General features: G+C 37.1%; 8 protein-coding genes across 10 annotated transcripts; all 8 read left to right on the forward strand.

Annotated features, from left to right (window-relative positions):
* The first annotated feature begins 6,213 nt into the window (after positions 1 to 6,213).
* Positions 6,214 to 7,479, forward strand: CPR95 (cuticular protein RR-2 motif 95). Its single transcript, NM_001043398.1, is given in 3 exon segments — positions 6,214 to 6,239; positions 6,441 to 6,872; positions 7,138 to 7,479. Coding segments are annotated over 3 exon segments (699 nt in total). The 5' UTR covers positions 6,214 to 6,227; the 3' UTR covers positions 7,393 to 7,479.
* A 1,928-nt stretch (positions 7,480 to 9,407) lies between these two features.
* On the forward strand, positions 9,408 to 11,583 carry CPR94 (cuticular protein RR-2 motif 94). Its single transcript, NM_001173199.1, has 4 exons — positions 9,408 to 9,419; positions 9,746 to 9,889; positions 10,593 to 10,759; positions 11,055 to 11,583. The coding sequence occupies exons 1-4, from the start codon at positions 9,408 to 9,410 to the stop codon at positions 11,581 to 11,583; spliced, it is 852 nt and encodes a 283-aa protein (NP_001166670.1).
* A 5,572-nt stretch (positions 11,584 to 17,155) lies between these two features.
* Positions 17,156 to 18,700, forward strand: CPR93 (cuticular protein RR-2 motif 93). Its single transcript, NM_001043399.1, is given in 4 exon segments — positions 17,156 to 17,176; positions 17,436 to 17,939; positions 18,020 to 18,186; positions 18,326 to 18,700. Coding segments are annotated over 4 exon segments (732 nt in total). The 5' UTR covers positions 17,156 to 17,164; the 3' UTR covers positions 18,375 to 18,700.
* Positions 18,701 to 23,119: 4,419 nt separating this feature from the next.
* CPR92 (cuticular protein RR-2 motif 92) lies at positions 23,120 to 25,730 on the forward strand. Its single transcript, NM_001173154.1, is given in 4 exon segments — positions 23,120 to 23,151; positions 23,232 to 23,576; positions 24,700 to 24,866; positions 25,273 to 25,730. Coding segments are annotated over 4 exon segments (894 nt in total). The 5' UTR covers positions 23,120 to 23,139; the 3' UTR covers positions 25,643 to 25,730.
* Positions 25,731 to 30,909: 5,179 nt separating this feature from the next.
* Positions 30,910 to 34,770, forward strand: CPR91 (cuticular protein RR-2 motif 91). The gene is made up of 4 exons (NM_001173200.1): positions 30,910 to 30,961; positions 31,240 to 31,410; positions 34,135 to 34,301; positions 34,594 to 34,770. The coding sequence occupies exons 1-4, from the start codon at positions 30,950 to 30,952 to the stop codon at positions 34,646 to 34,648; spliced, it is 405 nt and encodes a 134-aa protein (NP_001166671.1). The 5' UTR covers positions 30,910 to 30,949; the 3' UTR covers positions 34,649 to 34,770.
* A 4,306-nt stretch (positions 34,771 to 39,076) lies between these two features.
* On the forward strand, positions 39,077 to 41,150 carry CPR90 (cuticular protein RR-2 motif 90). 3 transcript variants are annotated; one of them, XM_062674817.1, is made up of 5 exons: positions 39,077 to 39,103; positions 39,461 to 39,596; positions 39,669 to 39,980; positions 40,058 to 40,224; positions 40,308 to 41,150. In XM_062674817.1, the coding sequence occupies exons 2-5, from the start codon at positions 39,585 to 39,587 to the stop codon at positions 41,041 to 41,043; spliced, it is 1,227 nt and encodes a 408-aa protein (XP_062530801.1). In that variant the 5' UTR covers positions 39,077 to 39,103; positions 39,461 to 39,584; the 3' UTR covers positions 41,044 to 41,150. The 3 variants fall into 3 exon arrangements, with proteins under 3 accessions (XP_062530801.1, XP_012550703.1, NP_001166672.1); XM_012695249.4 differs by lacking the exon at positions 39,077 to 39,103 and having other exon boundaries at positions 39,444 to 39,596; NM_001173201.1 differs by lacking the exon at positions 39,077 to 39,103 and having other exon boundaries at positions 39,557 to 39,596; positions 40,058 to 40,140; positions 40,308 to 41,115.
* Positions 41,151 to 60,286: 19,136 nt separating this feature from the next.
* Positions 60,287 to 61,310, forward strand: CPR89 (cuticular protein RR-2 motif 89). Its single transcript, NM_001173202.1, is given in 4 exon segments — positions 60,287 to 60,327; positions 60,474 to 60,713; positions 60,805 to 60,971; positions 61,133 to 61,310. Coding segments are annotated over 4 exon segments (489 nt in total). The 5' UTR covers positions 60,287 to 60,315; the 3' UTR covers positions 61,203 to 61,310.
* A 2,965-nt stretch (positions 61,311 to 64,275) lies between these two features.
* Positions 64,276 to 65,354, forward strand: CPR88 (cuticular protein RR-2 motif 88). Its single transcript, NM_001173203.1, has 4 exons — positions 64,276 to 64,287; positions 64,411 to 64,650; positions 65,032 to 65,198; positions 65,288 to 65,354. Exons 1-4 carry the CDS (start codon positions 64,276 to 64,278, stop codon positions 65,352 to 65,354), a joined length of 486 nt encoding a protein of 161 aa, NP_001166674.1.
* The last annotated feature ends 6,614 nt before the right edge of the window (positions 65,355 to 71,968 follow it).

Raw genomic sequence — 71,968 nt, forward strand, 5'->3', positions numbered from 1 at the left:
AGGGCTATGCTCGGCATTTCTTTACGTGATCGAATCCGAAATGAGGAGATCCGTAGAAGAACGAAGGTTGCTGACATAGCCCGTAGAATTAGTGAACTGAAGTGGCTATGGGCCGGCCACATAGCACGAAGAGAGGACGGTCGATGGGGCAGAAAGATCCTGGAGTGGCGACTACGTACTGGCAAGCGCAGTGTGGGACGGCCACCTACTAGATGGACCGACGACCTAGTAAAAAGCGCTGGGTCTCGTTGGATGTAGGTGGCAATGGACCGGTCGCACTGGAAATCTATTGGAGAGGCCTATGTTCAGCAGTGGACGGCGATAGGCTGAAATGATGATGATGATGATCGCCATTTTGAGGGATAAAACCGACTAATTCCAAATATATTAATAAAACTAAAGTTCCTCAATGGTTATCAAGTAAACAAACGAAAAATTTAACAGATCCATAAATATATGTACGTAGCAATATGACTAGACGTTTAGTCTTTAGTCCATTTATATTCACGACAGCATTTTCATGTTTTACTCGTACTGAAATAAAAACATTTCCAGATCCATGATACTATAATGTTGTATATTATAGATGCAGATTTATAGATAAATAGATTTGTTATTTAAATGTTAATCAAAAACACATTATTTATTGCTACAAGTAATTTATATTATATTAATATAATAGTCAGATAGTGCACCAACTAACGATACGCGAATAAAAGCTTTCGCTTAGCATTTGACACGACACCGAACAAGGTCGTAAGTCGTCTAACTACTTCTACTTCACATGATCATGTAATCATGCAAATATCAGCAGTATATAAACTGAAAGGACCTGCGATTTTTTATCATTGCATATCAAGTTGTATCGATCAATACAATATGTTCTCCAAAGTAAGTCAAAATACATTTAGTAATATTTCGTTATTCAAAAGCTTTACCGCCTAATCACGGAATCTATTAACAGATTACAAGATTATTAATGGAAGACATAAGTGGATGAAGGGGATATGATACAATTTGTTAATTTTGAGATAACGGACAACAAGCTTTTGTTACTTGTACTATTTCTTTGTACATAACTCCTTCATCACATGCAATTTCTAATAATAGCCTTTAAGGCCGGAGTTTTAAGGTCTAATATGTTTTATAGGCACAGAACACCATCATTCAATATAAAAACTCAAAAATCTTACAAGCGGTACTTAACCACTCATGTCTTCAACGTATGTTTTGATTTGACAGATCGTAGTACTTTGTGGATTGGTGGCGGTGTCGCAAGCCGGTCTTCTGGCTGCACCTGTTCATTATTCTCCCGCCGAATCAGTCTCCTCCCAGAGCATCGTGCGTCACGACCAACCCCAAGCAGCTAGAATCGCAGTAGCGGCTCCCGTCGCATACAACGCCTACCATGCCGCCCCCGTTGCATACCAAGCCCCCATCGCTAAAGTTTTGGCTCACCGTGAAGATCAAGAAATTGTAAGACATTTAATGTTTTATGAAAGCTTCTGTTTATTCTACTACTTTTTTTCATCAACTTCTCATGTTATGTTGTTTTGACAGGCCTACCCCAAATACGAGTACAACTACTCAGTAGCTGACGGTCACTCCGGCGACAACAAGTCCCAACAAGAAGTTCGCGATGGTGATGTAGTGAAGGGCTCATACTCCTTCCACGAAGCTGACGGCTCCATCAGAACTGTTGAATATACCGCTGACGACCACAATGGATTTAACGCGGTCGTACACAACACCGCCCCAACCTCAGCCCCTACCCTCATCAAGGCTGTACCCGCTCTCCAATACTATCATCACTAAATATATGTATTTTTACAAATAGATGAATATGTTTAACGATGTCAATAATTTATTAATTGCAATATAGAGTAACCAAAATTTTGTTGTTTAATTAAAAGTAGATCCTGTTTGAAATACGTAAGCCAATGTTTTTATAAATTTAAAACTGAACACCTATTTATACTTAGAGTCATTTATATAAGACCGACTGATATCAAAGACTGATTTAGATCGATTAAGCTACACAGTCAGAATATTTTTTTGAAGTATGGGAAAATTGCAACGACAGTTATGGAACAGGTGTCTATTTTAATAGGTTTTTTTTTTTTTTGCTTAGATGGATGGACGAGCTCACAGCCCACCTGGTGTTAAGTGGTTACTGGAGCCCATAGACATCTACAACGTAAATGCGCCACCCACCTCGAGATATAAGTTCTAAGATCTCAGTATAGTTACAACGGCTACCCCACCCTTCGAACCGAAACACATTACTGCTTCACGGCGGAAATAGGCGGGGTGGTGGTACCTACCCGTGCGGACTCCCAAGAGGTCCTACCACCAGTGATTACGCAAATTATAATTTTGCGGGTTTGATTTTTATTACACGATGTTATTCCTTCACCGTGGAAGTCAATCGTGAACATTTGTTGAGTACGTATTTCATTAGAAAAATTAGTACCCGCCTGCGGGATTCGAACACCGGTGCATCGCTACACACGAATGCACCGGACGTCTTATCCTTTAGGCCACAACGACTTCTAAACTAGGTAGTATGAAAAGGTTTTTTAGCCACTGTTATCAAAACCTACCCCTCCTGACTGAGCCTGTGCTCGTCCTGGTAACACTGGATAGGCCTCCACGTCAACAGTAATCCTGCCTTCCTTCCACCTCTTATAGAAAAAGGTAAATAGTTTTGGAATGAAAAAAGGACTTGTCACGCAAAACATAGAACTCACTTCTACTTATTTATGTATTTCATAAATTAATGTTAACTATGCACAAATTATTGTAGTCTCACATTAATTTTAGTAACGTTTTCCTATGACTTATTCAGGGAGTATAATAGATGAGATTGTCATTTTTTTCTAAATATACAAGGATCTGTAATTGATGGGTGCGGGGAGATTTTGGTCTCTTTGCATCTTTATTCATACGGAGTACTCTAAGATATAATGGAGTCGATGCTGTTGCCTCCATTGTTTCATCATAACACTTAATACCAGTGTAAAGTTTTTACCTCGAGAGCCATGAACACAACTCAAAAAACATTACTCTATCCAGTTTCTCTTTTGGATTCCACCCAGTGCTCTAAAATCATGATTGTCTGCAATGAAGGTTCGAAAGAAAACCTTTCAAGGGGAGCAGCAGTACAATTCCACTCCTGGCATTGCACCTCAGCAGTGCGGCATTAGATAATATGAAATAGTAAGCCCACATACCCAACATATTTCTAATATATTTACTGGTGATAGGACCTCTTGTGAGTCCGCGCGGGTAGGTGCCACCACCCTACCTATTTCTACCGTGAAGCAGTAATGCGTTTCGGTTTGAAGGGTGAGGCAGCCGTTGTAACTATACTTGGGACCTTAGAACTTTATCTCAAGGTGGGTGGCGCATTTTACATTGTGGATGTCTATGGGCTCCAGTAACCACTTAACACCAGATGGGCTGAGAGCTCGTCCACCCATCTAAGCAATAAAAAATAATAATAATAATAAACCGTAAATTTTAGACTCACATACACATAAAAGGGCACTTTGCTCGTAGAGCAAATGACTCTTAAGGCCGAAAAGTTCTCGGTGACGGCGTAACGAAAGACTTCGCGTATGTAGACCTCCCACGAGGTGAAGTGATGACCACGGGTTGAGGTTCCCGGCAATCCAGTGGATGGAGGCAGCACAGGACTGTTCGTTATGACGAGGCTTGGAGGAGGTCTATGTTCAGCCATGGACTTCTGTAGCCTGAAAAAAGTTAGATAGGTACCTAATAAACGCTATCCATTATACGTATATTTAACATTTTTAAAGTATGGAATCAATATTCCCAATTTCAATACACGTTTTATTAACTTTGCAAATAAAATTTTATCAGCTTGATCACGTTCAAAAGCGAAAAATGTGTTACGTGACCCCGAGCCTAAATATGTTGTTCGCTGCCTGCTTTAAAAGTCTGGAAACTTTTATTGTTGAACACAGTTCTATTTATCTCTTATAAAACAACAAAATGACTTATGAAATTTTAATATTTTATTAAATTCAAGTCTAAACGGTAAGTAAGTAAAGTGAGTTAGTCTACTCAACACGGGGAAGGGAAATGGTGGCCTTTTTACTGGCGGTAAAACGTCATGTGAGCCTACGCGGACAGATACCACCGCCCTGCCTATTGCTGCCGTGAAGCAATAATACATTTCAGTTTGATTAGTGGTGCAGCCGTTGTAATATACAACGTGACTTAGAAATCATATCTCAAGATGTGCGGCGGCATTTACATTATTGATGTGTTCCGGAAACCAGTTTACAAAGGGTAGATTGCTCGTTTCATATTTTTGAGTTTAATTGCATTGTTGGTTATTGCGTTATATTTTTGAAGGTAATGTAGACGTTGAATATGAAAGTAGAAAAGCACACTTAATTTTACTGCGCTAAGAAAATTCTCCAAAATCCTATAAAAGTTGGTCTATGTAATCTGTGGCTGGATTAAATTGACGCGATGAAAGTGATTATACAGATAACAAAATGTTAAAACAGCTGACGTGATATTTAAATAATGTTTGATTGAAACATAAGCAAGCCATACCCAAAAGTGAGTAATGTTGTATATGGTAAATAAGATGTATGGTAAGTAAGAAGAACTGATATCTAAGATCTATCGATAAAAATGTTCTATCTATTCCTGTATCATATTTATCTAATATATAAAATTCTCGTGTCACGGTGTGCGTGATTGAACTCCTCCAAAACGGCTTGACCGATTTTCGTGAATCTTAGCGTGTATATCGGCCAGGGTAGACAATCGGATAACATCTGTTTTTCATCCCTCTAAATGTTAAGGGTGGTCCACCCCTAAACTTTTATTTTTATGTTTTCGACACATTTTTTTGTTTTTATTTTTTTATGATACAGCATACAAAAATACATACAACCCTAAATTTTCACCCCTCTACGATCAACTCTTATTTTTTATTTGTTAATTAAAAACTTTAATTTTTTTGCAAGAATTTTGTTTTTATTTTGTCATGACTTAGAATAAAAAATTTCATATTACTCTGAAGTTTTCACCCCTCCACGATCAACCCCTATTTTTTATTTGTTAATTATAAACTTTAAATTTTTGGGCAAGAATTACTTTTTTATTTTGTCATGACTTAAAATAAAAAAACTCATATTACTCTCAATTTTCACTCTTATACGATCAACCCCTATTTTTCCATCCCGATTTATATTTTTTTTATTCTATGTACAGATCCGCAATAAGGTTGCAAGATGGCAATCAAATATTATAATTGTAGAACGATAAATTCTTATTCAGAGTTTATAATTTCAAGTTCCTTTAATTATGTTTTTTTTTTAAATTCAATTTGATCTCCCGCCCTCGCCGGTCAACTACTGATCAACTATCAATCGATCAGTTATCCCCGCCAAGTGTCACCACTCATCCAGCAAACATCACGTAGTAGGAATGAGGACGAAGCCGGTCTTCTGTTTTTACTCACTATACATTTTGCAGCCCTGTTTTTTTGGTTTTATTTGTGTATCGATCTTAGCTTGCCAGCCATGTTTTTTTGGTTTTATTTGTGTATCAATAGTACGTTCAGTAGGTCTGAGAATCGGCCACTATCTATTTTTCATACCCCTAAGTGATAAGGGTTGTCCACCCCAAACATTAATTGTTTATTTTTATTTTTTGGATAATTTTTTTTGGTTATGAGGTATTATGTGGTTGAATGAGGTTTTTGAGAATTTTATATATTAGACTAGAATTTCCCTAGAAATCTTATTTAAGGCAACACAACGTTTGCCGGGTCAGCTAGTATTACTATAAAAAAAATAGGTTTAATCAACATCAAAGAAATACGAAATTATATAAGTGTACTACAAAAATGACCCACCTTAAAGGCATTAATCCTTTTAAAAATGTTTATCTCTCGCGCCGTCAATTTTACTTTACCAAAGCAATGTAAAATATCCGTGAAGAAAAAAAAGAATTTTAAGCTTTATTGAATAGAACCACCCCGCTTTAAGGTGTCGCAATAAATTAGTGAATGGATTGATTCACGAAACTATGTGACAAGGAACAAGGTCACCATAAGCTGTCTTGACAACTTCCACTCCTTTTACTACACATACGAGTTCATGAACGCGTAAGTATAAAAAGGAAACATGAAATCTCATAAGCATCATTCAACAGTTGATCATTTCACAGAAAGAATCAAAATGTTTTCCAAAGTAAGATTTTAACATATAACTAGTATTATATAATCATTTCGTTACTTGTAAATGTAAATATCACTTGAGCTCAAAAGACAGTTCCGTGAAATTAGTTTGCTAAATTTATTTCAGCTTATTAGTAATACTAAGACTTCAAGAATATGCTTAGTGATGTTCAAAATTTTTTATTTTAAATTGCCAAAAATTTATATTTTTCAGTTAATAGTACTGTGCGCATTTGTGGCGGTGTCCAAAGCTGGTCTCCTGGCGGAACCAGTCCACTACTCATCTGCTGGGGCAGTTTCCTCCCAGAGCATCGTACGCCATGACGAAAGCCACGGTGCTCATTATGCCGCTGCGGCTCCTGTAGCTTACCACGCTGCCCCTGTGGCTTACCATGCTGCCCCTGTAGCGTACCATGCTGCTCCAGTCCACTATTCGTCTGCCGAGTCCGTCTCTTCCCAGAACATCATCCGTCATGATCAGCCCCAGACTATCAATTACGCTGCTCCCGTAGCCAAGTTAGCCGTCGCTACACCCGTCACCTACCACGCCGCCCCTGCCCCTGTTACCTACCACGCCGCCCCTGCTGCCGTGTCCTACCACTCTGCCCCAGTAGCCAAAATCGTAGCTCATCAAGCCGAGGAGATTGTAAGTATTTAATGAACATAATTTAATACATGCAAGTGAATTTAAGGTGCACTTAAAAAAAACTAGCATGGACACAACACATTCAATTGTTTTAAATTACCTTGTACGTCACGGATTTGTTGATGCTCTTTCTGTTATGGATTTTCTGCCAAAAATCACCTTTTATGAATGTAAAGTATTGCAAAGAAAGGAAGAAAAGTTCAATAAAGAGGTCAAATGTAGATTGAACTTCAGACTTAATTCTTTAACATTTTGTACTTTCTAGGCCTACCCTAAATACGAGTACAACTACTCAGTAGCTGACGGTCACTCCGGCGACAACAAGTCCCAACAAGAAGTCCGCGACGGTGACGCAGTGAAGGGCTCATACTCCTTCCACGAAGCTGACGGCTCCATCAGAACCGTTGAGTACACCGCTGATGCACACAACGGCTTCAACGCTGTCGTCCACAACACCGCCCCCACCGCCGCCCCCACACACATCAAGGCTGTACCTGCCCTCCAATACTACCATCATTAAATAATCAATTAAATATTAATGTTATTAGAAAACACTAGATAGTATTGACAATTATTTAATAAAATAAATGATCACCAAATTCGTAAACATTTTTTCATTTATTTCTTCCAGTAAACAGTTGAAATGATTTCAGAATTACTCGATATGGGTAAGCGACCCCTCTTCATTCCAAAACTACCACTTCCCCAACTATGCATTCCTTATAGCCCCCTATCTTCAATCTATTGGATTAGTTAAATGACTCTGGTATTTCCTGCGATAACTTGAGCACAAATTTCCTTTTTGTTAACACTTAACTTTGATATATGCTTAGCATTAGTTGAACAGTGAATTCGTCTACCCTAAGCTCTAAAGATTTGGTAAACATAAAATCAAGATGCATTCGCAAAACATCTATTCTTGAAGTCTTGAAGTCCTTGAAGTCTTCCTTGTCCTGGAGAAACTAGAAAGGCCGCCATGCGACAGATAATCCTATCTTCCCAAAAAATATACATTACAAATAAAAAAACCTACAATTTTTTTTATATGTGTATGAGATCCCTCTCATTACATGAGATCCCTCTCGGTTACGCACATAATAGTGTAGATTAAAAGTCTGAATATGCTTAAGTTTAAATACATAAGATTTTTAATTTACAATAGAATAGTGTACGTATTGTTAATCTAAGATAACAAAATATCTTTTCAAATCAAGAAATTTAGTGAACGCACAATATTATCTTCGATTTATACGAAGCGATAAAGTCGCTCTTTCTCTTTTATTATAGCAACGTACGAGTCGGCTTTGTATTATTAACTTCATTAGGCGTTATTAATTACGTAACATTAAACTCATCTGAAATTTATTAGGTGATACTTTATTAAAACGATATTTACGATTTATTATCAATTTTTTTAGTTCTTATTTTATTATTTCCGACTTTTCGTATACTTTACGTTAATTAAGTCGTACGATTAACTCGTAAACGTAGTTTTAATTCGGTCTACAACTCGTAAAAACTGAAGAAAAAGTAACACTTGTTTAATACAACTTATCAGCTTTACTAATATTTAGAATCGTGTCGATGCCTCGATGCGGCCTGATGTCGAGGGTGACCTCTCCACTGCCTATTGAGGCTAAAGCCACATTGCTAATGCTACAACTAAACTCCAAAAACTTCTCAACCTAAATGTACACTTTAACCTAAAACTCTAACTTTATTAAAACAACAACTATTTAGCCATTCAAGCATAAATCTATTAGCTACTAGGCTGGTCAATGCACAACAATCACTGCTGTTAAGTTTAACCCTTTGCGGTCCTAACACTAATATACCTAATGTAAGACCATATGTCCGATACGTGTACACGGAACTCAAAGTATTTAAAAAAAAGAACATTTAACAAGATTTTTACTTGTCATTTCTTTCTATTCAATTAAAAACACTAAAATCTGTAACTCCGTATCCGTTTACAAAAAGCTCGAAGCGGAAAAAATACGTCTTTGTTGATCATAGAGATGATACGATAAACTGCAGTAAAATTTTTATTTCGTTAATAAAACGTAGATATGTCTGGTTAACATTTTAATTTAAAAACAAACTAACAGACTATGTACCAAATTAAAACATTATCAGCGTACTTATCATACAAAATTACTTTTATTAGACATAAGTCTGTCGTTATTCCAGTTCAGAATTTTTGCAGCAATTTTTTTGTTACGGATAACAATTTGACGATGCCCAATTGGCCAAGACAGATACAGAAGCAGTCAAGCAATCAAATCAAGATAAGCAAGTATATTGTTCAAAGATGTATCTCAGTAGAGTCATAATACTCCTTAAAATGTGTTTTTATCTAATCCACGTTAAGCTTTCGCTAGGAAGTCGAACAATAGGACCTGCTACAATAGCGAAGCTCTAACATTTTTTTATATAATAACCATCGAAAAAGTATAAAATGGATTATATTCTTTCATTTTGTCAACAGTCTCTCATTACATTCAGCAGACGGCAGTTCATCCCATAAACCGGAAGATGTATTCTCAGGTAATATTAAGTTTAGTATTAAAAATTAACAGCTTCCGATCGTTAGGTTATAAATTGGAAAGCTTTCCGAGGATAGGGCTGCTTTTTATACAAAAGAAGACGACGAAATATAAACGTCTTTTTCTAATTTTTCCTATAATAATACTTTCGAAAAGATACTTAATCGACTTCAAGTGTTAAAATTATATTTATTAAAAGGTTTCAACTTTCTTTCTATCGAGTACAATGCTCATAATAATAGCTTATTATAACGTACAACACACAAAATCGAATACATTTAAGAAACCGTTTTCACTAATGCCTCCTTTAAAACTGTTTAATTTCAGTTAGTTTTATTAATTTGTTTCGTCGGTGGCATAAAGACAGTTTTCGTCGATCCCAACGAAGGACCATATGCAGGAGAAGATGGTGCATGGAAAACAATAAAAACTTATCATCCGCCGAGTCCAATCTATAAATACGAAACCTATGTAAGTTATTCAATTGTTTTGGTATGGCAAATCAGTATTTAAAACCGTTTTCTACTACGTATCAATTTAAAAAGACGATGTTTATATTGTATATTCTTGTTGTATGCAATAATTGAATACAATTTTTGTATAATAATCTGTTTTTTTTTGTATTTCTTTCAACAAGTAAAATTGCCGAACATTTTAACAAGGAGCTCTCGTATAAATTCAATTTAAGCAAAATATTTGAATGGAGCGCCAACCGTTAAAAAAAAAGACTTCTACTTAAAAACTTATGTCTCAAGGTGGGGGTCGGCATTCCTTTTATTAAATTTATAGGCTCCAACAACCACCAACTAATAATAAGCGAGCTTTGGGGGTGTCCGCTGGGCTAGAACACAAAAAAATACATTATCACAAACATGAATTAATAATTATAGATATAATACCCACTGATCACTCAATGATCGGGATTCTTATCATATTCACTGACACCTCGAAATCTAGATTTATTTGTGTTTTACACTTTCTTTCTCGAGCTGCCATTGACTGTTTAAGAAAGCTTTAACAACAACAAACAAATAATAGACAATCGATTGACAAACGCCGAAGCAAATGGTACTCAACTGGTCCTTTTTTGCTATTTTCTTATGTGTATAATAAATAGTTTAAAGCAATGAAATGCTATTAATAACTAAATTAATTTTCATTGATTCTATTGCAGAGATATCCGAAATATGAATTCGAATATTCAGTGTCAGACAAAAAGACTGGGGACCACAAAACTCATCGTGAGTCGCGTGACGGAGATCGTGTTCGTGGTGAATACAGCCTTGTCGAACCTGATGGTTCGCTGCGGAAGGTGGAATACGATGCTGATGACCATAACGGGTAATTATTTACATGTTATTTTGTAGTTTTATCAATTTTTATTGTTATAGGAAATTTAACAGCGTTTTAATTCACGATTCCTTAAAAATTATTAACATCGGTAACAACTAATGACACTTGGGCATTATATCTAAAATTCTTTAAAACTCCCGAGCACAGATATCTAGAAAATATAAAACTAAAACACAAAGGGGGCTCATCTTTAGACTGTTGCACGTGAATAGGTCGGCGCTAAAATATATTATGTGCAATGAAGAAAGGAATTGACTCAAAGTAAAATCATATTTTATTCTAGTTTCAGCGCTGTTGTAAGTAAAGGTGTACATAAGCACGGTGACCACGCATACTCAGTTTTTGGTCACACCAGACACTTTTACCCTATCGGACATGGCATCAAGATCAATCACTATTTCCCAGAAAAGAACACCGCAAAAGACGTTAGCTTTGATAACACTGATAAAGGAAAGCCTGTTCAAGAAAATGTACAGGATTCCGTTGGTTTTCAAAAGAGTGCCACTAAGACTGATGTTGAAACATCAGATAAAGAAATTACTTTAAAACCAGAAAATGCTGAAAATGTTGGAAAATCAAATGCCGAGAGACTTATTCAAAAGGATTTAGTCGCAGTGGTCGATTCGACAACTCCTTTGATTATTGAAAATGAGAAATCACTTGAAGGAAGCACAGAAGAGATCAATACTGTAACAACTGAAACTTCCGTAATTGATGCTATGAAAGGGGAAGAGATAATAAAAAAAGATGACCCCAGTCCCGACAACGAAGTAGCTTCGTCACACTACCATATGTTTTATTACGTTTATTGAGTATTTTATGTAAAGTCGAAAATTTCGGATAGTTTCTAAGTCACTATAATAATTTAACTATGCTAAGCAAATAAATGAGAATAAATGTTATATATGAATTGGAATTACGAACTCTTTAAAAAGCTCCACCTTTGCATTATACCGAGAAACTTTCACTTTTAAATTGAACGTTTTTTAAGTCTTAACATGTCCACACAAGATGGCATTACCGCGACACTAAAAGTTAAAAATATATGTACAGATGGCGTAGGTTGCATTGTATATTTAGATTGTACATCGTATATCATTATGATTGGGTGAAGTATTTCTTTTGAATTCTACAACTTTTTTTAATTAAGCAAAGAAATAATTTACACCTAAATAACAGGCTGTCAATAACAATAATTGTCATTAGATATAGCTTGGGTGCTTTTAGTTTTTAAATTATCATTGAAGAATAGATAACTTTACGGCCTACGTGGTGTTAAATAGTTATCGGAGTCCGTAAACGTTAAAAACGTAAATGCCGCCATCCGTCTTGATTAGATTGCATGAAATTAATAAAACTGAAGATCACATAAACTGACCTCATTGAAATACAGCCTACTGTTTTCGGTTGGATCAAATCCCGCTGTAAATAGTACAATTTGGGATACCAAAATCGGTACATGAAATTATAAGGGGATCGAGATAGAAAATAATAGGCGCAGAAGATAAAATATTTGAAAAAAAAAGCCACACCTGTTTGAAGATGAGAATGTAAATCCTATGGACTGGGAGCGCCGTCGTCCGGCTTGAGAGATAGGATCGTGGTTTTAATAGTTTTTATGTGTATTATGGATTTCCCGTCTTTGAAGTTGGAGTTTATGACTACTTCGCCGCAGAAACAGGCAGGATGGTGGTACCTACTGGTACTAACTTACATTACGCCCTACCGCTAGTAAAGTCAGTTGGATGATCCCAGTACGCTAGATAAGAATAATAGTCAGAGAACGTTGCTCTATCCAAATATCTCTTGTAAAACCTCTTATGAGTCCGCATGAGTAGGTACCAACACCGTGCCTATTTCTGCCGTGAAGTAGTGGCAGCCGTGCACTCGTGCAGCCGTTGTAACTATAGTGAGACGTTACAACTTATATCTCAAGGTGGGCGGCGGCATTTACGTTGTAGATGTCTATGGACTCCAGTAACCACGTAGCACTAGGTGGACTGTGAGCTCGTCCACACAACGAAGTAACAAAAATAAAATTTAAAATTTATAAAAATCGCCGAAAAATCGCTTAGTTTTCTTACACGACATCTAACGTAAGGGATTATGTATATCAGATATCAGACACATACATCACATATCAGTATATAAAATATGGGTTCAACAATCTCCCAAAGCAAAATATTTTTTATTTATTTATATTTAGTTTATTTTATATTTTATATTTAGTTTAATATATATTTAATTTATATTTAGTTTATTATAATATAAAATTCTGCAACCTAAAATCATTTATTCAAAGTCATCTAACATATTCATTGTAAGCGACTACTTGCGAAATTTTAAATAAGTGTCATGAATTAATCAACAAAAGTAATCATCACAGTTATATTTCATACAATGAATAGGTATATGAATCAAGAACCGGTTCGGTTACTTCGTGAATGAGAAATCGGATTAATACGCATCTCAACTATTTGCTTAAAGTAATACGTAATAAGTATCGTTGCAGATAATGATATTTAATGATTTACCCAAAACGATTAAACGACGTAAAGGTATTTACAATGACGTATACTTTTATTCATTTGTAATGCTTAAACATAAATATATTTTATTAACGCAGCTTGTTGGACCACTAAAGTGACGGATGAAAGGCGATTGCATGCAGCAGAGATGCGAATGTTGCGATGGATGTGTGGAGTAGTGGAATGTTAGAGGAAGTCTGAAAGTGGCACCTGTGACAGAGAAGCTGAGAAGTGCGCGTTTGGGATGGTATGGACATGTGATGAGACGAAATGAAAATGAGGTTGGTAAGAAAATGTTAACTATGAATGTGGAAGGATATAGAGGAAGAGGTAGACCTAAGAAGAAATGGATGGATTGCGTGAAAGACGATATGGGTAAGAGGGGAGTGAGCGAAGAAATGGTATATGATAGAAGAGTATGGAAGGAGAAAACATGTTGCGCTGACCCCAGGTAATTAGGAGAAGGGCAGGATAATGATGATGATATTTTATTAACGCAGTTTTTGTATATGTGACTCCAAAATCAAAGTAGAGGTGGAGATTTCGCTTTCCATCTTCCACAGCTCTCCTAATAACTCGATACAGTAGTAATAGAGTTAAATATGGGGCATAGAGGAAATATATCGTCAAACCTATTCTCATTCATATTGGTTTATTTTACCTTACATACGATACAGGTCAAGCTAACAAAATGCTAATCAACACACATATACGCAAATTATTTAATATTCATTTGCTTAAATAAGTACAATCTTATAACCTGGTTGGTGGCTACTAAAGTTCGTAAAAAATAATCTAAATTTTTTTGTCGCGACACAATCATGTGTACAAGTTTGAAGGTCAATCGAATGTCATTGTAATGCTCCAATAACCGCTTTATATCAGGTGAATCATGAGCTTATCTTACTTTAGCTAATAAATGAAAAAAAAAAACTTACCGAGTAAATAAATAATTTTAAAAATGAGGCCCTGTTTACATATTTTTTATTTAAAAGTCAATGGAAGGAGTCTTTAATTTTTTTATTTTATTTTTTTGATGGGTGGATGAGCTCACAGCCCCCCTGGTGTTAAGTGGTTACTGGAGCCCATAGACATCTACAACGTAAATGCGCCATCAAATCAAATCAAATCAAATCAAAAAATTTTTATTCAACATAAATGAAAGTACATACTTGTTGAACGTCAAAAGAACTACCGCCAATTCACAAGAACTAGCCTCCGTCCTGAGAAGAATTGGCAAGAAACTCAGCGGGCATGTTTTTTTTTTTTTAAATAAATTATAATTTATTATTTTTTTAACCACCTTGAGATATAAGTTCTAAGGTCTTAGTATAGTTACAACGGCTGCCCCACCCTTCAAACCGAAACGCATTACTGCTTCACGGCAGAAATAGGCAGGGCGGTGGTACCTACCCGTGCGGACTCACAAGAGGTCCTACCGCCAGTAATTACGCAAATTATAATTTTTACTACACGATTATTAATAGTAGTTGCACTGTAAGAACGTTTTACAATCAATGTGATAGTTACCAAATATCAGCAGCTATGCACAATATTCAAGCCGAACGGCCTACATCTATTACAAGGAAGTTAAAACCGGTCCGAATAAATCCCAATTTTCATAAGCCCTCAAAGGTTTACGTAATCCTGTTATACATCTCGGTAGTTGTGGAATCTATGTAGATTAACGAGTTTTGTCGTATAGCAATTAATAATATCATGTTGCCGGGCCTACAAGGAACTTAACTTTCGCTGTGAGTCCTGACGAGTATTGGCAAGATTAAATGTTCTATGTACGGAGTATTAACAATAGACAGTCGCCATCTAAGTAACTAGTTCTTTTGTACTTAAGGGCCTCGAATATGTTTAATTTATGTGCTTATCTATTTTGTCTTTTACTAGTTTCGTACTAACCTTGAAGAATATAATATAATCTATATATTAATACGTGAAGCAAAAACTTTGTATCCCTTTTTACGAACATTGCGCGGACGGAGGAGTATGAAATTTTCCACACTTACAGAGAATATAGAGAAGAAGTGCACAATGCTAATATTTTTTAAAAATAATGCATAAAAGATACATTAAATCAATAAATAAAACATTACACACACTACATACCATATATTTGACGGACACACGCATGCATACTATTTATTGTCAAACTTTTGTTCTTGACGTCTGTTGTCAAATTGAGATTTAATATTGTTTGTCTGTGTTAATATTTTTTATAGCGTAGTCTTGGTGAAATTTGTGATAATAGAAGTATAAAATACAGTCATAATAGTGTAAAAACTATTCCAATTAATTATAGTCGAATTTCGAGTACTGCGGGACCTCTAGTTAATGTAATCAAACAAACGAAATGAAGTGTAGCATACGAAATAAAATATGATAATGAAAAACGAAATATTTAATATAAAAAGTATTTTAAACTATTTCTATTTATACTACACTCGTGCGAACTCTATGTGTCGTCAGCGTCAGTGTGTGTGTATGTGTGTGTTTCAATCAGCTGGCATCGATTGCTAATTTTCGAATTTGGAGAACCGGCCGGATTAGGGCGTCCCCACAACTTCCAACTTCCATAAGCAATCCGAAATTCATGGGATTTTTTTACAAAAAAAAATTTCATCACTTAGATTTTTACAATATTTTTTGCTCTGAGACGAGTGGTATATAAATGTAAGTTATTCAGTTTATTACTTCCGTATCCTCGATCTAGAAATCACAGATTGTTCACCACGCGCCAAGAGAGCTTAATAAAAACGATATCATAAGAACAGTGCCTATTTGACGGAGTAGGATTTAATTAAATAATAATATTAACAGTATTAATAATATAAAGATAATATGTAAATATTGAATAAACAATTTACACATAAATTTCATATTTTACATAAATACCTATGAAACATAAATGCAACGTTCTGTATACACTAATTAGATATTTTAAGCTAATTCAAATTTAACACATGACAACTAATTTTATAATTAATGCTCCTCAATCAGTCGTTTGAAGCTATTTAACGTTTCAGTATGTCGTATACGTACTAAGAGTGCATTTCACAAACTTAATATCTTAACGAAATCTTAAGGAAATTCATATCTTAAGAATTTCACGTGCACGTTATAAATAGTTCTATCCGTGTCACTAAGCTCACATCACTCAGCCTTAATATTATTCTAACATCCTCTACAATTGATTTGCTTCAACAGATAATATTTTAGTACCGATAAATACCCTAGACCGCTCGCGCAGCGTCTCAATGAGACTTAAGCGGATGTTATCAGAATAATGATACGACATATCCTTCGGAATACATACGCATAGCACATTCATTCTCCCAACGAAACTAAAAATGGGAAGTTTTATTTTTATATTTACTCAAACACACACAAAATATTAATAAATAAAATCCAATACCAATCATAAGAGTGAAGAGAAAGTCACGAAAAAACATTAGGATATCTTCTTGCGAGAACATTAAAAAAATGTAGACCATAACAGAAGGTGGTGATTCATAATTTAAAATAGAATCTGATACCTATTATTTAAAGCATTATACTAAATGACCCTTTACAGTTTTCAATTATATTTCAAAAATAATCGACTCAGGGGAACGAAAGAAAAAAAAAGAAATAAAATCCTCTCACTTATTGTCAATTTTCGATACACGTTACGGCTATATCGCTTATTGCGACATTTGATAATGCGATCAGATTGGTAACGCTGCAATTACTATGATCCGATCGGATATCGTCGGGAATAGGCCCCCACCACGACACCCTCTTATTTGTTAGTTATATAAAAAGACAGCACTATCAGACTAATACCAGTTAAGGCTTTTGTGTCCAAAGCAAAATGTTCTCCAAAGTAAGCTTAACTCCTTTCCAAAGATCAAATCGAGAGTACATTATATAAGCGCGTAGGGCAGTCCTGAAACTACTTTAACTATATCGAAATTTCTATTATTAGCTCAACAATCAATCTGCTTATATTTTATTGTACTTTTAATTTACATTGGATAAGTAAATATGTTCCGAATTTTCAAAATTCTGAAAAACCTTTGTTCTCAAATGAAATTTTCGCTTCAATACTGTATCTCACAATTTTTTCTTTTCTGTTATTTTAGATTGTGCTAATTTGCGCTGTTGTGGCCGTAAGCCACGCAGGCCTCCTACATCATGGCCCGGCGGTATCGTCTCAGAATATCGTGCGCCATGATCAAACCATCCACCACGAGACGCCCATTCACTACACTGCCCTGCATACTGCTCCCGTGGCACAGGCTGCCCCTGAAATCCATGCTGCTCCAGCTATCCACACCATCCAAGAAGCTCCTACCTACCATGCAGCCCCAGCAGTCCACGAGGCTTCTTCCTACCAAGCAATCCACTCTGCCCCTACCTACCATGTAGCTCCAGCAGGCCACGAAGCTCCTACCTACCATGCAGCTCCAGCTGCTCACTCTGCAACTACATATCATACAGCTCCAGCAATCCACGCTACTTCAGCTATTCACCAGGTCCCCGCCTACCATTCAGCACCAGCTGTTCATGAAGCTCCAGCTGTTCACGTTTCCACCGCACTTCACGCCGCCTCAGCTGGACATGAAGATCATTATGTTGACGAATATGTAAAGATTATTTGACCAAATTTCTCACTAATTTCACCATATTTTAACAATTATTTTAATATTTCAATATCATATTCCAGGCCCACCCTAAATACGGATACTCTTACTCGGTTGAAGACCCTCACACCGGCGACCACAAATCTCAACACGAGACCCGTGATGGTGATGTCGTCAAGGGTGAATACTCCCTCCTGCAACCTGATGGTTCATTCCGCAAGGTCACCTACACTGCTGACCACCACAATGGGTAAATAAATAGATATGTCTTGTCAATTTTTTGGCCAAAAACTACCTCATGTGTGCTTATTTTAATCTTATTCTAATCTATTTTAATCTTAATCTTTGAATGTAATTATATATAGTTTTTTTTTTTTTTGTGTCAACAGTTTCAACGCAGTCGTCCACAATACGCCTCCCGTGATACATCATCATTAGGACTTGAAGTCTGCTCGATCTGTGATATTAGTGTTAATTTGCTCAAGTACCTGTAGTCGCGAACACCCATAAAGCCTTTCATTTGTTCTCATGTATGTTTGTATCTTGTCGAGTGTTTTAAATGTTTTTTCCACGCCCTAAAATAAAAACTCAAATCAATTGTGAAAAACTATTATCTCTAAACTGTCTCTTCGAATGTGTATATCTCGTTGTGTTTTGATAGCCTGTAGAATAGTTTAATGTCATCATAACCAAGCTTTCTAATGGGGATGGGCAAACAGATGTAAATAGGTTGGCTTAAAAGCAATAAATTAAATTTTAGAAAATTACATACTATTTATTTCAACCCGATATAAAATCATCTACACACCGTGAAGAGCTGTTCCATGCGTAACTTCATATTGTTACTGTTTCAAAATTAATTTCGCAACGATCATTAATTTCTGAAATACCAATTAAATATACGACGTAAGCCAAAAGACGAAAGGAAATACTGCAATCTCATATGCATTAAAACAAGAAGTGTTTATTTCACTAACAAGTCCGGTGGACCGTGAGAATATACAGATCTCAGCCAGATTGCACTCCGAATATTACCATACAATGCTGTAATGAGGAGTGAAAGCAAAACGCAACCACCGAAGTGACCGATCAAAAACTAGTTCATGCAAGAGTCTCCTAAAATGCAGATATTTAATAAATAAAGTGGACATATTTTTTAAGTTGTAGCAACGATTTTGTCTTCTTCATAACATGAGATGTATGACAACTGAATAGTATGAACCTTCAAATCGAAACGAAAATTACTAATTTAAAATTAAAATTACAAGGCATTCATTTCATAAGTCAGTCTATATGTGTAGGTATATAGAATCTAAGAAATATTATTAAAACTACCATTTAAATATCATCATTAAAAAAAATGGATGAATCGACGGCAGAAATAGGCATGTTGGTAGTACCAGGCAGGTACCACTGAAATAGAGCTAGTATTAATATAATAATATTATGATGATTACTAAAATCAATTAGAAACACACATACACAAATAAAAATAATGAATCGACGGCAGAAATAGGCATGTTGGTAGTACCAGGCAGGTACCACTGAAATAGAGCTATTATTAATATAATAACTACTATTCCAAAATTTCTTGGCACTGTACGGTCTAACTGATGGAAAGTGGTCATCGTCGCCCATAAACGTCAGCAATGCCAAGCCGAGCTGCCGCCTAAGCCCGATTAACATATTTATACAAGCATTATAACGAAGGCTTCTTATTTTATCTTATTTCTCCTCAATTCCTTATATTCACTCTTACCCTTAAAAACTGACTATTAATATAACAAACGCTATACGAGCGTTCCGAAATCATACGTACTACATTAATTAATGAGGTCGTTAATAAGGTATTATAAATTTGAACACCGTTCCACATTAAATGCTCACAAATCTCTAGTCGTTAGTGCCGTAAATCAAATGGATTCATGGATGCATCGACGTTACGTAAGAACAAAAAGTTCTACTCTAACTGATTTTTCTGATAATAAATCAGTAAAAGTATAACAAAAACTGTAAGAAATATTATAAGAATATAATAATTTGAATTAATTACTCTCTAGATTTCGACTTCACGATGCTACCGATTTCTGCCACAAAGACATACATAAATAATATCAGTCAAATTGAGACCTCAATATCATGTTTCGCAGCGGATGCACTCATATTCTGGTAGCTCTCATTTTCCCATCCGGCGTCAAGAAATAGAAGCTCCATAAAATCAAGATTTATCTCGGTGTGAACAAAAAATCAATTAAGAATTAGCATGTAGCAATAAAAATGACATTGGTTAAAACGCGGTTGCGTGATATGTTACCAGACAAAAAGTTTGAATGTAATAAAACTGTTAAAGTCAAATACTAAGATTTACTAGTAATTATATTAGTCCGCCATCGTTCTAGCGGAAAATCTATGTATAACAATAATAGATACAATTAAATTATTAAAAAAGGATTTACTCTTAGTTAAGGTTAGTTAACCTACACTAACTAACTAACAAAAGGTCATAAACAATATTAAATTTACATTTAGAAATGATAATGTACGTAGACGAGTGGCCGTAGATGTGAATTTAAATATTAAGTGCTCGGTATTTCCTGTTTAAAAATTTGAATCTTGACTTGTTAAAAGTGACAGGCACAGTTTTTTATTATTTAATTTCAGATTTGTATTTCTGGTTTTTTTAGATCTAGTAGATTTTAACATAAAATATACAAATTATAAAACGACATTCGTTGCTTAATTTTAGTACAATCATTTAATTGTTTGTAGTCAATAATTGTTTTTCAGAATAATTTAATATATTATGTACGCTGTTTAATGATGGATTGGGTATATTCAAGTGTCTGTTTAGTGTTTTATTTTTAAGCTTTAATGTTTCCATGTTTGGGTAAATGCGCGTCAATTACCGTTTATTATAAAAAAAAAAAGAACACAATATTCCTAACCTAAAAGTACATGTTATTATCCGCAACATGCTTCCTCAAAAAGTACAATACTTACTTTCAGCTACAAGCGTCGTCATAAGTAACATAATATAGGTCCACCCCACTATCCTTGGGTATATTGTAACCTCATACAAATCGGTACCACCATCCTGAATATTTCTGCGGCAAAACAGTAATGTTCCGGTTCTAAGGTTAGGTGAATAGTCTTTTGAAATTTGAAATTTAAATTTAAAAATCAAGTCTCCACATGGGCGGTCGCATTCACTTGTGTCTAAGTCAATGATTACCAACAAGTGGGTCGTGAGCTTTTTCACCCACATAGGTAAAGGAAAAAACAAAAACGAAAAACATATTATTAGGTCTGAAGATCTTTATTTATTATAATAATCTGTGATTAATTTATTATATTAATTTATTAATTTCTTATATTGTGTTCTAGGAGTTTGAAGACTTAATCCAAAAAGGAGATTCAAATTCTAATATTATCTATTAAGTACGTCAGCGCAAAAAAATGTTTTGAGATATGTTACAAGGTACAATTACATCCATTCTTTAAAATGTATTAGGCAATAATCCAGAGATGCTTAAGCAGTATATTCATTATTTCAACATTACACAAGACTTGCCTCGCCATTCATGCACGTTATCAATGTAATAAAAATCCGAATCGATGTCTGCACAATGAATATATTGAATACACGATTACCAAAAAAAATATGAGCACAAAAATGTCGGTGCCTGTAAAGGTTTTCATTAAAAAATTAAGATTATACGGTGACCTTCAAGTGAAGCTCTGTCCATTTACCGCACAGGCAAGCCGGTTGAGAGAAATATGCGGAGCGGGCTTTGCAAACTGTCCGCGCAACGTAATGTTGATGTTACACCGAGAACCGCTACAATATTTTTTTTTTATTACGTTACTCGTTTGTAATATGTGCGTTCGGCTGAGCGGTCTCACGTGTTTTATCCTTTTTTTTTTATTTATGAAGTAATTCTTCCATTACTTTGTTTAATTTTAATTTAAAACTTAGTACCATTACCATAAGGTAAGTATCGTATGAGTACTTTAAGAAAATGCCTTTATTTAGCGATAGTTAGAGTGGAGCAGACGCGGGCGTCACTGGTTCATACCAATTTGAGACCACATGTTTCATATAGAAATACAAGATCACTGACAATATATTGGCGAGCGTTTACCATAGCGTCTAGGTAATTTAAAGTAAATTCTACCTTCCATATAGAGACGTCAGTTGTAGTAACATTTGCATTCAACTATACACTATCCGCAAAATTCGCAACTAACTAATAAGACGATATATAACCACGACCACTCCGCCAGGAATGTACGACTGAGAAGAAAAACCACTATCCTTATAAATATTACTTCAGAATGTTAATGGTATATTTAAATTTTAAATTAAACGTAAAATTTTGAGGATTATTAGCTCAGCTTTATGTTTGAATATAATTTATATTATTATACCGTAATTTACGCACTACCGCCCAATGTGTCCCAAGCCTGTCGTTGTGTAACAGTTTACTGGAGCAACCCAGAACGCTACTTTCTTACCGGCTGCTATGGTACAGCTTTGTTCATAATGGACAACGATACGGAAAGATAAAATTGTAGTAGGGTTTTATATAGTAAATTTGCTTTGAGCTAAATACCAACCTTGATATCTCCTTAGTTTCTATCTTCTATAGATAATAAGGCTTTTCTTTATCTTGCACGTACTAGACAATACCAACGTCTCGCCTATTTTAGCAGCAAAATTATAATCTCAATGGTATAAATAAGGTTTTGAATCCAAGTGCAACATCTTCCAGATAAGATCTTTTATTATCTAAGAATATTAGACTTATAATTTCATTAAAAGTAACAAGTGATTTCAAGTCGCCTAAAAACAAAATATCGACTACATATCCGTTGTTTCAACCTAAGAATAAATATGGCTTCGATACGAAATATTTGTTACATTTTGTGTTTTTTTAATACTTTTTTAACTAAAAGCTTTAGGCCCGAAATATGAATCGTGTGAAAAGAGCTTTATAATAACCTTGAACAAAATAAAAAAATCACTAAAATGACGTAAGGTAAAGGTGTAAAGGTGATCGTGTTCAGTGGTGTCATATTATGCTGGGCCGGTTTTGTTGTATCGGGTGACATACACCCGAACCGCTTCCTCACTTGTATAAAACCCACCACTGCACTTGGGAACTTATCAAACGTACCCCACGCTTCAGTAAGGCATCTTAACATGTTCTTCAAAGTGAGATCCTTCACCGGAATTAATAAATAATATTTATTACGCACTATTATTTATATTTAATTGAATTATTCGTCTTACAGATTGCTGTAGTCTGCTCGATTTTGGCTATTTGCCAAGGTGGTGTTATAGACGAGGGCCACGGCCATGCTGTGTCTTCCCAAAGCATAGTCCGCCATGACGAGCCTTCTCATCAAGCAACGGCACATTATACCCCAGTATTGAGTCATGCTGCTCCAGTGCTGACTCACGCAGCCCCTTTGATTCAACATGCCGGTCCTGTTGTTCACGCCGCCCCCGTGGAACATTCTTCGTATATACATGCTTCGCCAGTAGTCCAACACTTCAGCCCTGTGCAACATGCTCCAGTCGTGCACCACGCTGCGATTCCAATTGCCGTCGAACACTCCGATCATGTCGAAGACCATGTAAGTAATAGCACACATGTAATAACTCACACATATGTCGAAGATTATCCGATTAGGTTATCCGATTTTTTATATTGCTTAGATGGGTGGACATGCTCACAGCCCACCTGGTGTTAACTGGTTACTGGAGCTCATAGACATCTACAACGTAAATGCACCACCCACCTTGAGATATAAGTTCTAAGGTCTCAAATATCGTTACAACGGCTGCCCCACCTTCAAACCGAAACGCATAACTGCTTCAGGGCAAAAATAGGCAAGGTGGTGGTACCTACCCGTGCGGACTCACAAGAAGTCCTACTACCAGTAAAAACATAGCATTCTCATTCTCTCTAAGCACATTATCTCTAAGCAAAGTATTGTAATGTATTTCCTGTGCACCAACATTGTATAGATCTTTCTAGTATGTGGTGATTTCAATCAAAATTATAATTGTATAGTTACGGAAGAAATATTAAGTTTATCTTCGCTACTTCCGATAGTTCTTGAAATATTGATTAAGCATGAGGGATATATTGTTGTTCCGTACAGTACATTCCTTTACTAAGGTCAATTAAAATCAACTAAATTGAACAAATACTGAATGAAAAATAATACGAAATAATGCCTCATGTTATTCGAAGGCTCTAACTGGAATTAAACTCGGACACCACATAACGTTACACGAAACAAAATTCACCAATACAAAGAAAGTGAAAGGCATCTTAGATACTATTATGATTAAAAAATGTGATCAGTTAATACAACCCAATTAAATATTTTATTGTGTAAGCCCCTTGTCGTTATTAGTCTACAGACGATTTTGCAACTATTTACGGGCAATCTATCAAGCGGTTGTTTGAATCGTTCAACTATTTATCAAAATAACCATTAGTTTGTTTACGAATAAAACTCTCGACCTTAACAGGTCAAGCTATGCATGATTGTTTGTTAGTGAAAGAACTATCAGCATAATAAAAGTGACTAATAGGTAAACTGATTTTTGATCCAATGATGGAATATGTTTGAATGTATTTTGTAGAGTATATTGCGACAAATTAAACTAATAAGTTTGTTCATTTAACGTTAATTTAACATATTTGGTAACGAATAGATTACATATAAACTGGATAATATTCTATAGGCTCCCGCGAAGTATGAGTTCTCATATTCCGTCGAGGATCCCCACACCGGCGATCACAAGTCCCAACACGAAACCCGTGATGGTGATGTCGTGAAAGGCGAATACTCTCTACTCCAGCCTGATGGTTCTATCCGTAAGGTCGAATACACAGCTGACCACCACAACGGGTAAGTTTTCTATTCAGCTTACGTAATATCTAAAACAATCGTGTAATTACGAAGTGTTGCGAACATATAAGTAAGAAAATTAGTTTACATCAATTTGCGCCAACAATTGTCCTATAGAGTACTATAGATGACTATAAAATAAATCTTACACAAACTGTTTTGTAGTAAAATTGTGAACAACGATTGGCGTTGGTCGGATAGTCCTCGAATTATTTTAGAACGTAGATAATCTTAGCATTGTGATGACTTAGAGTAAATCTTAATTCAATTTGTTCAGAAAACGCCACTGCAATAACTTACTAACTTATTTCGTAACCGAATTAGTAACGATTCTGTGATTCTGAATAGGAGTCTAATTGATTGTTAAACTTTTTTTGTAGTAATGTATCTTAATTTGTTACATCAGATTCAACGCTATTGTACACAACTCCGAGCCTGACGCACACGCTGCACCTCCATCGCCGGCTCCTGCTGTCCACGCCGTCCCCGCAGCTCATTCCGCTCCAGTAGTCCATTCTGCCCCTGTGATTCACTCTGCTCCAGTGCTTCACTCAGCCCCAGTAGTTCATTCAACCCCCGTGGTTCACTCCGCTCCCCTAATTCACTCCGCTCCTGTGGTTCACTCCGCACCCGTGGTTCACTCCGCTCCCCTAGTTCACTCCGGCCCCGTTGTCCACACAGCGTCTCTGTTCCACGCCACTCCTCTTGTACACTCAGCTCCTATAGTGCACGCCGTACACGCTGCACCAGCACACTACATCGCCGCTCATCATTGAATTAAATTTGCGAGAATCCTATATTTGTAATCTTAACTTCTATTTAATTATTTAAAAATAAAAACTGATTAAAATATTTCTGATTGAATACGTATTCTTTGACATCAATTCCCTTAGTAACTCCCTTACAATACATTTACCTAATGGAGAAAACGTTCGCTTGTTGTTCCGTCTTGAACAAAACATATCGGATGTATGATGTTAGGTAACAGAAAATCGTTAATTACCCACTATTCATGTTCACGTAATAACAAAAAAAATATCACAACACTATATAGTGTACATTCTTGCGCTTGACGTTTTTAATTGGCAGTGAATAAAAAAACATGCTTCGTGCATTCATACCAAACCTAATAGCACAGAACAGAACTTGAATTTCGACTAGCACTAGAACATCAACGTAAATACGTTGATGTTCTAGTGCTAAACTTAAGTTTAGTGCTAAACAATAAAAAATAACGCTAAATAGCGTTATTTTTTATTGTTTATGAGCTCATACCCCTTTTAGTGTAGTGGAGCTCATAAACACAGTAGCCCCAGGAAATCCATCAGCTTGTTCCTGTATAATACAATAATATTAATACGTGAAGCAAAAACTTTGTATCCCTTTTTACGAAAATTGGGCGGAGGAGTATGAAATTTGTGATTATAGAAGTATAAAATACAATCATAATAGTGTAAAAACTTACAATTCTAATTAATTATAGTCGAATTTCGACTACTGCTCTACAATACCTACCTCTTGTACAATACAAAAATATTAGGACAAGCAGTTCGATCATTATTTTTCGGAAAGCCACAGCATAATTTTTATACAATTCACGATAATCACAGCAGAACGAGATCGAATCTCACTGGTTTAAAATACATGTAGACTTACTCTTCAAATCCATTATTATATACAGTATAAAAACATTGAAGATCACATTAGTTTAACACAGTGTAGTTATTAGTAGCATCATAATATGACGGAAATGCACAACGCTATTTGTTATCTTAATGTTATAGTCGTATCATGGTAAAATCTGGCCCACGATTGTACAAAACAGTCACGAAGCAAGGCTTTCTTACATTTTGTAATGCCCCATGAATGCTATATGAAATTAGCTTAAGCAACAAAATTTATATACCTTATATTTATAATAATATATCTTTAAATGTTTGTATAAGATGTCTGTTGCAATATCTCGTATTCTTCGAAATAGGTGCTCTGCATAATTATACATTGTTTTTCATTGCGTTACAGATAAGAAATACTTTGGTAGAGATTATATTAGTATTTCGAGCTTATTTCTAATGTAAGTGCTTGAAAAAATGCTTGGAACTCCATAAATAATATAAAATGAATTAACTCCATCAAATTACACCTTTAACAGTTCGTTAGTTGCAGTTATTAAACAGCCCTACAAATTACTTGATTAGGTTTTTTGTCCGCTTCCTAATGATAACTAAACTCCATGGACATAATTCAGAAACGAGCTTCCTCTTCTCTATATATTTTTTCGAATTTATTAAAATATACGAGCAAATATATACATTTCAATAAAAGAGAGTCAGTGAGACAAATTCATAGTTTGTCTGTCACTGACTCAAGTTGATAACCTTATTATACTTATGGTCCGAAACAAACAATATATTTTGGTTTAAGATTATCTAAGTACATAACTGAAGCACATCCGAATTCTTTTCTTATGGAGATTAACGTCTTCTATGACTTTGTGCAACACATTCTTCGAAATATACGTATCAGCCCGACACCTACGAGCCTAATCAAACCGATTATTCTGTTAATTTTACCTCTGAAATTCAATAATATACAGTTCACTGTTATCTCAAATTATCTAAATGTTAATAGCGTACGGAAAACAACAGACAATAAATAAATATTGTTGATGATTTTATATTATGTATGTATACATATTTAAAAATATCTTGAAGCGTGTCCAAGAAACAAAAGGTGAGGATGCTTGCGAACCTTTTTATTTAATGATCAGTGCAAAATCAGTGCTAAGAAGCAAGGTTGAATAAATTATATGGTGTGTTATATTGCACTCAGCGGCCCACATGTTGGGGCGCAACGCTCTACTTATCAACCATAATTAAAGCTAACGAGATAGGACGGCGAAAATTTAATAATTGTGTAAATAATTATTTAAGTGATTAAGTAACCAAAACAGAGAGCGGCCGCTTGAGAACAATGCTAATGCATTTCGAAAAATTATAATAATTTATAAATTGGTCAGTAACACTTTGGTCATTAATCTGCTCCGAAATATTTAGTAAAGGTGGACGGACGCATATAGACATTTGAAGATAAAATTGAATTTATCAATAGACTCTTGAAATTTCACCCAAAATTGCATTCGTTTCATTTTATTTAGCGGTTTTGATCATCAGTTTCTATTGATAAGAGGCCTTGCGATCCCGCTCGATTGAGGAACATCATCCGGCTTATTTCTGCCGCGAAATAGTAATAAATTCCGGCGTGAATGGTAGGACAACCGTGATACTATACAATTATTGGTGGTGATTACTGGTGGGGATTACTGATGGTAGGACCTCTTGTGAGTCCGCACGGGTAGGTACCACCACCCTGCCTATTTCTGCCGTGAAGTAGTAATGCGTTTCGGTTTGAAGGGTGGGGCAACCGTTGTAACTATACTGAAACCTTAGAACTTATATCTCAAGGTGGGTGGCGCATTTACCTTGTAGATATCTATGGGCTCCAGTAACCACTTAAAACCAGGTGGGCTGTGAGCTCGTCCACCCATCTAAGCAATGAACAAAAAAATTTGAACCTGACTTCATATCTCAAGTTGGGCAAGTTAACGTATTGATGTACGTTAGGTTCTAAAAATCATTTCACACCAGACAGCCTATTCTTATTAAAGGATTTAGGACAATAAAATATTTGCGAATTTTTTTGAAACTTATTAAATAGGATAAATTATGGCTTTTACTAAAACGAAGTTATCTTAAAAAATCAGAAAGCCATTAGAAAGTATACGTTTATGGTCTGCACTAACTTTAAATTAAGCACGAAATCCTAAAATGTAATTACCAGCCTACAAAACGAGCGCCTACTGACACTGTAACAAAATTAACATTTCATGACATAATAATTTTTGCATGTTACATAATTTTCATTAAATGTTTCTCTTTTAACATTACACATAATTTTCTAATTTAATGAAATTGCTTTATTACTTTTGTTACTTTTCGGCTACAGGAAAAATATATATCCGTTAAGCATTTTAGGGATTTAAAATATGTTTTGTGAAAGTCGGATTTTTATCTATACTAATATTAAAAAGCTGAACAGTTTGTTTGTTTGAACGCGCTAATCTCAGGAACTGCTAGTTCGATTTGAAAAATTATTTCAGTATTAGATAGCCCATTTATTAAGGAAGGCTATAGGTATATAACATCACGCTAAGACCAATACAAGCCAAGCACCAATGAAGAATGTTTCAAAATCGGGCTTTTTTTTCATTTTGAGAGCTTCCGCTGCGTGCGCTGCAGAAACGGTTAAATTTTCGCTAAAATAATGTATGACAGAATTGTTCCGCTTTAAAATAATTAAAAAAAAGTCCGCGACAGCATGTCTTTATGTTAAGGTTGGCCTCACTATAACGTTTTTTATGCTAACCAAGTTTGTTCTAAAATAAAGCATTATTTGTGAACTATTCCACGTGGACGAAGTCGCGGGCAAAAGCTAGTTGTTCTAAGTAAGAGTTAAACAAGGTCATAGTTCACCTCGTGTCAAGAGATTAGAGGCCATAAATATCACGCAGCAACAGCTGTTATTTTGTATTGTGAACTCGCGCAATTACGGAACGAATCGTCCAACTATTCTGCATACTTCTGCAGGGTTTTACTGGTGGTAGGACCTCTTCTGAGTCCGCGCGGGTAGGTACCACCACCCTGCCTATTTCTGCCGTGAAGCAGTAACGCGTTTCGGCTTGAAGGGTAGGGCAGCCGTTGTAACTGTACTTGAGACTTTAGAAGTTATATCTCAAGGTGGGTGGCGCATTTACGTTTTAGACGTCTATGGGCTCCAGTAACCACTTAGCACCAGGTGAGCTGTGAGCTCGTCTACCCATGAAAGCAATAAAAAAAAAAATGAAGCGATCATGAGTTCTGGCTTGAAGACTTGGACAGAAATTATACACTAGAATTGAAGTCTCAACCCTATCTCAATACACATATGTAGGTAGCGGTGCTTCTATTTTGTCTATGTTGTCTGGTCGATCCAACTTCATAGCAAAACACCATGAGTACGTCCGCGCATTTAGACGAAAAACATTTCACACGTACTTTTAAATTATTTGAAGAAGACGAGCTGAACTATATCAAGTTTCTATGTTATTTAAGTGAAGTTTTTTTTTTTTTTAAATCACGCCACGTTAACTGCTCCCGTGATAAGTTCGTTAAGAACTTGTGTTACAGGTACCAGATAACGGAAATAAATGTAAGATTTTTATTATACACATACATATATTTAATATACATCCATAACCCTGGAAAAGACATTTATATTTATCATACAAATATCTTCCCTGGGCGGGATTCGAACCCGCGACCCCCTTGTGTAGTGACCATGTAACTTACCACTACACCAGACGGCAAATTGATTTACGCACTCGAAAATTCATTTCCTCATTGCATTTAGTCATAAAACAAGAGTCACGTAGTTACTTATCTGATCATTACAATACTCTGTGAAGAACAGAAAGGGTCGTATAACTTTCTACATGGAAATCTCTTTAAATGTTGATTTAAAAAGGAAAGTTCAGAAGAAATTGTTGAATAGCAGGTGATGGTAATGTGAAAATTGGAGTAAAATAAACTTAGGCGAAAATTTTCAATGAGAATATTAAAATAATATGCAAAAGTATAGTTGAACAGAAAAGATATATTTAAGAATTTTATTCAATCCAAATTTAGTTGAAACCAAAAAAATTATTAAAGTTTTAAATTATATAATTTCAATGATTAGATTTAAATAAAATCAAGAAAAACTATTATTAGATTAATGCTGTGTTATTTAATAATTTTAACTTTGAATTCCTAATTGTTCATAAAAATACTTATAATTATTCTCAAATAGAAAATAGTTCTCACCTTGAACCACGAATGATATAATTTTACGTAATCCTTGTATCATTGTTAAATTACCGTATACTTGCGTGGTGGTCGCGTGCATCGCATCTCGCCTCGATACCAATATAAAAGACAGACAGTTCGACTCTTCAACACCAGTTGAGTGTGGTCGTGCAGACGAAACAAACCTTATTCAAACGCAAAATGATCGCTAAAGTAAGTGGCTCCTGTGGGTTAATATCCCGATCATTAAGTGAAAGGATTGTCAAGCGCATTGTTGAAACTATTTAAATTTATTTATTTAATTTTTTTGTTTTTGATGCACTACAAGGGTGGCTTTGTATTTACATATTTATTTTCATGTTTGTTTTATATAAAAAAATCCTTTATTTTTTCACTTTGATTTTTTACTTTTGCAGTCCACTAAAAATCAAGCCTGCTGATGACTTAATCTACCTTCTTCCAGATTACTTTCAAATTTCTGTTTTTCCCAGGCCGCAGTAATCCTGTCCGTTGTAGCACTAGCAAGTGCTGGTGTAGTCCAACTAGCAGGCCACGGATACGGCGGCGAGGAATACGGCCACGAAGCGATCGCGTACGCCCCAGTAGCCGTTGCGCCAGTCGCGCATTACGCCGCACACGAAGACACGCATGTCGATTATCATGTGAGAAAATCATAAATTAGATACGTCTACAAACATTCTCAATGTTGAATATTATCGATAGCACAATATCTGATAATAATCAAATTTCGTTACATTCGAGATGATTTTTAAATTCAATTTAATGCGATTAGTATTCATTCCAAAAAAAAATATGACTTAAACACGAATTATGATAAAGTTTGTTACCAAAAATGTGCACTATTGATAAAATATTCAAAAATTCCATGGTGAATTCTCACGTTAATGCAGAATACAAAGAAAACGTACGGCCAAATAATTTGCGTAAACAATACATTTCACAACATCCGCTAGTTTCTCGTAAGGGACTTATAAAGTTAAAGAGAACCGAAGGCTACAATGTATTCATGCAATGTATCGTTTTATGTTAGTACTGATCATTAACCTCTATAAAACTCTAGGCTATTGTTAGCTTGCTAAAGTTATAGTCTGTTTAGATCCAAACTTGATACAGGCGAGCTTAATTTATAAGCTAATTCGAATAAAACCATGAAAAGAGGTTCTACTCGTTTAGTTAATTTTGAGTGTCAAAACAAAGAAACAGATGGTCTAAAAAAATATTTAGGTTATTTAAAAAAAAAAACTAACCTTTACATTTAGGAATCAAAATCGTTGTTAGAATTAAAATCCAGTTACGGGATCGTAATTCAGTGAATTGTAATAGCCTTCACTAATGAACATTATCCGTTACGTGTAACAACGTGTAGACACAGTAATCGCCTTAAAACTCATTAGTGATGCAATTCTGTCACACTAACATTCACAAACAGTACAAATATTGGTCAAGGATACAGAAAGAAACAATGGGAGGACGAGATCTTTCTGCACAATGATCTGATAACGTTTCAAACAATGCGAAGATTTCAATTCAAAGCAAAATTTTCGTATTGCCATAGAAATTTGATTAATGACAGTATTATTACCACCGTCTTCATGTAGCAAAAATTTTAATAGTTTAAAGTTTAGTCTTTATTGTCATACTTACATAACGAAGACTTTCCACGATTATATTATATACACGCAGAGAAATAAGCGCACATTCTAATTGACTAGAAAAAGCCTGGTATGTAAATGACAGTGCGTTTTTTCCCTAGTTACGTTACGCTCAAACAAATATTAGAATTTATTAAATACGTTAATTAGAGTATTTGTAATTGTTTCCCTGGGCCTATATTACAAGTCGTTTCGTAATACAATAGTATAACAGGTTAATAATTGACAGCTTGCATAAACTGCTCGTGCCGTTTCAGAACTATCAATGTTTCCGGGTTATGATACCTATCAACACAATGATTAAATAGGCACCTGACTTATTACAACACAAGTTAAATTAAATCGGCATTTAAATTTTATAATTGTAATTTCACTTCAAAGCACAACAAAGTAATTACGCTAAAACCATTGTAGTAAGTTTTCGTTGTTGATTTTATATGATTGCTATAACGGATGAGCAAGCTGGTTGCCCACGGCAATAGGCCGTAAATAGTTAACTGGCTAATGGAGACATCACAACGTGAATGCTATCATCCACTTTGAGTTATTAGGTCGAAATCTCAATTGTGTTGAATAATGGACCCTTCAAACAGGAACACATGACCACTTTGTGGCAGAAATAAGCAGGATGGTTGTACCAACTCGTGCTTGCAATACGCCCTGTACCACTAATAATTACCCAAATTATAAAATTTTGATGGGTTCGATTTTTATTAGACGACAATCCTACGTTATGGAAGTCTTTAGTATGTATTTCACACCGGACCTCTACCATTTTAGCTACAATAGCTTGGTTTGTTTCTCACTTTTCATATTCGGGCTTGTCGTACGGCATTGGTACCAAACCGAAGAAACTCCTAAAATATTGATACATAAATAAAAATACTCAGTTAAATTTAACAAAATTACGCGTTAAGACAGCGAGCGGTGTTACTTAATGAAGCATATTAGCATTTGTTAAATAACCAACATATCGCATGGCGCATTATACAGTGTAACCGTTATACAAAATTCAGGTTCGATTTGTTGTCGTGTTGTCATAAATTGAACGCCGTCGGGTAATGATTTGAGGTAATCTACATTTACTGACGCAACATAGAGTCCTAGTCGTGATTGTAGGGCCGATAGCATGGCTGGTGGAGTGCTTGCAACACGAAACCGTCCAGAAAGTAATAATCTTTTGGATTAAAGCTGTTTGCATGTGTTGCATTGTATCGTGGAGTCGCACGCTCGCTTTATTGTCCCTTGTCTAAGCAAATTACAACTTGACAATAACTTGAGCCGGTTGCTCCACATAATGCGAATCTAGATTATGTAGTTGCGTATTCTGTATCTGCTATCGCAATTCATTCTTAAAATTATCATCTCATGATTTATTCGTAACGCAATTTGGGAGCTCTTGGTTTTTAAATTTATCTTAAAGCGTAAATAATTTGTAACTTTTCATTTAAATAAGTTTAACTACTTCCTAACTTGTTAAAAATACTGGTAAAATAAAGTATTTGTTGCGATGTATTGAACGGTCATAGTAATCGTGTTTTGTATTTAAATCGTAAGGGTAGGATAGTTTCAATATAATTGACTCAGTTTCGTTAGAAGGATTTCCAGTGTCTTTGGAATTCAATAATCTTTTGCCAGTAGGTAAGCTAGATGAGCTCGTGTGATCCAATTTCAATTCGACAGGTAATTTATAAAATTGAATTTAATCAACAGGCTCATCCCAAATATGACTACTCCTACTCAGTGTCAGACCCTCATACCGGCGACCATAAGACCCAGCATGAGGCCCGCGATGGTGATGTCGTAAAGGGAGAGTACTCTTTGCTCCAGCCCGACGGCTCCTTCAGAAAAGTTACATACACTGCTGACGACCATAATGGGTGAGTTTTTTTTTAAATCTTCAGTAGTATGTACTATTTTATTTACCGCATTATACTTATAGATAACTGAAAGCATTCCTGACATACGCATAGAGCATGAATGTAATTTCAAATTTATAGTTTAATTTTATTCAAAATTGAATTGATGTCGCTTACCAAAGTTTGTTTGGGCTAAAAATATAAATAATATTAGGTTTATGCGCCTGGAACATAAAATTATGAATATTCTTGAAATTTTTAAATAATAATAAGATTGAACGTTTATTTATTTATTTCATGTTTTTTTTTTCAGTTTCAACGCAGTAGTACACAACACCGCACCCGCTCATCACGAGTACCACCACTAGCGATCAACGGCAAATAGCCCCTTCTAATGTGATATTTAACACTTAAACCTAATTTAGATAGTTTTTAGTCGACAGAAAATTATTGATATAAAACTGCGGCGAAAATAAACCTGTTAAAAACATTGTTTTGTAATTTATTTATTCCTTTAAATGACATATGTACGTGCCTGCGAAATAGTTGCAAATACTATTATACCAAAACAATATTGAGAGAGAGTTTTTTTAATGATTTAATTTTAAATATTTGCTAGTGCAGTGCGAGCCCACGCGGATTAATACTAATTTCCTATAAAATTTAGCAGCAACAATAACGGTTTTCGAGTTAAACAATACAATCGTTATACATTACAAATAAATCTTCTATCTCGAGTCACTAAATGGGTAGCGAAATTCACATTTTAATCTCAATGGACTCCAAGAAAGTCCCAAGTTAATCCCAAATAATGTAAATAGATATTTGTTAAGAAAACACTGTAGGTACACATCACATTTGGTGTTCATAATGTTACCTATCCCTAAGGAGATCCCAATGAAAATGCCGCAATTCACATCAGACGTAGGGGTGAAGTTTCAATTGTGTTGCATAAGGATTAGACCCTTAAAATCGGAATGCATCAGTGCTTCAAGGCATGAGGCAGAAATAGGCAAAATGGTGAAGTAGACAAAGATCGAAGAAATGAGACCGATCAATGCGTTTTCATAAGTATCAGTCTATAGCTAAAATAGCAATAATCACACTGAATATATGCAGACAATCTAAGTATATGTATAAATGAGCCATAAGAAATAACTATATGATGACCGAGCTTTGCTCGTTTTTTTTTTTTTATAACGCCATCTTGATGTGTCTTTAAAGCAGTTAGTTGCCCTCAATTAAGAAAAATAGTATTATTATTCGCCAATAGATGTCGGGAATAGTTGATTATTGAAAACACGAATAAAACAACATTTTCTGAAAATAAATCGTAGCTAGATCGATTTATCGCCCCCGAAATCCCCTGTATACTAAATTTTTTTAAATCGTTGGAGCCGTTTCCGAGATTCAGATTATATATATACATATATATATATATATTAATATACAAGAATTGCTCGTTTAAAAGTATAAGATATACTACTTACTATTTTTAGCGCCCAATGACCCCAGATTAGTGCCTCGTGAGCTCACTTACTCGTTCGGCGAATCTACCTACGAAGTCACTAGAATAGGTAAAAAAACCAAAAGCAATAACAGTATCTATAAAGCACTAATTTCTACCCAATTTATAGAAAATTTTAAATGTCTTGCGATTGGTCTCGACTGCTTTAACGTGGAATCCAAATTTGAAACCCGGCCGGGGCTAGTGTATTTCAAATATTTATTATCCAGTGTTTACTTTTTCTTGTTACATGTTTATAATTCAGCTGCAATGTGGCTCGGAGGTGTTGAGGATGGAAACGTTTTTGTTCTTTTTAACGGCATATACCGCACTTATTTAACCAGTTGACAATTCCGTGAGTTTTGTGTGCGCAATTGTACTCCAGTTCCAGAATTCGATAAATAAACAATTTCGTTTTTATTTTATTTATTACATTTATGCACACATCTTTTACTAAATGAGTGCAACATTTTATCACAGCATACACTTTTGTTAGAGCCAAAAATCGGGCCTAACGTAACGTTTGAACGTATCGTAACGCCAAAGTTTTATAATAACATAAACAATCGTGAATCCTTGACTTCATATAAGAATATAGGGACTAAGATCGATCAAAATTTGGTTGTCACTCTGTATCTTCGAAAGAATCATTTTGAAACCAAATGTATATTAGAAAAACATATTAGTTAGTAGGTATAATTTTAAATAATTAAATCAAATACATAAGGTTTGGCTGCTTGATGACTATGCCTCGTTTCAATAAGACGAGAAGCAAGGAATATAAGGAAGAAAGGTATAGGAAGCAAACGCATCTATCTTTTAAATAGAAAAGAAAAAAACGAATAACAAATTATCATTTATAACTTATAAATATCAAAGTAAAATACCACTCACTCATGAGATCTCCGAAACTGTTCTTCTGATAGACTAAATTTGGCACAGACACTCTTTTGCCATGCAGAGACTTACTAAAAAGGGATATTAAGCAAATTAACAATATTTTAAATTCATAACCATAATTAGAAAAAAATATACAAAGTATACATTTTAGAGAATGTGGCCTAAAATATTTGTTTAACGAATACGATGCTACAGGCGAGCTGTGTGTTTGAGGTACATATGTTAATCTCAAAATATATAACATGAAATTTATTCTATTATATCTGTCAATAAGAACCCGCTTAAAATCGGCTTAGTGTTTCGAAGATCAGCTCCGACCCATCAACAGTTGGGCGACAGACTTGTGAACAGAGAAAAATAAGCGTTTAGCGAAACAGATATGTAACAAGTTTAACGCGGCTGAAATAGCCAGAAACGTCTCTAATGCTTATGAAGCTAGCTAATCTATTTACTATAGTATAATATAGTACTATACTAAATATACGTTAAAAAGATATTGCAGACAAATTATAACTTCATTAATCGTTTGGTACTATTATAATTACGACTTGATACCTCTGAGATAACTCCTGAAAAAAATGATCATAGCTGTCGCACAAAGAGACAGACGGACGAACAACAAATATGTTTTGTCAGCGGCTCTTATATATATCATATAACGATTTTTATATCTATAACGATGTGAATCAGTAAAATGCTATAATTGAGTACATCACAGTTCGAGATTAAGATTTGAAATTTGTATCAAGAAATTTAAACTTTAATTATTGGAAATTTGAACTTTTATATTATTCCAAAACTCCAACTTGACTTGCTGCTTTTGAGTGAACTATTGAGCAAAGCATTCGTAAAAATATTGCTACTACCAAAACTGTAGGAGAAACATGAATTGACATTCACAATTACCGTTTCTGAGACTGTAAACTAGAATTATATTCTGATTGCATGTGGAGTAGCTCTCGCGCTTCTATTCGTGGATATAACTTAATCAGAGTTATTTTTTATGTTTATTGAGATGGATCAGATGTAAAAAAAATACTTAGCATAATGTGACATGTACATATATAATTCCAAAAACCTTTCTTCAAACAAGGCTTGTGGAGAGTATTTAACGGTAGGCAGGAACTTGGCTCTGCCCCTGGCATTGCTGAAGTCTATGGGCGATGGTAACCACTCACCATCAGGTGGGCCGTACGCTTGTCTGCCTACAAGGGCAATAAAAAAAGTTCCAAAATCATCAATAATCGTTATTGTGATTTCAATACTTTATGTATAATATATATTTTTGTGCTTTCTTGAGTTCCAAAATGATTAAACCTATCTTTCCAAGTTATTCTAATTTATTTTTTTTATATTTCCCAAAGTTTTGGTAGCCTTTACATAATATGCCGGTCCGGCGTCTGTGGGACGGCGGGATGGATGTCATATGCTCTACGTCAACCCTGTCCCGCCGTCTCAATAGCCCCGACTGGGCTCCGGCCCGGTCCGGGGTAGGGCGCCGGCCGTGAGCGGCAGAACTTTATAGTCATCGCGGCGAGTGGGCTATCTGGGATCAACTCCCACATAGCCTACTCGCCGCGCGGGTGGGGATCCACTGATTCTCACCTGTGAAAAAAAATCCTTTATACGCCATACTCGTATACTTTAAAGTTGTCATTTTTACGGACCACTTTCAATCAATCAAGTACTAAGTATTCGTGACGACAGAAATATTGGTAATAACTAGTAATACTATAGATTCTTCTTCTTTCTAAGTCATAAATAAGATATAATCTTAGTTTAAATATTTTAAACTAAGATTATATTATCTTATTATATAATTTTGCTTGTGAACATTGTATATCAACATTTATAACATCAATATAACAAAGAACGTTCCATTATACTTAATAATAGCCCAGTACACAAAAAATTACTAATACCAAGCGAATAGAGAGGTTAATAAATTGTTTTAAAATTATTCTACATATTTTTTGTAACACAGCAATAGAAAAATATGTAAACAGGCGAGGGAGATCACTGCCCACCTCATATAGTGAGGCCAACCTTAGGACATGAGGTCTGAATCTCAATTGTACCTTCAAACCGAAACATATTAGTACTTTATGGCAGAAGTAGACAGGGTGGTGATACCTACCCATACTCAAAAGATATTAAACCATCAGTAATAATATACATGTGTGTAATATAAAATCACAAGAACATTTAACAAAGAGTAGAACACTAATGAGAAAAAATCCATATGCATATGGTTCCAAATTCAAATCTAATGCTATTTTTGCTGTAGCAGTATTTATGGCCAGACTATGTAAATACGTCTAATGATCACCAAGTTCCATAACATTGCATGAAAAGTCCGCAGTACATACTTTCAACCAAAAGGTTTTCAACAGAACGAGTTCTACTTCCATTCAAGGTGGATATTTAGAGCAAAACTACGGCAGCTAAATCTATGTATCTTACTCATTTTTCTTTCTTGGTTCAGTGCACACCGTAGTCACGTAATCAATATTTATAGCTTTTGGCAATAAATAGAAGTTTCAGGATAAGAAATTTCACAGAATTGGAAAATTTGTGTACGCAAAATGTAGAAATGTAGAGCTCCCTACAATTTTGCAAAAGTTACGCACTGGTTGGACTAAAGAAAACAAAACCGATTTTCATGCTATTTTACCTACTTTTGTGTATCACGTGCTCTGAATACAAGAAAGAGAACACGGTGCCTGTTTTAAATCTTCATTAACATTTTAATTGTCCTCTTCTATTCATCTAGTCTGCGACATTGATGGTTTGTTTCGGTATTACCGAACAGCATATTTTGGCACAACAAAGCGCCTTTTATAAGGCGTGCCACATTCTGAAAAATATCAGTTGTCTTCCATCGATCACCAGGAAAGATGATCGTCAATGTAAGTCATTGTTGCATGGTTTTTACTAAATAATAAATTGTTATAATTTGTATAACAATATTTTTGTTTCAGATTTTTGTGGCTGTTTTTATCTTAGGCGTCTCCGCAATTAATGTTGTAACTGGTGCTTCATTCTCTAAAGTATTCGTACAAGGCGGACGAGAAGTAGTGCCAGTTGAATACTTACAATATGGCGCTCCATCAATCGCCGTAGCAGGATCACAACTAGCCCAAATATCTGCAGCCCCTGTAGGATCAGTAGTACCAAATCTAGTCGCGCCATGTGGAACGCCCTGTATATATCCGGGGCAATCAATAGCCCCGGCCACTACAAATGTAGTAACGTATAAGTCCAGTGTTCCAGTAGTTGTCACAAATAAAGAGGTAAGTACTTTTTCATAAAACGATGTGTCAGTTTACTATTGCCCGTGATTTTTGTAAAGTGCGCGCTTATTTTACAGGACGCTGCCGGTTACGAATATTCATATTTAGTGTACGATGAGAACACAGGTGATCATAAAACACAACACGAGCTGAGTGACGGGTCAGTGGTTCGCGGAGGATACTCCCTTATTCAACCTGATGGTTATATTCGAGAAGTAAAATACGTAGCTGATGATCTGACAGGGTTATAAATTTATTGACACTTAAATATTTGAAAATGTTATTAAACGGAAACAGTATGCTAACTAAATTATGTTTCTCCCGCAGGTTTAACGCGGTTGTCAAAAAGTTCTTGCCTGTAAACGTAGAAAAGAAAATAGAGCAACACGAAAAATCGCATCCAGACCCACCGTGCCATGAAGTGAAAAATGAACAATTAAAGGTAGAAACCAAAACAGAACACAGTGAGAGTCATCATGCCCCAATCGTAGAAGAGCATCATGAAACGAAAAGTGAAGAAAGTTCTGAGTCATCAAGTGAAGAATCTCATGAAGAGAAACCTACCGAAAACAACCATGAAGAAAAAGAAAGTTCTGAATCCGAATCAACTGAAGAATCACACGAAGAAAAACATAGTGAGGAAGCCCACCATGAAGTCGTTGCTGAAGCACCTCACGAAGAACACAGTGAACCCTTAAAAGAATTATCTACTGAGAGCCACGAATCATCAAGCGAAGAACACTCAGCAGAAGAACATCACGTAGAGCCATCCAAGCATGAAGCTCTTCATGACGCACCGGCGCATATTGAACATGTAGAAGAAACCTCACACGAAGAAGAGAAACATGAAACGAGTCCGCACGACGCTGAAGAACATACCCATGAACATACCGAAACAGAAACGCACGAACACATTTCAATAAATGAAGCAGAGCACAATGCTCAACCGCAATACAACGATATCCTTAAATGTGTTAATGCAGCGATTAATACTGCGGCCGGAGTTGCTCCCCAAAGATCTGAGTCTCCTCTGACGTACATAATACTGAACAAGCCGTGCTAAAAATTAAAAAATCTTTCCAAATCCTAGTCTTTATATTTGAATTGTCGTTGAATTCTTAATGAAAAAAGTTTTTTAAGACTTGTGTTTTAATAAATTCGCAAGACTAAGCTGTGTATTTTTTAACCTTAGTGATTTATAAAATATGCAATTCTACGTTTTACATTTTAATTCTACATTTTTGCTCCTCGTGTTAGTAGGCTACATGGAAACAAGATAAATATAAGTTGTAATTTAAATGTGAACCATTCCAATGATGTCAGTAGTACAAAGCTAGGTCTAGTTTAAAAACAAAGTGAAGCTGACATTATTTTATTTCAATACATTAAAACAGTATTTCGACCTAAGAATAAGCTTTTCAGTTTTTCTTGTAAATGCCGTAGTAGTGTAAAATTTCTATTGTCATTTTTTGTACGCAGCTTTGTTTTTTGTATATTGTACATTTGTTTCTTTAGTAATCTCCCAGGGAAAAAAGTTGTGGTTATTGTTTCAAATTCCATCTTAGAACATTTAAAAGTTATTATAATCGAGATTTCCAAGGAAAGTATAGATTTTTAATTATATTTAAGTGATTGGGGTTCGTTTTAAAATTTATGGTAATATTGCTATTTAAACTGAGCGTTAAACTTAATGCAATGCGCCCATGAATCTGTGAAAATATTTGGGAAATATATATGAAAGCCTTTTAAGAAAAGCTCTAATTCAACTGGAACCGCCAGTAATGTTGTCTATAGATTGAGATTGAACCGAGACTATATACGCTAAGAGAGATGGCCGCCGAATTACCGAAGCAATGAGTATCAACGCAACCCGTGGATTGGAAGTGCAGCGAACCAAGTACATTTAATGATAAGCATACTAGTGGCATAATATCTTGATCAGCTATTGTTCCCTAGTCAATAAACAACATCAAATTAATAAGCTGTGTCTTGTCGACGCTTGAATGATCCAAGATAGAGGTCGATGGCTCAGGTCCGTCGAATGTGACTTATACTCTATCTATCGACTTCTGCGAGTGCACGAACGCGCGGAAGGGGGCAACGCAGCAGCGGGGCGATTGAGGCAAAGGTCTCCTCACTGCACAGAAATCCGCCGCCGCCAAGCAAAGTATCGGGACCATCTGTGACCGGCCCCCTAAAAGCTTCGGGCGCCACACGCTTTGATCGAGGAAGGACCCAGGCGTGCCGTAATAGGAAGCCGGGTGATGGTAGACCGCATTTCCCTGGCCTCTACGTGGGAAGATGCAGCGCGGCGCCATCAAGTCGGGCTATCGGCCCGTCGACCAAGGGAACCGATGATGGCGTCGCCGGCGTCCGCCAGTCCGGCGTCTGGGAGGCGGCAGGATGGATATAATATGCTCTGCGTCGACCTTGTCTCGCCGTCTCAATGACCCCGACTGGGCTCCGACCCGGCCCGTGGTCGGACGCCGGCTGTGAGCGGCAGTAGCTTTAAGTCAGGTTCAACTCCCACATACGCCCCTCGCCGCGCGTGTGCGGTACCGGTGATTTTCTCCGGTATGAAAAAAAAAATCTGCTTCAAAGCAATTGAGCTTGCCAATTATAAGGATGAAATAACCGTCGTAATATACATTTTTATAACGCTATTTATATAAGCAAGCTCAAAGCCCTCTTAGTGTTTAATAGTTACAGGAGGCCATGGATATCAGAACGTGAATACAAGAGGTCCGAGGTCATCAAACGGCGAAACAAAGCCTTCGGTGTGACCCTGTCGAGATTACAACTATTTTTCATGATGAATGACGTGACCCGGGTAACGTCCGGTATGCCCACTAAATATAACAGGGCTGGTTAGTGATTATGCGTGCCAAAAAGACCAAATTATCAGCAATTCAACTGCTAGTTTGTAGACCAGGGTAAGACAGCTGAACTCTCTTTTTTTAATACAAGTAATAGGGGAGGTGACCAAGGGGCACGTCTAGTAAAAATAAAGTTAACTTGCACTTTCTACCTTACGAGACTTGTTGACTCATCAATTGGATAAAATCAAAAAATATTACGTTGTGAAACCCGTTAAAGCCTAATTTGAATGCTCAAATGGTACATCTTACTTCATAATATTGTCATATTGCGTCTTCCGATTAGATGCTACTTACTCCATTAGATGGCACAAAGTCTGGCTGATCAGCAGTTCTGGTCAAATACAGACGAATGGCTTAAGGCGTGAAAAACTTAAAATAATAAACACCTCTACCGTCGAGGTATTCGAACTCTTACAGAAAGATGGGAAAAAGTTTTTGTGTCTTGGACAATGCCCAATACTTTGAATAATTCAATTGTGAGCATTTTTTTTAAATAATATTGCTTTTTTTATTTTTTTAAGCTGCGAGACCACGATTGGGTACCTTATATTATATATTTTCTTTATGGTTTATTTATTAACAAAAGAAAATGTACAAAACTGTTTAAACAAATACAATAACACAAATTTAATTTCGTTCTCCAACATAAATCAACTTTAAATTCAAATGTCGCCATTAATCGATCGATCACAATCATTCCAAACCTTTTAAAATCGTTCTCATTTAGATTGATAACATAATCTCTTTGCTTTTGTTGGCAAATACTTCCAGTTAAATATTATTGAATAACCTTGGCCTTAATTGAAAGGCTATTAAAGCATGAAACATAAAACATTGTTTAATTATATAATTTTTATGACAATAAAATATTTTTGTTTTATTGGAATAACAAGACTGTAATGGATTTGGCTACAGCGGTAGGCAGCGGCTTGGCTCTGCCCCTGGCATTGCTGAAGTCCATGGGCAACGGTAACCACTCACCATCAGGTGGGCCGTATGCTCGTCTGCCTACTAGGGCAATAAAAAAAAAAAGTACTGTAATGCACTACACCAGGCAACTGACCGGAACCGATGGAGGCTGACAGTCGACAAGCTAAAACGGAGTCACGATCCTCAGCAATGAGGGAGCGATGGAGAAGAAGAAGAAGAATGGATTTGTTTTTTTTTTAAGCACTACGCATTCTCTAACGTTATTCAAAATAACAATTGAAATTTAAACCTTACATCAGCTGCAATCATGAAATAGCTTCGAGTAATTAACGCATTATGGACTGTTAATGCTTTAAACTAGGCTAACTCAGTTGTATTGCTTACCTAATAGTTGTGCCGAATGGTGATTAAACGTTAACGATAAAGCTAGAAGTATGTAACTACACGTTGTATGTTTGAATATGCTTAGTGTAGATAAAAATAACTTTCAACAACGAAGGCTTATTTTTTTTTTTTTTTTATTTTTTTATTTAAGGTCGCTTTTTAACAACAATGGTCATTAACGACCACTATAAGCTTATAGTTAAATTAATCTATGGTAATCTATAATTTTCAGGAATTTTAAAGTACATTTTACATTATTATTTAAACAGTCAAACAAACACATAGGCAAGGCAGAAGTATGTCTTTCTGCATTAAACATTGGGCACTCAGTTAGTAAATGCTTAATAGATATATTGCTATCACATCGACTACATTTCTTTATTTCTTCTTTTGTAATAAGATGGATGTGAGTAATGTTACAGTGACCTATTCTTAATCTATTTAAAACTACTTGATCTTTTCTATTATTAATCTGAAAATTCCTTTTTTCAAAAACGGATTTTCTTATATCATATAAAGCACTTTTATTATCTTTTACCCAATAGCTATTCCAGAGTGTTTTAATCTTCCATTTAATGTGTTTTTTAAGATCCTGTATATTAGAAGTAAGGTAATTACATTGGGCTAACTTTGTGGCTCTCTTGGCTTCTGTGTCAGCTCTTTCATTTCCAGATATGCCTTGGTGACTAGGAATCCAGATTAGCTTTATTATGTAATTGTTATCTATAAGCCCGGTTAGAATTTCCTTGATCAGAATAATAAGGGGGTTTTTGTTGTGATTATTTGAAAGGGCCATGAGGGTAGACATTGAATCAGTGAAAACTATATATTTTTTGTGATTTGTGTTTGTCTTAATAATGTTTAAGCATTCTAGTATAGCAACTGCTTCGCATGTGAATATAGAGGTATAGTCTTGGAGTCTATTCTTGCAACTATAATTTTCAGATACAATAGCGCAACCAGATCTACCTTCACAGACTGAGCCGTCCGTGTAGTACATCTTGAAGTCTAAGTGATTATTTTTAATTTGGTAGAAAAGATCTTTGTAGATATAATCTGATGTGGTGTCTCGGGGATTATTTTGAGCTATTTCCATATTTATTGTGAAATTTGATTGGTGCCACGGAGGATAGTAGTGGTGTTTACGTGGAAACACCGGGGGAAAATCTAAATTTATTTCTGCGAGGTATTTTTTAATTCTTAACCTCAAAGGAGATGAAAGGGTTGGTTGTAACCTAAATTCTATATCCGATGGTACAGGGTCCTTTAGTATAAATGAGTCTTTGTTGTTTGTTATATGGTTAATGGCATATGACAGGCATAGCTCTTTTCTCCTAAAAGCTAGTGGCATTTCCTCTGCTTCAACTAGAATGCTGTTTATTGGGCTTGTTCTGAAGGCTCCTAGACTTAATCTTAAACTAGTGTTGTGTATACTTTCTAGGGTTTTTAAAATATTGGAAGATGCAGAGTCATAAATAATAGAGCCATAGTCAATTTTTTGTCTTATCAATGCTTTGTATGTATTCTTAATGCATGTGCTATCTGAGCCCCAACTACTTCCTGATAGAATTTTGATGACGTTGAGTCTATTATAACAATCTGATTTTAGTTTTTTTATGTGGTCGACCCAGTTCAGTTTTTGATCAAAGATTAAACCTAATATTTTTAGATGACGGACCTCTTTAATTTGTTTATTATTAATTGTTAAGCTTACTGTTTCTTTCTTTTTCCTTTTTGCTAAAACGATAAATTCAGTTTTCGTATCTGAAAATTTAAATCCAGTATGTCGACACCATTCACTTAGTTTATCTAAAGTATTTTGCAATAGTGTTTGCGTTGGTTTAATGCTGTTCCCACTGCATACAAGGGTTAAGTCATCCGCAAATAAACATCCCTTCACTGGTCTTTCTATAACCTCTGTTACGCTATTAATTGAAACTAAAAAAAGTATTACGCTCACCACAGATCCCTGCGGTAGACCGTTCTCGGTATTGATAGGATTTGAAACGATGCCATCTATCTTAACCCTAATCCTCCTGTTTTCTAAAAAATTTCTAACGAAGGCTAGGGTGTTACCTTTAATACTCATCTGTTCCAGGAGTTTGAAGTTTTTTTTTTCAGTTTCCAGACTCTGTGTTTCCACACCATTTCATAAGCCTTTTCCAAATCCAGGGAAACCGCCACAACCTTATTTTTAATTGCAAAGGATGTTAATATTTCGTTTTCCAAATACGCAAGATGATCTAATGTTGACTTATATTGTCTAAAACCAAATTGAACTGCTGATATTAGTTGATTCTGTTCTAAATACCATCTCAATCTATTACTTACGATTTTTTCGAGTAATTTACACAAATTGCAAGTGAGCGATATAGGTCTATAACTGGAAGTTAAGGTTGGTAATTTCCCCGGTTTCGGAATCGGTATAACAATGGCTTCTCGCCACTTATCAGGAAAGACTTGATTGAGCCAAATGAAGTTGTAAATGTCAAGGAGTCGTTCTAGAGCCACGAGTGGAAGGTTTTTGATTAAGGTGTTAGATATGTTGTCTGGTCCAGGGCTAGAGTGTTTTAATTGGTGTAAATAGAAATACAGTTCATGAATTGTAATATTTTGATTGATAGAGTTACTATTATCCAAAAAATCAAATACATTATTATTCTCTTCTATTTGGTTTTTAAAAGATAGAAATTCTTGGCTGTAATTGTTAGAGCTAGGGTTTGCAGCAAAAGCAGACGCTAATAATTCCGAGTTATTTTTTGGATCACCACTTAACTGTCTATCATTGTTTTTTAAGACTATTGTTTGTTTTTTGCTTTTTTGTCCATTAATAGCGTTTATTTTTTGCCATACAATCCCTGGCGGAGTGTAACTATTAATGGAAGTGATAAAACTTTCCCAACTTTTCTTTCTGCTTTCTTTAAATATTCTTCTAGCATTGGCTCTTTTTCTTTTGTAATCTATCTTAAGTGAATCTTGAAGATTTTGGAGATCTTCCAAACGATTTGGACTTTTTTGGTAATATTCGGCTTTTCTTTTTTCTTTTTTATAAAGTCTATATGCTCTTTTAGATTCTTTAAGTGATTTATCACACTCGTCGTTCCACCATGGCACTTGTTTTTTTTTAATTTTCCCTGTTGTTTTAGGTATATGTTTTTCTGCTGAACCGAGAAGTATTTGATTAAATTCATCAACTAAGTCATTAATTCTGGTCAAAGATTCGGGTGTAACTCTACTTAGTTGGTTAATTTTAATTTCTATATCAGAACAAAAGTTAGGCCAGTCTGCCATCTGATATTTGAAGTGTTGCGGGGCGTTTTGGTTTTCGGGGCTTAAATCTATCTTTAATATAATCATAATAGGGTAGTGATCACTGTCGTATAGATCGTCTAATGCATACCAGTCAAAGTAAGTTGATATACTTCGTGAAGCAAAGGCTAAATCGATACTGCTGGTGTGACCATTGCTATTATTAAAGTGTGTGGGCTGATTAGTATTAAGGAGAATCATATTTTCGTCTACATCTAACCAGTCAGATATAATTTTACCCCTCAGATCACAGTGATCTGAACCCCAATAAAAATGGTGGCTATTAAAGTCACCCAATAATACAAAAGGTGTTGGAAGCTGATTTTTTAGATTATTCAGGTCATTTTCACTTAAGGGGCAGCTATTGGGCAAATAGACGTTACATATTGTAATAGCCAAAGGATATTCTATTCTTATTGCTATCACTTCTAGTGGGCTAATAATATCGACCTCTTTGGGCAGTGTGTGTGATTTTACATAAGTAGCTACTCCACCACTAGCTATACTGCTATTTGATCGATTTTTGAAAAAATGAATATAATTCTTCAACTTAGCACAGTAGTTATTTTTAAAATTAGTTTCTTGGATACAAATACAAAGAGGGTCAATATCATTTAATATACGTTGTATATTCTCTAATCGTCTATGAAAACCGTTAACATTCCACTGTAAAATTTTCATTCTGTCAAATAACTAAATCACTTACCTTATTTTTAAGCAAATTGTAATAAAAGAGACTATGGCTTGTTACTGGTTTCTAACAGTTTGATAAGTTCTAGTTTCTTAACTAATCTTGTACATCTATTTTTGAGGTTCCTATTTAAATTCATTTTAGTGCGGAGAAACGTGCACATATCAATTAAATCCGGGATATCATCCGTATAGTCTTTGATAAGTTCTTGAAGATTTTGTTTGCTACGGGAATTATCTAAAAAACTAATAAACTGGTCTACGGTGAGTGGGAAGTGAGGTTGTGTTTCTGACTGATCCAGCTCTGTTTTAATATCCTTCCAAACTTGTTCTTCACTTCTGTCATCGAGAGTTTTCTTCTTCTTCTTGAGTGACTTAGGGGTCTTCTTTAGTTCTTCGTCCAGAGACCAATTGCTGTCGGTTTCATCCGTGTAATCACTGACTATAATATTACTGTCATCTAAAGTAGGTTCAGCTTCATTTATTTCCGGTTGTGATGGTTCTGAAGAGGTAGATGGATGAATCCGCTTAACACCTTTGTATATGTCAAATTTATTGTGTGGTAGTAAGTTTGTTGGTACTTGCGGTTTGGAAATTTCAGTAGGGGGGTAGATTTGGTTTATTTCAAGATTAATTGTAGAATTGAGAGACTGTGACGGTAGCTTATTGGATTCGACTGTAGTGTCATTGGAAGTAGTTGAATTGTCTTGCGTGAGGTTGTTAGGGCCTTTGGTACCAAGAACCTGTTGACTGCTTTGCGGACAGTATTTTGCCAAGTGTCCCATTCCATTACATACAAAGCATTTCATTGTTTCGTTTGTAATATAAATCCAATAATTGGTTTCATCATAGTTAATTTGCATCGATTCTGGTAATCTTTTTTCATCCTCAGGGGAAACGTATACTTGTCTCCTAAAGCTCATAATGTGTGAAAAACCAGGGTCCGGGATGCCCACTTTCATGAATGTTATGGGAGACAATACTTTAATACCCATTTCATTAAATTTTTCTTCTAGGATATCGTGCGGAATTATGGGGCAAACGTTGGATAAAACGATACGTTTGTTTCTTGTTATCAGCGGCCGAATCTCCAATACGTGGTCTTTCACTTTAACGTTTTTAATGACGTCAACCAATTCGTCAGCTGTTTGTTTTGAGTCCAAGTACACGCAGATTCTCGAGTTGGAAATGCGAGAAATGAAGCGGATTGACGTTGATTTGGTCACTGCGGAAAGGGCTAACAAGTAGTCTCGAATCATGATTCCGTCGATTGAGTTTATAATAATAGCTTGATCTTTCTTCGGGTAGCTGGTTTTAGATGTGACATTGGCATAACTTACGGTGGGGGTAGGTTTATCCATAGTGTCAGAAGGGGCTCCCGTTGCCAGGAGTACCCCTAACTTGACAAACGGTGTTAAAACAGAACACTCGGTAGTGATATTATATTCGTAATTACTCGTTAACCGCGCCGCGTCGACCGATACGTGTGAACCGTACGGGGACCGCAAGGCAACTAACGAAGGCTTTGTTTCGTAGAAAAAGGCACTAATTGTAAAGACCTTTTTTTTTTCAAGTAAAATCCAAGAGTTTATATGATTTTCAATTAACTTAGAATTCAATCTACTGCGAATATATTTAGAAGAATTTAATCAGTTAATGCTAATTGAAATTCTGGTGAATCCATGAAAAGGATTTAATTTGGGATTTCAATTCATTCATTCGGGATTTGTGAAATTCTCATGTTCCGCCTACAGTATCAACATTATCCTTGTATCGCAAGTTTGGTGGCGCCTAGCTCAGTAAAACCTCTTAACGTTTTGACCTTGAGACGATCTACCTGTCTACTTTAGTAGCGGTAATGTAAACAAAATCTTTTATTACATACGTTAAATGAAATAAAAAATCTTAATTATAACTTATAATTAAAGGTTAATCATTTTGTAATCCCACCAGATATTCGATTTTAACAGTATTCATAAAGTACCGTTTTATTACTTAAAAATTTACCTACAATATTTAAAGATATGCGTTACTTGAAACTTCATGTTAATACAATAAATTAGTTGCATTTTGGTCTCAATATTATTTATTTTATGAATATTTTCAACCTTTCAATACTGTCTCTTGATATGAATACGAAAGGATGAAAAACGTGTTAAATAATTCATAAAGTACTTTCTATGTAATTATTTGCCATACCATTCCCTCGAAAGAGGAATACAAAAAATGTGTCGCAGAACATTTTTAGTTTCAACTAGGTTTCACATGTTTTGTAGTAATACATTTGCGTTACTTTTTTACTTGAGATCTACATTTTTAATCCAGAACGTATTACTGCTTTGCGGTAGAAATAGGTTACCTACCCATGCGGGCTCACAAAATGGTCTAACACCAGCAATGACGTAATTTATCGATTTTATTCCTTCATCTTAAAATTCATTGTTGGACATGTATGAAGTGCCTATTAAATGAAAAAAAATGTGCTTGCCTGCGGCATTTTAGATACTCTAATCTTTTAGACAATAATATAATAGTGCATATAATGTTTGTGATATCACAACAATGACACCAACAAATTATTTATTTAGATTATGACAAAAATGACATTAGAACCCATCGTAATATTTCAAACAAAATTTATAATTTGAAAAAATTTAATCATATATATTCAACCTTATGCCTATCTAGTATCAAAATTTAGACCTAGAGCGCAGCTATGTTTGTTTAACCGAGTGCCTTATAATAAAAGCTAGCGGCCCGCTCCGGCTCCGCTCGGGTCTTTAACAAAAATTTCAACGATATTTGACGCTGTTTTAAATTTTTTTTTAAAGAACATTTATTGCGGCATAACTGTAATAGTTAGACATATGCTGTCACGACACATTTTGTAAATATTAATGTGTTCTACAAAGTCGTAGTACATTATTTTATTCTATCATCAATAGTTTTCGCAGGGCACGCGATGTAAATAATATTTTAGGTATTTTTTCTACACTTTGGGTTACATTATTGGAGGCTTAGTAAGGATCCCTAATTTTTTTTCAAAAAACATTATGCCTAGCCTATGACACTCGGGAATAGTGTAGCTTCCAAACAGTGAAAGAATTTTTCAAATCGGTTCGGTAGTTTCGGAGCCTATTCAATACAAACAAACAAACAAATCTTTCCTCTTTGTAATATTAGTATAGATAACAAGCTACAACCCAATATGTGGTGGCCGTTACGTATGCCTGACATTCTTTGCAATGATTTCGTGAATGAACTAATTATGAAATCGATGTTCTGTTACGGTTCGTAATCGGACTGTTGTTTTACTTTTGATAAAAATAGAAACAGAAAACTATATATATAGTAAAACTTACGTAATTATTTCCTATAGGCAACATTAATTTCGGTAAAAAAAATCTTAACACACGTTACATTAGATCGAAATTCAAATGTTCACAATAGTTTAAGCGCATTGAAATTGAAATAATCGCTATTGTTCTAAAATATAATACAAAGTATTAAAATGCTTAAATTTTTATTTATCACTTATATTATGTAATATTTCGTATATTTTGAAGTAGTCGTGGTCTAACGGATAAGACGTCCGGTGCATTCGTGTTGAGCGATGCGCCGGTGTTCGAATCTCAGGCGGGTACCAATTTTTCTAATGAAATACGTACTCAACAAATGTTCACGATTGTCTCCCACGGTGAAGGAATAACATCGTGTAATAAAAATGAAACCCGCAAAAATTATAATTTGCGTAATTACTGGTGGTAGGACCTCTTGTGAGACCGCGCGGGTGGGTACCACCACCCTGCCTATTTCTGCCGTGAAAAAAATTACGTAATACGCGAGATTCAACATTTAAAGTAATTTCAATTATGTTTATGACTTGTCAACTCATCGTTAGTAATAACTAATATAATATTCTGTAATACATTTTCAGTTTCCCTGGGTTGTGGAGATTAGTAAAAATAGTTCATTGTATAATTTACAATGTTTCTAAAACTGCACAGTTCACGTCTTTGTAGACGATGAAGGTGCTTATCATCAACATTGGAATTTTATGCCAACAATTATTTAATTTTATGAAATATCTACATACATACATTTTCTTAACATACATAAACCATATGTTGAGGTTTGGCAGTTTGTTTGTATTGAGTTTTCATCTTCACGGTAAGTACTGGTGTAAAAACTTCTTACTGATGGTAGGACCTCGTGTGAGTCCGCACGAGTAGGTACCACCACCCTGCCTATTTCAGCTGTGAAGCAGTAATGCGTTTCGGTTTGAAGGGTGAGGCAGGGTGGGATCATATCTCAAGTTGAATGGCGGCATTTACGTTATCTATGGGCTCCGATAACCACTTAACACCAGGTGAGCTGTGAGCTCATCAACCCATCTATGCAATACAAAAAAAAATTACCCATATATTAGATAAGTGCAAGCTATTTTTTTTATTAAAGTTAGGGTTTTTTTAATTGCTACGCTTATCATATGTGGCTATATGTAGTGAGTGTCGCGAGTATTTGGCTTTCGTCAATGTAAAAAAATTGTTGGATAACTAATTCGTTCTGGATGTAAAAACATTTCGAGCACTTAACGAATATAGGGAACTTCATAAGCAAACAGAATAGAATAGTTATAGTCGTGTATTATATTGGGAAGATCTTCCCAAGAGCGCGTATCATTACGAAGCATTGCAAGCATCCGTCAAGGTACCAATGCTATTTTTCAGAATGTGTATTTATGTGTTTAAGATTTACTTGAAATTGACGTTACCGCTATTCAGATTTAAACTTACTTTATTCAATTCGTTAATATCGCTTCAAGCAAAACAAAACAACTGTGTCATTTTAATTGAACAAATCATAACATCAGAGAGTACTTGAAAGTATTTACATACAGCTTTTCCGTCACGTAAACAACATTTACTTGTAAAATTACCAACAGGAAATGAATGAAAATCCAGTTTGTGAAGGAGTAAGTACCTGATACTGTTGCGTAACAGACATTAACATAGTTTCATTACTTGTTCTTATCTTTACTGTTGGATTATGCCCTTATATAGCCCTGTTCTCTGTTTCTAGTGAGCCAAATCTTGTCAATTTCGAACAAATTTGTTGCATTAATACCGATTATGGACACACCATTAACTTTAAACACTTTAAACTCTAACAATAAGTTCACGAATTCGTGAAATTTTGTCCAATTCTTCTAAAAAGAAGATCGCTTTTCTTGACTTCCTGTGAAATAGAATTGTCAGTTTTTTTTTTAATAAATAATATAAACATGTTCAAGAATATTTACTTAGCATTTCATTAGCATATCTACCTAACAACTACACTTTAAGCTTTTTTTTCAGTTTTCGGTAGTTGGAGATATTCTTTACATTTTCTTTTACGATTTAATGTCGCATTCATTGCAGGGTTTTTGTTCTTAAATTTTGAAATAATATACCACCACCCCGCCTATTTCTGCCGTGAAGCAGTAATGCGTTTCGGTTTTAAGGGTGGAGCAGCCGTTGTAACTATACTTGAGACCTTAGAACTTATATCTCAAGGTGGGTGGCGAATTTACGTTATAGATGTCTATGGGCTCCAGTAACCACTTAACCCCAGGTGGGCTGACAGCTCGTCCATCCACATAAGCAATAAAAAAGGGTGCGTGTACTTATGTACGCGCGTAAGAAGTTATACCTTATTTTTATTAAATTTATTTCTTTTTTTTTAAATATTAAATAATTAATAATAAATATTTAACGTAAATAATTTAATAATATTTAGTATGAATTGTATTAAATAATAGGTTGCTTCGTTGGGTGTATATGTTTTGTTTGTTAGTTTTGATTTTCCGTTGTCGATGTCTATTGATCGTTATTTTGTGGTTGAGGGTGTTGGCAGTGACCCGGATCTGCCCCGCGCCATATAGTTGAGCATACTATTTGTCTTGTTTATCTTTTTTGGGGCCAACTTCGGTTGGTTATTGGGTGAACTGCTGCAGTCCCTTTTCCTCTTATCTCTTTTGTCATCTTTCGACTCCTTTATTACAATTTTGTCTTTGACAAAGTAACAAATTTTGCCCTTTGCTCTTTCTTCCTGTAACTGTGGAAGGAGCTCTTTCCTTTTCTCCAAAATTTCTTTACTAAGATCTTCCTTGATATAAATTTCTTGGTTCAGTTTCTTTTTCTTTTTGAGAATTTCATTTTTTCTCCAGTTTGTTGTGAACGTTGCGAGGATAGGGCGTGGTTTGCTATCGTTTTTTACTCCTAGTCGGTAGGCGTTGTTGTTTTTTTTGTGGGTTGATTTGAATGTTCATATTTTTTTTTAGCAGTTTTATAATGGATTCGATTGGCAGCTCGTTGTTCTCTTCCTCTTTCATACCAAAGAAAATTATATTGTTTTTTCTTTTATGGTCCTCCATTGACTTTATTTTGCCTTGTAAGGTTTGCAAGTTTGCAAGTTGTTATTTTCCTCCACAAGAGCAGTTAATTTTTCGTTAATACTCTCAGATACATTTTTGGTGACGGCTTCGGTTATCTCTCGCGTTTGCGCTGACATTTCTTGCTTCATTTTTTGCCAAAAAGCATCCATTTGTTGTTCCATGTGGAGATGTTTTTGTGTGGTATACTAGATCAGAGTTGGTAATACTGGTTTATTATTGGTAGTTCAAATTGGAATTTGGCAACCCCGGTTTCGAGTAAGCAACAATTGCTTCAAGCTGGCAGCACTAGTTTGGAGTCGGCAACGCTGTAAGGTTGTTAACACCATGTAGGTGTACCAAATATAGTCTATGATTGGAAGGCTGTATGGACTTAGATCCCCTTGCCTTTCCTAATAAGGAAAACTCGTACCAAAAATCTATGATTGGTTTTCTTGGTGTGTAGAGTGGAAAGAAATGGAGGAGGCCTTCGCCAAAGTTGGGCAAACAGACGAAGTTGTTGATGTCACCGACTCGGCAGAGTCGTTAATTTAAGTTTATTATTTGTAAATATCCTTTGCGTCTGAATAAAGGCTTTTATTATTATTATTATTATATTAAATAATAATTTTGTCATTTATATTACTAAAAAATGAATGCTGATAACACTTTTTTTTACGAGTGTACATGCGCAAAATTCACCTGCGGCTATATTCAGACTCGCCAAGTTACGTCGGTCGTATTGTAATGAGCGATTTAGTGGGTAACTTCATTCTGTTAATTTTGTGTCACGGTGCGCGCGCATCGTAAAATTTCACTCTCATAAATTTTTTATAACGCGCCTAAAGAAGTATAACTTCAAAACGAAAAAAGTTTTTAATACACGTTACGTAAATATTGTCTCGCAAACTATTTGCATCCATTTTAAGAAACACATTAAATAAAATGATTGCCGTCCTTGAAATACATTTTATTACGTTTCTGCTGTGCAATGTATAACATAGTATGCTACTATAGTTCGTAAGTACGTACCCAATAGTCGAAATCAAAGTATTGTCAATATCCTTGAGTGAGTATTGATACCGTGGAATGCGTTCACAAGTAAATCACGATGTAATTTTATACCAATACGATATTCGATTCTGTGGGATTAATGAATTTGAGATATATCTCTAAAGTTCTATGTGAGCAAAACCAGAAAATTAATTTGAAATTAATTGGATTTCGATAAAATTTCGAAATGATTTCCGTAATTTCGACCGTAACCGATCGACAGCTAATGTCCGAATAAACGAAGCTATACTTAGAGAGAGAGAGAGAGAGAATACACTTTATTGCACACCAAAACACAAATTACATTCAAAAAAACAATTAAAAAAAAAACAGATACATTTGTACAATAGGCGGTCTTATCGCTAAAAGCGATCTCTTCCAGACAACCGTTTAATTTATAGAAATTCTGGAAAATATAAAAAAATATAGCAGGTATGTTGCGGTGTACTATAGATAATACATTATAGAAAATATATACATACAATAAACAAAATATATTTTTTTTTTTTTTTTTTTTTTATTGCTTAGATGTGTGGACGAGCTCACAGCCCACCTGGTGTTAAGTGGTTACTGGAGCCCATAGACATCTACAACGTAAATGCGCCACACACCTTGAAAAATATACCGTTTACATATAATATGAAATATATACCTATATTTATATACCAATTATATACCAATATACATACTTACATACAATACATACTAATATACTTACATACACATAATACATCAACAGTATGGAAATAATAAATGATGATGCAAACAAACAGCACTAAGAAGATAAGTAGTGTTCCTTCACCATTCTTTTAAAACAGTTTAAAGTTTGAGCACTTCTCACTGCATCCGGCAGAGCATTCCACAATCGAACCGCCTGGACGGTGAATGAATGATCAAAGAATGATGATGAATGCGCCGGCATTTTCAGTCTCAGGCTATCCGATGATCTCAGGGAAAAATTATGCGTATCACGTAGGAACTCGAAACGTTTTTTGAGATATGTGGGGGCATGGGGGTTAAAGAGAGTACAGTATAGTAATGAAAGGACATGAGTATTGCGGCGAAGGCGAATTGGTAACCACTTGAGTTTAGTGCGAAATTCAGATACATGATCATATTTTGTTTATTTTTAATTGTAACAGTATTTATGACCAGACTAAGTATTTATCATTGAAATTGCCACCCTTCATCACCTGGTTCATGTTTTTGTTCAACACGATGATAACAAGGAGAAGGTCGTCTATCTGACTTCTAGCCTTCTTGACAATATACAATGAATTCACCAAATAGGATATATATAAATAATTAAGTATTAAAGTGTAGGTACTACTACAATGGATACTAGGGAAGTCGTAGAACCAGCGGCCAAGACCTGTATCTAGAAAACTATCGTCCAATATCTTCTGACTTCCAAATGAACCAATCGAATTTGATTAAAATGATTTCAAAGGTAAGCATTAAACTATGGATTAACTAAAGTTTTTAACTTTTTACACTGAAGTGTCGTTATATTATTTTAAACGAAAGTTTTATAATGTGTATAAATAAATAAAAATGTTTTTATCTTAAAACCACTTTATTGAAAAAACTTTTTTTTTTATTGCCCTTGTAGGCAGACGAGCATACGGCCCACCTGATGGTGAGTGGTTACCGTCGCCCATGGACTTCAGCAATGTCAGGGGCAGAGCCAAGCCGCTGCCTACCGTAAGCTACTATAAAATATATGTAGTTCTAACGCTAGTTGATTACAAACAACCAGCGTTGGTTTATAGCCGGAACAGGGGATCATGACGATATACTCGTGGGCCTGAACAGGCGCCGTGGTTAAATATAGATACAAATATGATATATTAATGGTAAATTCAATCAAATATCACTGGCGTTTTTGGAACGAAGTTACTTATCGCGCGTTGTGAAAGGGGGCTAGACGGAAAAAATTCTTACGAAAAGTTGTCACGACACTTTTTAGATCCGTCATTCTGACCAATCAACGTGTAGGCGCTTATCGCGTGACATTGCTCGTATCCGATTAGTCCGCGTAATGAGTACAGTTTCTCGAGATAGCGTTTCAAAAATAGTAATTTAGTTCATAGTATTGTTTTTTTCTTCTTCATAATGCCGGGAAGCGTCCTGGCACCAGTCCTCTACGCTCTCTACACCAACGATATTCCCACGCTCGAGGGCAACCTCCAAGCGTGGGAAGCCGACGTGAAGTTGGCGCTGTTTGCCGACGACAGCGCCTACTTTGCGTCCTCAAATTTCCCCTCTGCGGCCATTTCGAGGATGCAGAGGCTGTTGGACCTACTGCCCCAGTGGCTGGACCGATGGAGGGTCGCGGTCAACGTGGGGAAGACCGCGGCTATTCTCTTCGGTCCGGTCCGCACAAGAGTCGTCCCAGGACAGCTCAGTCTTCGTGGAGTCAATGTCGAGTTTAGGCCCAGTGTCCGATACCTGGGAGTCAATATCGACTGTTCGTTTGAGGATGACCGCCCACGCCAAGTCGGCGTTGGCGGCCGCCCGCTACGCGAGGTTTCTCCTCCGGCCGGTGTTGGCCTCCAGGTTGCCGACCAGGACTAGACTCGGCATTTACAAGACGTATGTTCGTTCCCGTATCACGTACGCAGCTGCGGCCTGGTATCACCTCATCCCGCAGGTCATGCGGGTGAAGTTACAGGCCCAGCAGAATCTGACTCTTCGCACGATAGTCGGAGCAGGGCGTTACGTCAGAAATGACGTAATCGCCCGGGATCTAGATGTGGAGTCGCTCGAGGAGTTCATTCGGAGGCTAGCTCGTAATATGTACGAGCGGGCTGACGGTGGACCCCACCAGCATCTCCACAATATAGCTCCCTTGCACGCCAGACCACCTGATGGTAGGGCGCTACCAAGGGAGCTACTGGAACCCCCGGCTATGGTAAGATAGTCGGCTTAACCGGAGTGATATGGGAGTGCTCATAATGAGTGCCCCCATGGAACTGAGCTGTCCACACTCTACATTTCCTTCCCTCCACACTGTTGGGGTCCCTCCCCGCGACGGTCTTCCCCTTCTGGGGAGCCCTTAGCGGGTGAGCGCCAAACTAGTGCCGCGGCTCCCCCTCTGGTATTGTAGAGGGGGGGCCGCGGCATGGGGCCGGTGGCGGGCCCAACGGTGCTGACTGTTGTTTTTTTGTAGTTATTGTAAATAGTTAGTATAGTTAGTTAGATTAGTTTTAGTTAGTTTATAGTTAGTTAGTTTATAGTTTTAGGAGTTAGAGAAAAAAAAAAAAAAAAAAAAAAAAAAAAAAAAAAAAAAAAAAAAAAAAAAAAAAAAAAAAAAAAAAAAAAAAAAAAAAAAAAATTAATAAATAAAGGTAGCATAGGAAGCAGAAGACAGCAGCCGGCGCTGGGGTGCGTCGTCCACGGACATCGTTCCTCCAGCAAACATCAAGCCCATCGTTATTATATATACGTATATATTTTTGTCGATCCGAGTGTGCACGCTGCGAACAGCCCCTCCTAATCCCGTCTTGCAATCATTTCACCCCTGCCCTGTGTGGCAGGGAGCTTCGTTCCGGGCAGTGGGGTTTGCCCCGAGGCCCGCTCCGTGTACGACGACCCTTCTTCTTCTTCATAATGCCGTAATTTATTATTATAAATTAAAAAAAAAAATACAATTCCTTCACTAATTAATCGAAAGGAACTTCGTTCCATCCGCGTGTCCCTTGACACCTCTGAAGTTTTTTTAAAACAATTTTATTAGCTTAGCCTGTATCGATCATTGATCTAATTGATTATTGAATGTTGATTATTTTATCCTCAATTACTCAACATTTTCATCTATATATTAATACGTGAAATAAAAACTTTGTACCCCTTTTTACGAAAATTGCGCGGACGGAGGAGTATGAAATTTCCTACGCTTATAGAGAATATAGAGAAGTGCAGAATGCTAATTTTTTTTTTTAATTATGCATAAAAACCTCACTAAATCAATAAAAAAACCATTACAATTACTACCATGATTTGACAAAACACGTACATAAAAATATACTCTTTGTTTACTGTCGATTGTGAAACTTTTGTTATTGTTTAGGCTGTGGTCGAATTGAGAATAGATTAATATTCTTTGTCTTTAATATTATTGATCTATAGTGCAGTTTTGGCGAACAGATGATCATACTATCGAATTATAATAGTTTTTGCCAATGGAACCATAACAATGTTTTAACTTATAATTTCAATTAAATATATGTAGTTCGACTACTGCGGGACCACTAGTGAAAATTATTTGACGTTTTCCTATAAAAATAATTCTCAAATTTTATATCAAAAGAAAATTAATCAGAAACAAACATATTCTTTACAATAAAATAATTTATAATCATTGACTCATGGCAGCCGGATAAAACCCAGATTGTTCTAGTTCCGCATGATTTCCCAAATCAATACAAAAGTGACCGTAAACAATTAAAGCGACGCCGTCAACCAATTAAATATTTAGATCGAGCCGGACATGTTGATTTACGGCTTGGAACACGTATTATCGGCATCGAAGGCCTTCTGTGTCAGAGTCAAGGTGAGTGCACGCATTTCTTTGCCCCACCGCGCGAGCGCACATTCTTAATGACTTCTATAAAACCAAACTACGGCACTGTTAATATTAATCAAGATTTGATTGTAAAACAACACACATATCAAAATGTTCAGTAAAGTGAGTAGGACTCAAAGATATTATGACAGTATTTCACTAAATAAAAAGTTATTAGTAAAGAATCTAAGAGAAGTATATTATAAAATTTGTAAAAAAAAATTCAGACTAAAATAATTTTATTAATTTTTTTTTCTTTTAACCCTTAGATCGTAGCTTTTGGTGCCCTCTTGGCTGCAGCCAATGCTGGCCTTTACAGTCACGGACATGCTGTGTCCTCCCAGAGCATCATACGTCATGATGAGGCTCCCCTGCACTACGCCCACGCTGCCCCAGTGGCGCACTATGCTGCTCCCATCGCCCACTACGCCGCCCCTGTTGCCCACTACGCCACCCCAGTGGCTCACTATGCCGCTCCTCTGGGCCACTACAGTGGTCATGATGAATACGTAAGCAATTATTGAATATTGTAACGATCTTATTTTTTATTACTAATTATGTCAGTGGTTTTTTTAATACTGACCGATTTTCTCATTCCAGGCTCATCCCAAATACGACTTCGCGTACTCAGTAGCTGACCCCCACACCGGCGACCACAAGTCCCAGCATGAGTCCCGCGACGGTGACTCCGTGCACGGCTCCTACTCCCTCGTCCAGCCCGATGGTTCTGTCCGCAAGGTCGATTACACCGCTGATGAGCACCACGGGTGAGACATAATGAGAGTGCAATGACCTAATAACGACAACCTTTTATTTAGTCAAAAAAAAAATTAGCTAAGCATCTCTTTGTGTTTGTTTTTCTAAAAAAGATCATTGTATTAAAGGCGAATGAATGAATAATATTATTAGTATTTATCTCTTCTTTCAGTTTCAACGCTGTAGTGCACAACTCCGCCCCCTCCGTGCACCCCAGCGCCGCCCATCATCACCACTACTGAATGAACTTACTTGTAACTCGGCATTAATTAGACGTTAGTTAAAACGACTATTTATAATCGTGTAAAAATGTGAGCATGTGTGTAAATAAAGAATGTTTGAATGACTTACAAACTTATTTATATTTATTTATAATAAAAACGCAACAGCTCAGCTATGCCGCTAGCATAGACCGAGACTTCACATAGATATTTTTTTAATCTCATCTTCACCGCCACTACTCTTTAAATAGCCTTCAAGAGTGAAACATATACACAGTATGGCCATAAACACTGAAAATTAATTTAAAACTAATAATATAACTTTTAAATTAGGAACCCCGTCTATTTCATATTGGGTGTTCTAATAAGACGTTTCATTTTAAATAGGCCGCTATTTTAAGTATTGTCATGGGTCAAGCACTCACTAGTTGACAGATTACAAGTAAGAACTACACCATTAATAAAAAAATAAGATGATGTACGCTTCAATAACTCTCTGAGACTTTTAAAATCCACTACGAAACAGCTGAAAAATTTACTATCACAATTCGCCAAACTTAAGCATTTTTGGCTCGTCGTGAAGCCCCTTCTTGGCCAGCAATGGTGATTGTGGTGAAATTTTTTGAAGTGTGTGAGTGAATTATGTGAACAATCGAACTCACGCATGTCACTCAAGAACAACTGAGATCATTGCTTTTGTTGCCCACAATGTTGAAAAAACTCTGATATGTCCATTTCTCGATCTTTGTCGATCTTTGGAATTGAGTTTTCCACAAGTCACATAACATCGTTTTTAGCACAAAAACTTCGAACTTAAGACTCCAAGAGTTTATTTAACAAAAAATGCTCACTGTTACGGACCTTCAAAAACAGATCTGGAATTTCATCGAATAATATTATTAAGCGAAGTGAGCCAATTTCCTCGAAAGCTACGTTTAAAAGCAAAATTATCGCATTTGTGGCTCGGAAAACTCATGAATTGTTGTTGAACAGTTTCTTCGGCGTATTAGAGCTTAGTATGATTTTTAATCTGGCGGAAATTCCACGAAAATAATATAATCCTGCAAGCGTAACCGTGGCAACAATTTGAAATTATTTTCTATGACGAGTATATGTTATAATGTTTTTCTCATTTTCGCTGGAATTTTCGTTAATCACTCTTGACGTATTACAAAAAATTGGAATGACAAAAAAAAACAATTTCTGTGATAGCATTATATACAGCTCTATATATTATATGAAGCCGAAATTATTCCTTAAAACTCTTCATCTACTCAGGTCGCTCCGTGACCATCACCGGGAGGAGACTGTCTCCTCGCAGGGGCCGGAGCTGGACGAACGCCCTCCTCCGACACTCGGCTCAGCGGCGGCGACACGGCTCAAGCCTATAGTTAGTCCTAAATCAACTAGGTCAAATAGTCCACTGACTACTTGAATTATTATTCAATCCAGTAACCTCCAAGAACACTACCCCTACTCAGTCAGCCAAGATCATGTCCGGTTAGGAGACTACCCTCAAGCCCATTGTGTGCGAGAGGACACGTCGATACGTCGATTCTGTTACATCACAGTGGTGTTACATATTTTAACATCATTTATGACCAGACTGGGCATAAATTAAAATCAAATTTTTTGTATTTTTGTTCTAAATGCATTCATTCATTCGAATGTATTGAAATTTGAAGTTGTTTTGACACTTCAAGGAAGGTTTATGTATATGGCTATTAAGGTAGCGCGTGTATAGTTTTAACAATTGGGCGATGATCTTAACAAATACACTTTTAGCGATAGTTACAACGTTACTAGCTTCTAAGTTTATGATAAAATGTAATGCAATTAACTGAATTTTAAGTTAATTACCAAATTCATACATATGTATGTATTAAAATGTAAATGAACCTGTGTGTGTTTTTTTTACTTCATAAATAATCAGATCCAAATTAAAATAATAAAACTTAATTCTAAAACAAAAACCCTGAAGGTATTTTTTTATGTTACCTTTATTAAAGACTAATTCAATAATAATATTGCATCCATTGCATTGCTCATTGCATTTCCCAGGTTCCATTCTTCATTCAATAACAAAACTGGGCATTATTCTTAGTGGCCCAAAACTAAGATGAAACATATTTTTTTTATTTTATTTAGTTTAGTCCTCTTAGATAATAAAAGTTAAACCGAAATAGTTGTATGAAATGAAATGTAGCTTTTAGCAAAAGCTGTTACTTCAATGAAATACAATAGTAACTATAATATAATGTATTCTAGATGATAAAAGAAATAAAAATAGAGTACCGTACTTGTTACCCAGCGTTAACATGCATGTCGCCACGCCAGAGATCACAACTTCGAATCTGAGAATATCACTCTATGCATCTAAATTATATGTAATGTAATGGGTGTACACGAACATTCACCGTGGCAGCATTTTAGGCTCGACTAACATTGACAATGACAAAGTCGAAACCTGTCCCTGAACTTTTTCTACTATAGTTTAGCAGACAAGTGTACTAGTAACCTGACTTATTTAAAGATTCACTAATTCAAAAAAGTTTACACCTTTTTTTCGTTGTTGTTGTTAGACGGACGAGCTGACGTCTCACCTGGTATTATGCAGTAATCAGAGTCCATATATATAATATAATTGGACTGTTTATTTAAGGGGTGGAAAAGCCTTGAATCGACCTATGCTTGAAGACAAATAGTCGAATCCACTATCTTATCATGCAGCTAAATAGTTATGTTATTCAGATTAACGAATACGACAAGATTGTAGGAATCTTTGAACTCAGCCATACAGGGGTTAGAGGCTTTAATTCGTAATATTTATGGAGTCTGGTAGCCACTTATTAGGTAGGCCATGAATTTGTTCACTCATCAAACACAAAGAACCAAACTACGTTAGTCGATTCGGACCAACGGCTTACACATTCTGTTAGCGGGGCGATGTCAAAGTTAGACTGTACAAGGTGAATGAATACTTTTCTTAACCCCACCTCGCCCCCGGTACCTGCCGTCTTTTTGGCTCTATAAAACTAAGCTGCAGGACCGTTCATGTCAATCAACAGTTAGACATAGAATAACACGCAACAAAATGTTCACCAAAGTGAGTTAATTATAAAAAGTATACATTACTAGAGTACTGTAAGATTTTCTAGAATGATACGATAAATTGAGATGAAAACAACAACAAAAATATATTATTAAAAGTATTTATAAAACTTTCTAGATTATAACTTTCACCGCACTCCTGGCTGCAGCTAATGCTGGCCTTTACGGTCATGGACATGCCGTGTCCTCCCAAAACATCATTCGTCATGATGAGGCTTCCCTGCACTACGCCCAAGCTGCTCCAGTAGCGCACTATGCCGCACCCATCGCCCACTACGCAGCCCCTATTGCCCACTACGCCGCCCCAGTGGCTCACTATGCCACTCCTCTGGCCCACTACAGTGGTCATCATGAATACGTAAGCAATAATGGAATATTATGACGATCTTAATTTTTATTACTAACTAGCTGACCCGGCAAACTTCGTAGTGCCTCAATCGATAAACAAAATATCTAAACTTTTGTATAAAAAAAACTTAAAACAAACAAAAGGAATCCCTCCGATGGGGGACACATCAAAGGAAAAACAAAATTGTTATTTTTATTTAATTCCGAGCATTTTCATATTTATCTACCTTTTAAAACTTCTCTGGACTTCCACAAGTAATTCAAGACCAAAATTAGCCAAATCGGTCCAGCCGTTCTTGAGTTTTAGCGAGACTAACGAACAGCAATTCATTTTTATATACATAGATTATGTCAATTTTTTTTTTAATATTGTCCGATTTTCTCCTTCCAGGCTCATCCCAAATACGACTTCGCGTACTCAGTAGCTGACCCCCACACCGGCGACCACAAGTCCCAGCATGAGTCCCGAGACGGTGACTCCGTGCACGGCTCCTACTCCCTGGTCCAACCTGACGGCTCCGTCCGCAAGGTCGACTACACCGCTGATGAGCATCATGGGTGAGAAAATTATGATAAAAATGTTACTCACATTCAAATGAAAAATCCAACAATCTTCAATAATTTTAACAATTTTTTCTCTGTTTCAGCTTCAACGCTATAGTTCACAACTCGGCTCCCTCCGTACATCCCATCGCCCACCACCATCATTACTGATTGATAGAGCTCCACATTAAATCAATAAAATAAGTCAAGATGAATGCATGTTATAGGATGTTGTGTTGATGTGTATTAAAATGCAATCAGTGTTTGAATGAATAAAAAATTAAAAAAAAACAATATTTTTGCTATAACAAATACTAATGCTCTAAGCATGTACCTTAAACAGCTCTACAAGTAGCATTAAAATGTTTTCAAAATATAAAAACATTCATATATTCTAATGTAACTTTTATAAGAATGATTGAGCTTTCATAAACTATTCTATGAACGGCAAAGGAAAGCTTTTTGATTTTCATGACACTCAGATTTTTACCAATACTAAAACTTAGCAGTGGCTATTAATGAGATACCAAAGATGCCGACTTCAAAATTACTTCGAAATTAGCTATTGAATTTTTCAAAGCACCTACTAGTATATAGTAAATAAATGCTATTGAAGGAATTGCCTAGAAGTAAATGAAATTAAATAATAATGTTCCGGAGGAAACACTTTTATAATATCATTATATTTTATATCATAGTGTATGTTTTATCATTGCCTCTTGAGATAAGAGATCGAAATCCCAGTTGCATTGTAAATCGGCTGTCTCTTTCAAAACGGAGAAGTCCGTACCCTCGCGGTAGAAATGCGATCGTTCACAATACCCCTTACCACCAACAAATGTGATCACAGTACGTTGGTATAATATTCAGAAAACGCTACTGTACATTTTCCGGTAAATACCTTAGTCACCTTTACAATATCTCCCGAAATATATGTCGTTTTTCTTTTTTTTTTTTTTTTTTTTTTTTTTATTTTTTTATGATTGAAGGATTACTGGTGGCCTTTCCAGTTTCACCAGGACAGGTGGGCGAGCAAAGGCTCAGCCAGGAGGGGTGGGATTTGCTAACAGCTACCCGAGCGCCTCCGAAGGAGACCTAACAGCTCAAGAGCAGCTGCTTCGCGAATGAATCTACTACCGGATCGGAATCGCGACCCGCTGAGAAGATCCGGCGAGAAACTCAGCGAGCTGATTCATGGGTTAGGTTGCACGGCGAACTCTTTGTCGAGTTCGACGAGTACGGTTACCGAGGTCCCTAAGCCTGCTCCTAGAGCTGAAGGCGTCTAGTGCGAAGGTTATTGGATCTGATGGATCCGTAAGGACGTGTCTAGGGCGTCGACGGTGACTGGCTCCTGCATGATCAGGATTCGGGGAGTAGTCAGCGGCGGCTACGATAAGGCGATTATCATGACGCATAGCCTTATCGAAATACCGTTCCGACGCTGACTTCATGTATTTCTGTATAGATTCGAGGCCCAGGTCGTCGTGTAGGTCAACGTTCCTCACGAACCACGGAGCTCCGACGGCTAACCTGCAAAAGCGGGATTGTAGAGATTGAAGGGTGTCTATGTGCGTGCGGGCCGCGTGAGCGAACACCACACTCGCGTAAGTCATGACGGGCCTTATGCAAGTTTTGTAAAGTGTCACCTTGTTCCGAAGGGACATTTTACTCCGCTTACAAATCATGGGGTAGAGTCTACCGAGAATAAACGCGGCACGGTCACGGACTGATTTTATATGCGGGCGGAATGTCATCGATGCATCCAGGGTAACGCCCAGGTACTTGACCTTCCTGGCCCAGGGTATGGATTGACTAAAGAGAGTAATCGGGGGTGTGAGATTCCTCCTCCTAATACGGGAGGAAATCCGTGTGGAGCTTCCCCTCTGAAAGAGCACCGCAGTACTTTTCGCTGGGTTGATGTCTATGCGCCATTTTCGGAACCACTGTCCTAGGGCTAGGGCTGCGCTCTGAAGCTTCTTCGCGATTAGGGACTTGTTTCTACTGGAATAGTAAACAGTCGTGTCGTCGGCGAATAAAGCTAAATGGGTCGGCGGCGACCGGGGAATATCGTTAACGAATAAGCTAAATAGGAGGGGTGAGAGGACAGAGCCTTGCGGGACTCCAGCTGTGAGAGGTCGTGGGGAGGAGCGGGTTCCCTCGACTCGATATCGAAAAGAGCGGTTCGACAAGAAGTCCCGTATGATGAGCACGAGACTATCCGGCACACCCATGTTGAATAGTTTGAAAATCAAACCGTTGTGCCAGACTTTGTCGAACGCTTTTGCGACGTCGAAGAAGAGAGCTCCCGTGTATAACGGTTTTGGTCGATTAAGCCCCACAAGAATGTGCTCCGTGAGGCGGTGCACCTGTTGAACGCATGAGTGATTTGTACGGAATCCGAATTGTTCATCGATGAGAATGCCCTTGGATGAGACGAAGTCTCTGAGGCGTTTGTAGAGCAGACGCTCATACAGTTTGCCTAGAGACATGAGGAGGCTGATCGGGCGGTAGCTCGTCGGATGATTTTTTGGTTTACCGGGTTTATGTATGCCGATAACGTCCGCTTCTTTCCACACCGCGGGAAAGATACAGTTCGCCATAGCGGCATTGAAAATAGATGCCAACATCACGATGAGTTGGACGGGTAGAAGTTTAATAACGCGGTTAGATATACAGTCGGAACCGGGAGCCTTGCGAGGACGTAGGTCTTTGATCAAGTCTTTAACTTCTATCGGGGTGACGGGTGGTAACGCATCCGATGGTGGCAAGGAGGCTCTGCGTTCTACCTCACTGTCTACTAATTCTACATGAACAGGGTCCACGGATTGAGTGCTGGGCGTGCACTGGGTTTGCAATGTATCGGCCAGCAGCTCTGCTTTTTCGTCATCATCGAACGCAGCGAGTCGGCCTGAGGGGCCTACGAGGGGGGGCATAGTTACTACCGTATCCGATTTGAGAGTACGAGCTAAGCGGTAGTAAGACCTTTGGGAGGGCGCGAGTCCTTCTAAGAAATCAGACCATCTGGCATCTCGGACTTCGGCGATGCGAGACTTTACGTCGCGTTGTAGGGCACGCATTCGAATACGATTTTCCGCGGTAGGATACCTGTCGTAGGCGCGTATCGAGGCGTTCTTAGCTCTAAGGAGTTCCCTAATATCGTCGGACAATTTGAAGCGGTGAAGGAAGTCCTCCGCTACAACTTGTTTCGATGACCTATCTAATGTCGAGGTGATGTGTGACGTTAAGATGTCTATGGCTTCAGCGGTATCCTGAGGAGACGGGATTGAGTCCGGGTTAAACGGGAGCGATGGTGGATCAGATTCAGCCAGGCTGATGCCCAGCGTGTGCCAATCCACCACAGTCCTCGTGACGGGAACGGAATCGGGAGCGCGACCGAGCTTCATAACGATGGGACGGTGGTCTGAATCTAACTCTGAAACTACTTCGATCGAGTGTAAGCGCAGAGTTACGTTTTTTAATAACGCTATGTCGAGTATATCCGGGCGATGCGCGATATTTAGCGGGTAGTGAGTCGGGGTTAGCGGAGCGACGATATCGAAGGCGAGATCATCGACTAACGCGTCAAGCCGCCTGCCATTCGGGGTTGTGGTGTGTGAGTTCCACCTGATGTGTTTACAATTTAGGTCGCCCGCCAGAATGACAGAGCTCCCCATACCGAGCAGCACCTCGATATCACTGCTTAGAACGATCTTATCCGGTGGAAGATAAACGGACGCGATAACGATCGGCGCGTGTCCCGTCAGTGAGATTCGGCACACTGATGCTTCGATATTAGCGAGCGCGGGAGGATCGAGCGGGACGCAATGCAGGGCTCTTCTATAGTAAATGACGGTACCACCACCACGGGCAGAGAGCCTGTCGTTCCTGACCATGTTATAGTTCGCGATTTTAGGGTCACGGCGCGCGGGCTTAAGTAGGGTCTCCTGCACTAAAAAGATATCAATTTGATGGTCACGCAAAAAGTCAGAAACCTGATCACGTTGATTTGCGAGACCGTAAGCGTTAAAAAATCCTATCGTTACGGATAGGGGCTTTATTCTACTTATATACGCCATTGATTACCGGCGGAGTGAGGGGAGGACGTACGTATTTAATGACGCGTATACGTCGGCGTATTCCTGCACAACGGCGATAAAGTGTTGTGCAGTGGAGGCAGCGCGAATGGCGTCGCCCAAAGCGTTAACGCGCTCAAAGTTGATCGACTGAAAGAAGTCGATCGCTAAAGCGAGATTTTCGGACGCGGTCGGAGGGCAAGTCGCGGGAGAGGGACGAGTCGCGGGGGCGGGACGAATCGCGGAGGAGGGAGTTGTAGCCGTGTTCGTGTACGGCAGCGGTTTTGCCCAGGCCGAGACACTGGGCACCGCCGCCGGAACGAACGCTGGCTTAGCCTGCGACGCAGAGGGTGCCGAGGCTTTGATGTCTGGGCCGGAAGCTCGGAGGCGGTTTTGGCGGGCGACGCGGCGATTTATTTTAGGGGCTCGGGGGCAACCACGGTAATTCGCGGGGTGACCCTGTGTTCGACACAGGACGCAGCTAGGCGGTTCCGTCGCGGTTTTTTGGTCGCGAGCGCAGAGGGCCGTGGCGTGATCGCCCAAACACTTAACACATCGGGGGCGCGCGTGACAGTTACGGGAAGAGTGCCCGTACAATTGACAGTTATGGCACTGGCTAGGAGTGCCTTTTTTATGGGGGGCTTCGACAGCGATACCAGAGAGCCTACAGACGGTCTGTGTGTTAAAGATTTTCTTACCCTCGGGGGTAGGCTGGAGAGCGACTAGAACCATATTATATGGCTCCCTACCGCGACCGGTGTGCATACGGTGCACAGAATTCACTGGTAGGCCTTGTTCTAACAGGTCGGCTTTTACGAGCTCTACATCTAACTCTTTAGGGATTCCGCGTATTACAACGCGGAGTTCGCGCTCCTCCTGGAGCGTATACGTATGGAAACTTATACGCTCCTTACGGAGGTAAGAAGAGAGGGCCCTATGGTCGTCGGGTGTTTGAACCTTAATTTGAATGCCGTTCGCGAGGTTACGGGCATTCGTGAAATTGATATTTTTGGCCTTAAGGGCTAGGCAAACTCGATCCCAAGCTGCCTTCTCCTGAAGGATAACCGGGGGAGGGGTCTGGGTTTTATTTTGTGCCACCGGACGCGGCGACGGAGTGGCACGGGCTGGGGGCGCAACGGGAGTCTGAGGGCGGGGGCGCGACGCGTTCACGGCTTTGCTAATTTTAGCGGCCGCGGGAGCTCGAGACTCCGCGGCACGCTTCTTACCCTTCTGTACCAGGGTGAATCCATCCGTCGATGAGGCGGGGGCGAGGTCGACCTCCATGTCCGAGTCAGAGTCGGAGCACGAGGAGGCGGGTGCAGGCGACCTACGAGCAAGTGTAGGTGTTTTAGAGGGCGCGACGGAGGCCGCGGATGATCGCTCAGCTGAAACGATGGTCACGGCGGACGACGCAGCAGCTTTTCTCGCCAGTATAGGCGACACGGGAGCGGCAGGCACGACAGAGGCTGCGGTGCTCAATACAGAAGCTCTGCACGCAGGTACAGGCGACGCAGGAGCAGCGAGCGCGGCGGAGTCCTCGAGAGGGCTCGCAGTGTGATTGGCCTTGAAGGCCAGAAACTCCGAGGCGAGCTGTGGGTGGCGAAGTCGGAGGAATTCCGCGAATACAGCGTCCATGATCGCTGAGTACCCAGGTGGGGCGGCCCCGGGTCTTGAAAACACTCGCCTTGCGGCGAGGCCCCAACTTCTCGGACCTGAGCGGTTCTATTGAACACAGGTGGCAATGCGGCGCGATTACTACAGGACAAAGAAAAAGCACAACAAAACAGAAATTACGAAAAGAAACAAAACAAATAAATACTTGCAGGAAACCACTTTGTCGGCAAATGCTCCACGAACACAAAAATAACTAAAACAAAACAAATAAAAGCTTCCAGGAAACACACTTGGTCGGCAGATGTATCACGAACACAGGCCGCGCGAACAATGGCCGGGCTAACAAAAGCCGGGCGAACAAAGACCGGGCGATCGAGTGGACGATGAGCACGTCCGCACGTGACGGGTGCCTCTATCGGAATGTCGTTTTTCTGTTCTAGACCGACACCATACAGACTTCGAACTAAGCTATAATCATATTCGAACCATAGAATTCACAAAACTGTGACTGTTTTAGTTTTCTGCACACTGCACTTAGTTTATTACATCGTATACTCGTCTCGAGCGATAAGATTATGCTGTTTTACAAACACCGTTTTTTTCTGAATATGTACACAGTAACGTATTTACACACACACACATACACATCACTAAAAATATTCACAAAAACATTTACAAATAAGGAATATCTTCGTACAAATAGATAGAATATAAATAGAGCAAGGGAGCTATGCTTGGAGTTACCCTGCGAGATCAAGTCAGGAGTGAGGAAATATGCAAGAGAACCATAATAACTGACATAGCCCAAAGGAATGGGATGTTGCAGCGGCTGTGGGCAGGTCTCATTGGTCGTAAAACAGATAGTCGCTCGGGCTAAAAAGTTCTTGAGTAGGGACCGCGTACCGGAAAACAAAGCGTAACCTTCTATAAAGTGGACCGAAGACTTATTGAATGTTGTGGGAATCCGCAGGATGTAAACAGCGCAGAATCGGTCATTGTGGCGAGACTTGGTGGAGGTCTATCTTCAGCAGTGGAGATCTGTGGGCTTATAAATAGATAGGACTTATAGGTTGCTCGGGAAAATGTCACCACCCATTT

This window comes from Bombyx mori, chromosome 22, assembly GCF_030269925.1.
Source record: "Bombyx mori chromosome 22, ASM3026992v2".
In the NCBI taxonomy this organism is placed as follows: domain Eukaryota; kingdom Metazoa; phylum Arthropoda; class Insecta; order Lepidoptera; family Bombycidae; genus Bombyx; species Bombyx mori.

Excerpts from the sequence above, each read along its gene's own strand:
- CPR91 (NM_001173200.1), top strand. Across the intron at positions 31,411-34,134 it reads ACACGCATGTCGATTATCAT|GCTCATCCCAAATATGACTA; the intron begins GTGAGAAAATCA and ends TTTAATCAACAG. Across the intron at positions 34,302-34,593 it reads ACTGCTGACGACCATAATGG|TTTCAACGCAGTAGTACACA; the intron begins GTGAGTTTTTTT and ends TTTTTTTTTCAG.
- CPR90 (XM_062674817.1), top strand. Across the intron at positions 39,981-40,057 it reads TAGTTGTCACAAATAAAGAG|GACGCTGCCGGTTACGAATA; the intron begins GTAAGTACTTTT and ends CTTATTTTACAG. Across the intron at positions 40,225-40,307 it reads GTAGCTGATGATCTGACAGG|GTTTAACGCGGTTGTCAAAA; the intron begins GTTATAAATTTA and ends TTTCTCCCGCAG.
- CPR94 (NM_001173199.1), top strand. Across the intron at positions 9,890-10,592 it reads TCTATAAATACGAAACCTAT|AGATATCCGAAATATGAATT; the intron begins GTAAGTTATTCA and ends ATTCTATTGCAG. Across the intron at positions 10,760-11,054 it reads GATGCTGATGACCATAACGG|TTTCAGCGCTGTTGTAAGTA; the intron begins GTAATTATTTAC and ends ATTTTATTCTAG.
- CPR88 (NM_001173203.1), top strand. Across the intron at positions 64,651-65,031 it reads ACAGTGGTCATCATGAATAC|GCTCATCCCAAATACGACTT; the intron begins GTAAGCAATAAT and ends TTCTCCTTCCAG. Across the intron at positions 65,199-65,287 it reads ACCGCTGATGAGCATCATGG|CTTCAACGCTATAGTTCACA; the intron begins GTGAGAAAATTA and ends TCTCTGTTTCAG.